Genomic DNA, 71,941 nt, shown 5'->3' on the forward strand with positions numbered 1-71,941 from the left:
TAAAAGTCCTGAGTCAGATATTGCAGTAAATACTGAAAGATAAGAGAAGCAAAGGAGCAGCCACAGTCACTTCTTACCTCTCCAAATCCTTAGACCAAATAGGGGAGAGCCTGTCTCCTCCCATCTTCACTTTCTCTGCCCAGCCTTAAAACTTTTAGTCTGTCCGACTATCACTTCCTTAAATCTCCTCAAATCTAACATTTTCACAGGAGTCCAATAAGATCTTGCATAACCTGTCATTTGACAGTTTCTGTAAGATGACTGGAGAAATTCGGGATGGTTGTTTGAAAACCTTGGGTTGTTCCTCTCTAACCTTACAATGTAATGCTGATTGGTTCTCTTTAAATTCCTCTGTCTAGATTTGAATATCTCTATGCTCCATTTTAATAAGTTTTTCTAAGACTTGTATCTTGGCATTAATATCAACAAACTTTTTAAGGGATAAAACAAGAATGCTCAAATTGATGTTTATAATTGGCATTACATGAACCCCATCTAAGTCAATTATCCCCTCATTTAATTGTTCGATTTTTAAACCATCCATTGTACAATCACACAGAGACATAACTCCCTCCATTGTAATAATAATAGTAATGATTCCCATTTTTTAGCATGGAAAAAAGCTCTCTCTCTCTCTTTTTAACTAATTCCCCTCTTTAAAAATTTCCCATTGTCTTATCAAATCTGCTGATGATGGTGAAGATGACGAGGAAGTGTGAGGCCAACTGTTGCTGCGTAGAACAGTAGATGCCCAAGTGGTGTCAAGGCAGCTACCTAGTGCAGCAGCAGCCTGAGGAGAGAGTCCAGGGAAGGCCTACAACCCATTGGTAGAGGGATCCCGCTCTCTGAAAAAACGTACTTTTGTGGGGAAGAATCATGCACAGCAGGAGCTGCTTAAAGGCAGAGCTGGCCAGTAATGAAGAGCTAACTCCAACAATATTTGGAGCCCAAGCACCTGTGGAATTTGTTGCAGAGAGGCTGCAACAGAAAAATCCCAGACTTCGCTTAGAGGGCTTGGAAAATTTAGCCGATGGGGCAGTGACTACAGCTGCATGCAGCTCCGGCCTTTGCCAGTGGCTGTAAAGTCACAGGTGTTTGGTCGTAAGCATCACCCTAGCTCCTTAACACTTCTTTATACAAAAAGTCTGGATTGTTTTCCTGGGGGCTTCACCCCAGCTCCTGGCATAAGACCCCTCCCCAGGGAAGGTCAAGAAAGCCTGCCAAATGATAACCCTTCCCCAGGGAAGGTCAAGATCACTCCCACAGGTTATTTAAACTGCCCCCCCAGAGAATGAGCATATGGTCTCCAGGTTTCTCGTGGTCTCCCCTTTCCTCTTTTCCCCTCTCTATGCTTTCCCAGGGCCACCCAGGAGCATTTCATTAAAATATTCAGTCTAATTCAGTCTGATTGGAATTATTTGCATTGGTGGAGAGGCTCATCTTAAGAGAAATACCTAACAACAGGCAAGCAGATTTTTTGTAAGTTTGTGTCCCCCCAAAATTGGACACCAGATGAAGCATGATCCTCATTTGTCTTATCAATAAAAACCCGGAGTCAGAAACTGGGGTAAAAGCTGAAAGATCAGAGGAGCAAAGGAATAACCACAGTCACCTCTTACATCTCCAATTCCTCAGACCAAAAGGACTGAGATCCTGTCCCTGCCATGCCTTATCACTTTCTGTTTGTCTGTACAGACCTCCAGACCTCTGTGATTAGCCAGTGCCTATCTCCATCCTCTGATCTCCAGGCAAGCTTTATTTGTCATAACACAACAGTCTGTGATATAAAGGTTTGAAAATCATGTCCTACATGAGCCAGCCCATCCCATAGATAGCACAACTGAGACCCTCCATAGAATATAAGGACCATGGCCCAGATCACAGACCCTATAACACTGTTAGGAATATGAAAAACTAGCTAGGTATGGTGGTACATGCCTTTAATTCCAGCACTTGAGAGACTGAGGTAGATGGATTTCTATGAATTCAAAACCAGCCTAGTCTACATAGCAAGTGCCAATCCAACCAATGTTACAGAGTGAGAAACTATTTCAAATAATCCAAAAATAAACTTTCTGCCATGGAAGGTGCTCACGTAGCCTGTCTCTGCTCGTCCCTCATTTTTAATTCAAAGTGAAATTAGATCACATGCTCCAAACCGGACTCTCTGAACGTGGTGAACAATGAGGGCTGACTGAGAAGCCAAGAACAATGGCACTGGGTTTTGATCCTACTGAATGTACTGGCTTTGTGTGAGCCTAGTCTGTTTGGATGCTCACCTTCCTAGACCTGGATGGAGCGGGGAGGACCTTGGACTTCCCACAGGGCAGGAAACCCTGCTCTTCGGACTGGAGAGGGAAGGGCAGGGAGAGTGGGGGGAGGGAGAGGAAAATGGGAGGAGGGGAGGAGGTGGAAACTTTTAATAACAATAATAATTTAAAAAAAGGAAAAAAAACAAAGTGAAATTAGAGAACTAGTCCAGTAGATGGCAGTATGACAGTGGTTCTCAACCTTTCTAATGCTGCAACCATTTCATACAGTCCCTCATGTTGTGGTGACCTCCAATCATAAAATTATTTTGTTGCTACCTCACATCTGTAATTTTGCTACTGTATGAATCATAATGTAAATATATGGTATGCGGGATATCTGATATTCGACTGTGGGAGCTGAGAATGCAGACCATTTCCCACATTTGTCTCACGGTCGAAGTAGCTGTGAGACTGACTAACTGTTGAATCAGGCAGCTTCGGACACAGGAGATGGTTGCCTAGCTCCTTTGATAGTAATGCAAATCCGATGCCATCCTGAAAGTGGTCAGGATATGCTAATGTCGCTCTGCTCCTTCTACTGTAATTATGAAATCACCTGGGGAAGAGGAGACAAAATAAACATAAGCAAGATGTGACTTAAGTCATTCCCTGCTACCTAGGAAACTGAATGCAAATGAAGTTTTTTGTTACCTTCCCCCCTGATTTCAGGATTTGAATGATCACTGAAACTCCCTCCCCATACTGTCACGTGAATTGTGTCTTTAATATTCCCATGCTTCTACACTGGTGAGAAATATTTTATGTTGAGCCTGGACCCCAACATTCAACCCCTATGAAAGGGTCATTTGACACCCCTAGGGATCATAACCAACAGGCTGAGAACCACTGAACTATGAGGAAATAGTCTGTTCAAGGTCATGGTAAACATTAACTGGTGGCATTTCATTCAGCAAGATAGCCTTTCTCCTACAGCTTCCTGCAAGCATCATTTGTACATATTCTAACTGGATGATGCAAGCTACCAAGGCCATCTTCCCTCATTGTCCTGTATCCATCACCTACCCTGTTATGGTTTCTGGTCCCTGCCCACTCCCTGTGACCGCCCCCCAACCCCTACCCCGCCATCTTGGATCTCTCTCTCCCTCTCTGTCTCTCTCTGTCCCCTCTTGGTGTGCGTGCGTGTCTCTCTGTCTCTCTCTGTGTGTCTCTGTCTCTCTCTGTCTCTGTCGCTCTCTCTCTGTCTCTGTCTCTCTGTCTCTGTCTCTCCCTTTCTCTCTTTCTTTCTCTCTCTCTCTCCTCTAAGTAATAAAGGTTCAGTTCTGATTCATACTATGTGTCTGTCACATGTCCCTACCCACGTGCCCTCTGTGAACTCACCGCCGGCTAGTCACCGCATGGAGCAACCAGCCCACACCACTGCTGCTCAGGCTCGGGTGGCTTTCCCAGGACCCGCTGCGAGCTGTCTCCTCCCCACTGGCCGCCACCAGGAATATTATACCCCACTGTTTTTCAACCTTCCTAATACTGTGACCCTTTAATACAGTTCCTCATGTTGTGGTGGCCCCCGACAATAAAATTGTTTTCCTGGCTATTTTCATAACTCTTATTTTGCGACTGTTATGAGTCATAAAGTAAACATCTATGCTTTCCAATGGTCTTAGGTGATCACTGTGAAAGATTCAGTTGACTCTCCCAAAGTGGTCACAACCTACAGGTCGAAAACTGCTGACCTACTGTTTTGCTTCAGAGACAGCACATTCAGAGGCAGTGGGTGAGGGACCCACAACAAAACCCAACCTTGCCCTAGACACTGAGATAAGTCAGGCCATGAAGGATACTTCTGGGCAAATCCTCACCATATTGCTCTCTTTGAGTCAGCAGCAACAAGCATTCCATTGCACAATTTAAGGCAACAAAGGTGGCAAATTGAATTGAAGGGTCTAACCACAACATCGTTTTCTCCTGTACACTTTGTTGTAGAATATTTTTTTACCTTGTGTGAAGATGTGTCACTGTGGTTGGTTTAATAAAGAGCTAATGTCCAATAGCTAGGCAGGAGAGAATAGGTAGGGCTTCCAAGCAGAAACAGAAACTGAGAGGAGGAATCTAGGCTCGTGATTTCACCAACTGACTCAAAGCAAGTAAGATGTGCCCTACTAAGAAGAGATATCCAAGCCATGTATAATAACATAGATTAATTTAAACAGGTTAATTTAACTTATAAGAGCTAGTTGGTGAAAAACCTAAGCTAAGGCCAAGCTTTCATAATTAATAATAAGTCTTTGTGTCATTATTTACAGACTGGCAGTCCCATCAAAAAAGTACTACTACAAATGGCATCCAACATTCAGCATGTAGATCCACATAGGGCTTAAAAAAGCTGAAAATAAAGTTTTAATTAGGCTCAGTGTTTACAGTGTACAGAGGCACAACTTCTTTATGTGACCCTGCTACTAAGTGTTAGGAAATTTTCTAACACAACCTCTCTGCCAATGCAAAATCCCAATCAAGTCAAATCAAAACAAACCAAATTAAAAGATATCCAGGTTTAATTGAACTCCTGTGCTCTCTGGTGAACACAAGGGAAATGGGAAAGCTGCCAATGAGACCATGGGGAGGGCAGGGGAACCACATGTTTTTTTTTTGAGGGGGAGCACTTTAAATAGCCTGGGAGAGTGGTCTTGACCTTTCCTGGGGAGGGGTCAAGGTTTGGCAGGCTACTTTGACCCTCCTTGGGAAGGAGTTAAGGTTCAAGGGGCACACGGATGGGGCTTCCAAAGATGGAGGCCAGAAACAGGATTTCACTAAACACCTGAATAGGATTTATGAGCAATGGGCAATAAGTTCTCTTGGCAGAAAAATAGGTAAAAATGCCTAGCAGTTTAAGATGTGCCTCATGCATCAGAGAACACTGCAAGTGCATGACTGCGGGAGCTTGGTAGTCAGATTCGGGCCGAGAAAGCCTCTGGACAGGTTATGATGTACTTAAAATGTGCTTAGATGCCAAAGAGAAAAGAAAATGGGCAGAGACATTCATAGAAAAATAAATAATCTAAAAATAATAGTATAAAATCTTTAAAAAGAGAGTAAAGCAAAATGAAAGGAAAAGACCATGTAAACATGAAAAATATACAGGGTATCTGGATCCTGTATAATGCTTTGTTGACTTTGAATTTTTTAAATGCTAATGAACAAAAACAATAGCTGCTGAGAGACATTGGATTATGGAAACTGTTAAATTAAACCAACACATATATTTTTAAGAATATCTTAACTTTAAAATGGAAGTCAGAAAATACGTTGCATTGGGAGAAGGGTAATGCCTTTGTTTCCTCAGAAAACAAAAAGCTATAAATCTCTTCAAAATTATTGAAAAACAGTTTTGATTGGGGGAGAACTTCTAAGGTTCCTGACTACAGACATGAGATAAGAAACCAAAAAAGACTACAGGACAGGGGACATGTTTGCTGATTCCTTTACATGGGAATAGCTCTCAGGCTGGATGAGTGGTGAGGGATATTCAATTACACTGAGAACCCAAAAGCATTTGTGTTGATTAAATAAAATTAACCTTAGGTCCGGAGGTTGAGTTAATAATTACTTGACACAAAGTAATCACAGAGCATCAAAAGGCATCTTGGGGAGATAGAGAAACAAAGAAAGTAGTAGGGAGGGATTTGGAATGGCACAGGTTTTTCTTGTTTGACAAAGGAGAAGCAAGGTTTTTTCAGAGATACAAGCAGGGAAAGATGGTTAGCTTGTTGCTGTCCAGCCTCTCTGAACTAGCAGGTTTTCACTTCAGCCTTTAATCTTGAATCTTATTTGTAAATAGAATGACAGGGATTTAGTTAAACCTACCTTTAGTGTCAGCAACAGAGCTGGTGCCTGTGGGAAAAGAATTCCCACAAGGCTAGAGACTGAGCAACCAGGCCACTGCTAGAGAGCAGAGACACTGTAGAAACACAATTGCTGGCTTAGATAGCAGTAGACTAAAGTGCAGTCACTCTGCCAAAGTTAAAACAACAGATGAGACATGATAAATCTTGTTGGCTACAGAATCCTTACGACAGTTTGGTTACACAGTCCAAATGGACTTATAAAGTTGATAGATGCCCTTTACCTGCTCAAACATAGAACAGAAAATCACCTTTACCTGATTTGTATACACTGTACATTCCATACTTTTAGTAATATAGATATGTATGTTACCTTTTAAAGTTTGTATGTTTTCAGAACAAAAGAACCATATAGGAACAAAGACAAGACAAGTAACCCATATGATCCAGCCTCTCAGAATGCCTCAATTACAGTTTCCTCAAAATTCTACATACAGAACAACTTCAAAGCTGCTAGCTGAGATGGTCCAGCCTCACACACTACTCCAGCCATGACTTCAGATAAGCTCTACACTTTCCCATAACACAAAACTAAACAAAAATAATACAGCAAACCCTCTCAGGACTCAACTATTATCCCAAATTTCTCCGGTTCTCCTAAGAATTCCATTGTCTCCAAACAAGAGGAAACAGTCTAGAGAATACAATGCCTATATTCCCAAGAGTTGGAGTGAGTGTTTTATGGTTGGTCGATGGATTATGGACGTTTATCATCATTTAGGAGGTTGTTTGCAAGTTATTGTTGGTCATGGTTGGGGAGAAAGCTAAGCAAAGGAGATTAGATTAAGGTACACAGGCTCCAGAAGGATGAATGGTAGGGAACTCCAGGGTATTTGTAGCTATTTAAAATTACCAACACCCACATGAATACTGAGTCAAAAGTAGCCCTACAGGACAGGCACTAAGAAGTTCTGGGGACTAAGGGTAGAGACTGAAACAAGACTGAAATACAAATACACATAACAGGACTTGTGCACTGTCTGGGTTTATGTATCAACTTTACACAAGCTAGAGTCATCAGAGAACAAGAAACTTCAGTTGAGGAAATGCCTTCATGAGATCCAAGTGTAAGGCATTTGTCAATTAGTGATCAATACGGGAGGGCACAGCCAATTGTGGATGGCATCATCCTCAGTTTGGTAGTGGTTACTAAGAAAGCAGGCTGAGTAAGCCAGTAAACAGCACCTCTCCGTAGCCTCTGCATCAGTTCCTGCCTCCTGTTTGAGTTCCTGTCCTAACTTCCTTCAATGATGGACTATTGTTGTGATAAGCGCGGGCTACATTCCTGGCACCCGGCCACCTTCACGGCTAGCTTTATACACAAAATAATTACACAGAAACTGTATTCTTTTAAACATTGCCTGGCCCATTAGTTCTAGCCTCTTATTGGCTAATTCTCACGTATTAATTTAGCCCATTTCTAATAATCTGCGTAGCACCACTAGGTGCACTTACTGGGAAAGATTCAGCATGTCTGACCTGGCGGCTGGCTGCATCCCGTCTGGCTCTGAGAGGAGCTGCCCTGCATCTAAGCTCACTTCCTCTTCCACCCACCTATGTTCTAACCTATGAGGCCAAGCAGTTTCTTTATTAATTAACCAATGACCTTCCTCCATCATTTTTCTGTTTAAACAAAAAGAAAAGAAGGCTTTAACTTTAACATAGCAAAATTACATATAACAAAACAGTTATCAAGCAGTATTTACAGTTAAAATATTTATATCTATTTTATATTTTATCATAACAAAGGAAAACAACTATAACTATCTATATATTCTTCAACTGCATCAAAGACTCCAGAAGGATATATTACCTAAGTAAACAAGAAATAAGCAGCTTTCAAAACTCTAGAAATGACAGAGACATCTTGCTGCCTGGACAGTCACCCAAAGTTCCTCTGTACCATTGGGGCATCCATCTTCGGCCTACAGCAGACTTTTTGCATGAAGCAGGAAATTTCAAAGGCAGTTCAGTCACTATCTGCTGTGTTCTGCAGAATGTCTCGCAGACTCTTTCATGAATCAAGAACACAGAAAGATCATCTCACCTTTAGGCAAGTTCAGTAATCCTCTCTCTGTGGGTTCTCTGTGTCCAGTTTATGCAATAGTCCAGGCAAGAGCAGTTTCTTGCCCAAATGGCTATCAAACTCCATAAGGTGCCTCTTCCATGCCCATCTTCTTTCTTCTTGAAGTAGATTGGTGCTGCCAGGAGCAGACGTGTCTCATTGTCATGAAAAACCCTAAGTTATTAAAACATTAAAAATTCTGTAGTCTTTGAAAGATATGAAGAATGCCTATTTAATTGAAATATATCTCTATATTTCCAGAAAATCTAACTAACATGACTACAAGCTTGACTATTATCAATAATTATCATTAACAACCTATATTTCCTAATTATACATTACATTTTAAATAAACTACACAATCATAATACCTTAATCAAGACCAGAAATACATATACATATAACAAAATTGACCTTAAAATCCATACCAATGCAAATTATTCATATCTATATCATATCCCCCTTTAAATGTAAAAGAACATTTATAAGCAATATTTGGGAACATGGATGCAGTTTTTTCTCTCCAAACTGCTTCCTGCTGAATGGGGGCGCTGTTATTTAGGTCTTTCATGGTATAACCTGTCTGCTAGGTTCATCTCAGTCGGCAGTTGAGCAAAGTAATTTTTTGAGGGTGTTCACAGCAACCTTTCAGGAGGGCATGGTCTATCATACCATATTGTGATAGAAGTAATCCACAGGGTGTCATCGTCTGTGAAAACAAAAGAAGAAACTCTTTTCCAAAGTATCATATCCTTAGATCCAAATTCCGAAGTCAAGGTATTTTCAAAATATCTATGTTGGATTAGTTCAGCAGCATTTATAAACAAATATCTTTTAGCATCTGTTGCTCCTTCCTCAGCATTCAAACAATTCAAACAGAGCATAATAACATGCAGTATCAAAATTCTCTGTGTATTTTCCATCTTTGTGCACTTTATTTTAACTCTATTTCGTTTATTTTCACTTTGCTTTTAACTTTTTGCTTTATGAGACAGGTTCTCTGTATATCTTTGACCTGGAATAACTCTGTAGACCAGGCTGTCCTTGAACTCTCAGAGATCTGGCTGTCTCTGCCTCCCAGGCATTGGGATTAAAGGCGTGTGTTACCACACCTTGAAGTCACAGAATTCAACTCCTAGGTCAATCTACCTCTGCCTCCCAAGTGTTGGGATTAAAGGTGTGTACTACCATACCCAACTACTTTCTTTCTTCCTTTTTTTTTACTTTTAAGAACTTTAACTTTTAGCCTGCATATATTTTTTAACATATTGTAAATCATTTAAACGTTTTCTTCAACTTTGAATCTTTCTTTTACTGAATATCTCTCTTTTTGTGACCACATGAGTCTTTAATTTACCAAGCAATATCGATAGGACTAAAGCCGTGGCTTTGACAGCTGGATCCAGCCCATTCCTTAGCTTTCCAGCTTCTTGGCTGAGGTACCCCTCCGGCTGTAGCCATTTTTATTGCCACAACTCTATGGCATTTCAAGGTCCTTGCCAGCAAGCAAGCTGCAGCATTCTGCTCACAGACCACACTCGTTCAGACTGCCTGCCTGAGTCAGAGTTTGTCCTGGCAGGACAGCCCAGAAAGCCGGCATTTTAAAACAGCATAACTTTTTTCCTGCTACGGCTGAAAACAAACAAGCGTGCAGTCAGCTTTTCACCAACACCGTTTTAAGTGTTTCGTGGCAGGACCTCTTAAAAGAGCTGAGGGTTTTGCAGCTAAAGCTGAGTCAGGAAGTCTCTCTTAGATGAGAGCACTTACTTGCCTCTAGCAAGCAGAGCAGACCCAAGAAATTGCTGCTACCACATTGGGTGCCATTCTGTTGTGATGAGCGCGGGCTACGTTCCTGGCACCCGGCTTCCTGCACGGCTAGCTTTATACCCAAAATAATTACACAAAAACTGTATTCTTTTAAACACTGCCTGGCCCATTAGTTCTAGTCTTTTATTGGCTAATTCTCACGTATTAATTTAGCCCATTTCTAATAATCTGCGTAGTCCCACTAAGTGTGCTTACTGGGAAAGATTCAGCATGTCTGACCTGGCGGCTGGCTGCATCCCGTCTGGCTCTGAGAGGAGCTGCTCTGCATCTAAGCTCACTTCCTCTTCCTCCCAGCATTCTTTTCTGTTTACTCCACCCACCTATGTTCTAACCTATGAGGCCAAGCAGTTTCTTTATTAATTAACCAATGACCTTCCTCCATCAGACTATGATGCAAAAATGTAAGCCAAATAAACCTTTCATCTATAACTTGCTTTTTTTTTGTTTGTTTCATGACAGCAATAGAAACACTAATTAAAAACCCCACGAGAATTTGGTACCAGTATACTTGGGTATTGCTGTGACCGACCTGGCCATGTTTTGGAAAGGACTGTGGAAGGACTTTGGAACTTTGAGCTAGAAAAGACATTGAGTGTTGAGAGGTCAGTGGGAAATTCTTGAGGAGCTTGGAAGATATGAATGTTGAAAGCAGTGCAGAAGATAGGCCTGGCTTAGGATATTTCAGAGGGAAATTTAAAAACTCGATGAAGGCTGATTGCTGTTTTAAATTGAGATTCTGTAGTTCTGGTAAACAGGGGCTGAAGAGTCAACTGTGATTAACAAGAGACCAGCACCATTGAAGTAAAATCTTTGAGTTACTGGGACAATTGATGTTGGTAAACTGAAACTGAGAAATTATCAGTGATTTTAAAAAGACCAGTATCACTGAGGTGAAATCATCTAGGAAGTGTTTCCTGAGAGCACAAAAAAGCTATGTTCCAGGGGCTGCCAGGTCATGGTTGTACCTCATTTTGGCAGCTGGACTTGTTAATGTGTAAAAGTCACCCAGGTGGTACTTGTTTTTGAAGGCATGAAGGGATCATGCAGAGAAGTTGAGGCTTGGCACCATAAAGAGAGCCTATGCGAGGCTACTGGTGAAAGTACAGCCCAGCTGCAGCAAGGGAGCCCAGCGTTTTGGAGATTCTAGTACCATGGGATGACTATCAAGAACAGCAGTAGCAGTGTACTGGAGCCAGCTGGAGCTCAGAAGGTAGCAGTGTGTGCTACAGAGGGCAGAGCTGGAGGAGTGACCCAAGCTATTTGGAGGAATCCAGATGATTGTGAGTAGATCCCAGACAGTGGATGAATTGATTTTGCTTTGATTTGATTGTGACTGTGCCCTAATTTTTTCCTCTTGAAGTAAGAAGGTATTTGGCTTATTTTTTTATTTTACTGGATCTCACAGTTGAGAGACTTTGAATTTCAAAGGACTGAAATTTAAAAGAAATTGGCTATTTTAAAGGGACTAAAATTTTAATATTTTATTTTATAAAGACTGTAGGACTTTCAAGGTTATTTATATTTTTAATGTGAAATCTTGTGGATGAATAAGAAAGAGTTTGGCTTATGTAGTAATTTGTTTGTGTATCAAGTTGAGAAGGGGTCAGTTGTACTGACTGGTTTTGTGTCAACTTGACAGAAGCTAGAGTCATCAGAGAGGAAGGAGCCTCAGTTGAGGAATTGTCTCCATGAGATCCAGCTGTAAGGAATTTTTTCAATTGGTGATCAATGGGGAGGGCTCAGCCCACAGTGGATGGTGCTATCACTGGGCTAGTGGTCCTGGCTTCTACAAGAAAGCAGGCTGAACAAAGTAAGGAAAGCAAGCCAGTAAGCAGCACCCCTCCATGGCCTCTGGATTGGCTCCTGCCTCCAGGATCATGCTGTTTGAGTTTCTTCAATGATTAACAATGCCATGGAAGTGTAAGCCAAACACTTTTCCTCCCCCAAGTTGCTTTTTGGTCATGGTGTTTCATCATGGTGTTTCATCACAGCAATAGAAACCCTAACTATTTGTTACATAGAATTCAAACAGCACCAATTCCACCCAACAAGACAAGGGACTCCACAGAAAACTGGGCCAAAGCCATATCTCAAAGGAGGAAACTGGACTGAGCAAGAAGTACGTAAGGGAAACTGTCAATCTGGGTCAAGGTATTACAAAGTGCTTGAGCTAGATCACAAGACAGGGTCAAAGGGGAAACCTCTGCAGAGGAAGGCATGCTACGGACTTCTCACCTGAAGAAACAACGAGAAGAGGGTGGTGTTCTCCAAATTGCACAAGGAGACAAGAAGAGCAGGCACAGAGGAAGGAGGAACAATGGAAAACACAATACCCAGAGCCTGAGATCCCCAAAGCACCATGCAAGGACAGTGAAGCGGTAGGTGAGAGAAGGAGAGATTGTGGAGATGAAAGCTAACCTTTTGAGAGATGAGCACAAAAGAGGTGCATCCTTTCAAGACTCTGTCAGTGAGAGCAGCTGTGGAAGCATCTGTTAAAGAGAATGTGGAGGGTTAGAAAGCAGATCATTTCCAAGATTATTACTTTGTAATTCCAAATGAAAAGAAAGATAGAGGAGGAATTCTAAAGTTTTCTCAAGGGCACCTGTGGTGATATTTTGTTTGTGCTTTAACAAAGTTTGCATGAAGATCAAAGTGTAGAGCAAGTCACTAATTAGCCATAGAATCAAGGCAGTGGTGGAACACACCTTTAATCCCAGTACTCAGGAGTACTGAGGCGGAGGGATCTCTGCGAGTTCAAGGCCACCCTAGGCTAAAGGAGATCGAATCTGTCTAAGAGAGAAACAGAACTCATACAAAGGTGATTCCAGCACTTGGGATCACACGCCTTAAATCCCAACACTAGGGTAGGGATATAGGAGTGATATGGCTGGGCAGAGAGAGGATTATAAGGTAGGAGGAGACAGGAGCTCAGAGCATTCATTGTGAGGATTCATGGAAACAAGATCTTGCCCACTTTGGTCTGAGAATTCAGTAAAGGTAAAATGTCTCTCTAGTACCTGGCTTTTTTAAATTTTCTGATCTTTCAGCTCTCACCCAGATATCTGACTCTGGGTTTTTATTATTAAGACCAATTAGAATTTGAGCTACAAGTACCCAAATGTCACTCCACCCTATCTAGAACTTGGTAGGATGATACTTTTCCAAGTCCTGCCCACCAAAGCAACAGAGTTGGCTTTGCCTTATTAGATGACAGAGCAGTCTTCTGATGCTTGACAAAGCCAATAGGGAGTTTGTGCTCCATTTTGCACCCTAAGGGTACCCACAGAGATCAGGGACAGCTTGGTAAATCAGAGAAGGGGACCCTTGTCAGTGCCTCCACACAGTTTCTCACTTATGATTCCCACATTGAAAGAATCTGGATACTTGAGTACGTCCAAATTCTTCAACACAGCAGAAAACAGGAAGAGGAGTATTCTACATTCAGGGGGTGCTCCCTCACATTCATGAATTGGAATTGTTCTGTGGAAGGTATTGAAGTGTTTGGCAGAAGACAGCAGCCTTCCAAAGTAGGAGCCAAGGCACAGACAGTGGCATAAATGAAAAACAGGTCCAGTGACCTCTAAAGTCTTGGTGGCTTTCACAGAATCTCCGCCCACATGATGAAGGGACTCTATTCCCCTCCCCTCCCTTCATATGTCCTATTCCCTGGGATTTTTAAACAATGATAATAGGTGCACCTCACTGCAAATGAGATGGCAATCCTTTGTGGACCCAATATTTTTTAAGAAGCTACTGTTTTCCAGGAACCCTGCTTATAGAAATGAGTAAAAAATGCACAGATTCTGAGAAAGCAGTTACAGCCTCTGGTAGGTTTCAAGTACATATTGCAAAGAACATGGGGATGGAGGACAAAATACTACCAAAGCTACGAGATAAAAGTGCCTAAATATCAGGGTTAAGACAGTGAAGGCTTATGAACAAAGGCAGCTTGGACATGAGTGGGGCAGGGATGGTGGAGAAGAGCTACCATAAAGTCAAAGGGAGAGTTCCCCCAGTGCAGCTTGCTGAGTCAGAGACAAAACAGTACAGAGTGCAGTAGAATGCTGAGCCATGATACACTATAAATGTAGAACTAAGATTGAAGTATGCTCTTGAGACCTAACACAAGAAGACTTGGTGGAAGAAATGCCTTCCCTAGGGGATTCACAGGGAAGTTGTGGGTAGAGAATGGCTGGAGCAGGGATATTCAGGAGGCTGGCAGTCTCAACCAGATTCTTAGGGATAATCTCAAGCAGCAGATGAGGACTGTCCTCAGAAAGTAGCCCTCATGGCCTGGAGGATGAGATCCAGACCTTGACTCCCAAGACAATGGTGCAGGACTCTCTGCAAGAGAGCACAGGAGCAGAGCAGAGTGACCTGAAGAAAGACTGAGACTCCAATTGCAAAGTAGAACACTGGAAATGCAGGCTTCATGGGAAAGGTGGACTGTGCTTTGACCATCTAAGAAATGCATGTCATAAGAGCAAAGATTGATTTTACTCTTGTAAAATAGGTCTTAGCAAGATTAGGGTCACTGTAATAAATGGAGAGTGGAGCCTAAAGAAAGGAAGGCTTACCTAGGGAATATAGTCTTGCACTCTAGACTCAGCCTAGAGCTGCCTGGATCCCAGGCTAGAGTTCCTGGCCTTCTTGCAGCCTCCTTGCCCTTGCCACTTTTAATTTTAGAGTTCCTGGCCTTCTTGCAGCCTCCTTGCCCTTGCCACTTTTAATTTTACCTCAGGATGTGACTCACAAGTTCTGAATACACATCTCAGGTTCTGCCCTTCTCTTTCCAAAAGATCTTCCCCACTTGAAAACCACACTTGCTCCTCCTATGGCCTGACTCCCAATTCTCCCTCACCACCCACAGCCCCATGTCCAACTCAACCTCATACCCTCAGTCTAACTGTGCCCTAGTCCTTCATTCTTCCATCCTATACTAGGAATACACAGGTCCCTCCTGTTTGTTGACAAAGCAGAAGTATTCCAAGTATTCCCCTCAATTCCTGCCTCGGAACTCACAGCCCTGCCAGGCTCTGGCTCCTGCAATCCCAGTGGCAGCTTGCACAGCAGCTGGAAAACTTTTAGATGTTGTTGACCATTCTCAGGAACTGCCTTGCATAATGATAGTCACCTTCATCACAGTCATGTCTGTTGTGCTAGTTTAAATGCAATTGACCCCACAAGCGCATAAGGAATAGCAATATTGGGAGGTGTGGTTTTGTTGGAATAGGTATGGACTTGTTGGAAGAAGTATGTCACTGTAGAGGCAGACTTTAAGGTCTCATACATAAATAAGCTAAACACAGTGTGGGAGACGGTTCATTTCCTGTTGCCTGTGAATCAAAGATGTAGAATTCTCAGCTCCTTCTCCAGCACCATGTCTTCCTGCACAGCATGTGTCCCACTGTTTACTTTTATAAGAGTTGATGTGGTTCATGGTGTTTCTTCAGAGCAATAGAAACCTTAACTAAGACAGAAGTTGGTACCAGAGACTGGAGTATTGCTGTGATAGGCCTGATCATGTTTTTGTTCAGAGGAATTAGGACTTTGGTACTTTGGGTTAGGAAAGCAGTGGAATGCTTTAAGTATGGCATACTGGGCCATACTAGTAAGGACATGGAAGACTATGGTGCTGAGAAAGACTTGAACTGTATGGGGGAGGCTAGCTCAAGTGGTTTTGGAAAAGAAGAATATTAGCATATGGCCTAGAGACCAGACTTGTGATATTTTGGTGAAGAATGTGACTGCTTTTTGACTTGTCTGGAGTTTGCCTAAAAGGAGGAGATTTGGATTCCTCTGTAGGTAGAGTAAATATCAAAACAGCCTAGTATAGACATTGTTATATGGTTATTAGTAGTAACTCTAATGAAAATATATAATGAAAATGAGCAAGTTGAGCAGGGTAAATTACAAAATGTAAAATTTGAGGAGAAAAGGAGTACCAGAAAGTAGAATGGAGCTAAGTCCTGTATTTAAGGAGATAAATAGGTTAGGAAATGGAATAAAGGGAGTGATGAATTCAGTCCAAGATCCCACCCACCAAAGCTTCTAACTTGTGAAAAGGAATTAAAGAAAAGCTTGGAGCTGGGTGTGTTGACAGCAGGTGCTCATTCATTTTCTGGCTGCTCAGCCCCAAAATAATCACACAGAAACTATATTAATTGCAATACCATTTGGCCATTAGCTTAAGCATATTTCTAGCTGGCTCTTACATCTTAAATTAACCCATTTCTATTATTTTATATTTTACCACAAGGCTCTTGGTTTACCGATATCAGTGCACAGGAGTCTTTCCCTTCCCGTGGCTAAAAGGCATTTCTTTTACTCTGCTTATTCTCTCCTCCTTTATCTGCTTGGAATTCTAACTGTCCTATTCTGTGCTACAATAGGCCCAAAGCATCTTCTTTATTAACAAAAGGTATTCACAGCATACAGAGGGGAATCCCACATCATGGGTGTGTGTGATGGGGCACACCTTTAATCCCAGCATTTCAGAAGCAGAGGCTATTGGATCTCTGAGTTTGAGGCCAGTCTGGTGTACAGAGCAAGTTTCAGGGCAATCAAACTTAGGCAGTGAGGGAAACAATTGAAAACAGAAAACTGGTAAAAATGGAATTGAACAAGGGGAGCATGTTCTAGTCCCAGTATGGAGCAGAACTTGGCAGCTTTGACCATGTGGTTATGGCTTTAAGAATAAAAGAAATGGATTATGGAATTTGCCTCTGTTACTAAAGAAAGACACTGAGGCCAGACATGTGTCAGTGGTGTCCCTGAATGGAGGCCTAATGGAAGCTTTGTGAAGCTGAAGCCTAGGTTTCCTTGGAGACCCCAAAATGTTGGAGATGCCAGAGTCAAGGAATACCTCCCAAGGAGAGCTGCTCCTGGGGAGTGGAAACACTTCAAGAGAAAGAGTATTTTGCAGTCAACAAAACTGAAAGGAGTTGAAGATCTGAAGAGCATTTTGACACTAGACATGGAAATACAGAGTTTGGAATTTGCCCAGCTGGTTTTCAGTCTAGCTTTGGTCCTGTATTTCCTCACTGTGCTCCTTTCCCTGTGTTTTGGAATAGTAATGGATATCCTATAGCATTATATGTTGTAAGTATATGATCTGCTTTTAGGATTTTGATTTTACAGGGGACAATAGTTAAGAAACTGGATGAATCTCAAAAAAAAATTAGACTTTTAAATAAGTTTGGGACTACTATAAATCACAGGGACTTTTGTTGTTTGCTTTTGGCTCCTTGTTATTTGACTTTGGGGGGGTCAAAGAACCCCACCAACCAGCTCTCAAATAAATCACAGAGAGACCTATTACTACTTGTAAGTGCCCCTTTTGGCTTATTCCTAGCCAACGGTTTATCTTAAATTATCCCATCTAACTTTGGCCTCTCAGCTTTTTACTTTTCTTATTACTGTAATCTTACTTTGACTCTTATTCTGTGGCTTGCCCCTGAGATCCTCCTCTCCTTTTTCTATCTTGCTCCCTCTTTTCCTCCCAAATTTCTCCTTCTATTTATTTTCTCTGACTGCTAGCCCTACCTATCCTTTTTTCTACCTCACTATTGGTCATTCAACTCTTTATTAGACCATCAGGTATTTTAGACAGGCAAAGAATCACAGCTTCACTGAGTTAAACAAATGCAACATTAAAGAATGCATCATATGCTTGCATCATCAAAACAAATGTTCCACAGCATAAAAATGTAACGTATTTTAAAATAATATTCTACAGCAGACTTTTGACATTGAACTGAATGCATTTTTGCACTACGATATTGCTACAAGCCTATGGGGACCAGGGAGTGGAATGTGATAGTTTGAAAAAAATTGTCCCCCATAGAGAATGGCACTGTTAAGACGTGTGGCTTTGATGGAATACTTATGGCCTTGTTGGAGGAAGTGTGTCACTGTGGGACTGGGGTTTGAGGTCTCCTATGCTGAAGCTATGCCTAGTGACACACTTCACTTCCTGTTGCTTGTGGATCAAGATGTAGAACTCTCAGCTGCTTCTCCAGCACCATGTCTGTCTGAATGATGATGTGCCCTGCCATGATAATGGATTAAACTTATGAAACTGTAAGCCAGCCCGAAATAAATGTTTTCCTTTATAAGAGTTGCCATGGCCATGGTGTCTCTTCATGGCAATAGAACAATGACAAAGACATCTGTTTTCAGGAAGCCTGTATCCAAGACTTAAACTTGAAGCCTTTACATCCAATGCTTAAACTTGAAGCCATAAAGGCCCAGCTCCATACTCAAAGTTGGGACATCTCTGAAAGGCCATCTCACTTCAGAACTGTTTGATGGTTTTCTGAAGCCCTTTTGGAGATTACATAGCAGACTGCTTTCTCTATTTTACTAATCCTGATCTCTTCCCATCATCCTTTTCTCCCTTCTCCCCTTCCCTTTCACTAGCATTGATTCTAGGAGCTCTCTCTAAAAAACTTTCTATGCATTAATGTATTTTAGAGTCTGCTTCCCAGGGATCCTAGATTGTAGCAACAACTGACAGAAAGTTGAGAAGAAGAGAATAAGAAAAGTAGAGGAAAGTATAGGCATATTACTACCCATTGTAATGGATAAAGTAGAAGCTAGGTATGTGGGCAGTAGTGGCATAGACTTGTAATATCAGCACTTGAGAAGTGGGAAAATGATGAACAGAAGTTCAAGGACATCATGAATGTCATAGCAAGCTTACAGCCAGACTGGACTATTTAAAATTCTGTCATAACACTATCCCACCTGCAAGAGAGAGGAAAAGAAAGAGACAAAGGAAGAAGGTCAGAGAGAAAAGAAGAAAAGATAGACAAACCAGCAGATAAAAAAACCAGACAGGTGGAGGGAGAAACTAAAACCAGGCGTGGCAATTCACATTCTAATATTAGAACTAAGGAGGACTGGGTAGAAAAACTGATATGAGCTTAGTGTTACACTGAGCTGTACTGCAAGACACTACATCAAAATAAAACAAAGAAGTAAATAATTACTATACCCAGTTGAAATAATCAAGGTTCAGAAACATTTAAAAGATGTGGGTGTGGTATACAAATGTAATTTGAGCAGTTAGAGGTAGAGATAGGAGAATCTGGAATTCAAGGCCAGGAACCACTACAGAGCAAGTATGAGGCCAAGTTGGAATATATGAAGCTTTGTATCAAAAATTAAATCAAACATAATATGAATATTAAAGATATAAAGAGATGCAATAAAATATTTAAGTAGTGCTGTATGGCTACAGAAAAACACAAAGCAAAATGATAGATGAAATAGAATTGACCATTAGATGAAAACTGATCACATTCAGTGAAAAGAAAATAGGGTTTACCCTGGCAGTGGTGGCGCACGCCTTTACTACCAACACTCAGGAGGCAGAGGCAAGCAGATCTCTGTGAAAGAAAGAAAGAAGAAAAAGTGGAATATATTCTCAGGACTGGCTGTGTGGAGATGCACAAGTAAGTCGTGGGACTCTCCTCTCCTGCTGTCTGGAAACTGTGGATCTGTGCATGGAAACTGTGGATCTGTGCATGGACACAGCCATACCTGGGTCACATGGTTTGTGGCAGCTCGGGTTGCCCTTGGCTTCAGAGGACAGTGAAAGTAAACTTCACAGGACCAGACTTTGACCCTGTCTTCCTTCCTGAAAGGTGCACATGCAGCCCATGGAACAGGAGCAGACAGACTAGGGCTGCACCACTCAGCAGTTCTGACCTTTGCCTAGCAACCACTCCCATTCACACACATGTCAAGTAGCTTCTGAGATGAACAGCTCGTGCAAAAGGCCACACACACCTTGCTTGGTTCTGGCGTGCACATCACCTTCCCAGTGGCCCTTCATTTCATTCTCCCCACGTTCAGTACAGATCTCACCACTCTCCTCCCTCCTCCTTTCTGAGCCCACTTTCCCCTCATGCCATTCATTGGTTCAGCCAGCTCAGCTCCTGGTGGGCCAGCTGTTTGGAGCAGGCAAGCCCAGGGCTGCCAGACTAAAGCAGAGATTCTAAACGTATCCACCAGAGGACGCCAACGGGCAGATGTTCAGCTATTAACACTGAAAGGCAACAGATTTCCTTACTTTGTAAAACATAAGCTCAAAACCAAATATTTAAGCTTCAAATGCCCCACCAGATCGTTTGAAGTATGTTACTGTCACTAAGTGAGCAGGCTCCCTCTGTCGCCATTGCATTCTATTTTGTCTGAATGGAGGGGCTTTTCTGGTCACCTCCCTTTACTCTCTAACGTTGACCCAGGAAGGGTTCTGAATTTCCAAACTGACCTGTCTTCCTAAAGCTTCTCAGGGAAGGGCAGACACAAAGGAGCTGTTGTGGAATGCGAACCTCTGGGCAGAGCATGGCTATCATCTCCCCTTCACCACTGCAGCTGTGTCTGTTTGCCAAGGTTGGGATTCTGAGCACTCATTCACAGGAGTGGGGGCTGGGGTCATCTGATCCTCTCCTCAGACTAGAGTCACTTACTCCCTCTTGCCACCCCTCCCAGCTGCATGTGGTCTCAGGAGGTTCTAGAGCATGTAGGGGGTGGAAAGTTAATAAAGAGAAGACCCCATCTTTGAAGCTTTGGGGAAGTTGCCATTCACGTTAGGTTGGAACTTTTTAGGATGTAGCTATGTGTGGGTCATCTATACTCCTGTGAGGAGATCTAGTAAAGTCATTGCAATCTAGAGAACTCCCAAAATATCAACCACGGGGTGTCCCAGAGTCTAATCTTCCAGGATGTCTTTGCCCAAATACATGCAGATTGACAGGCCTGGCTGTGTTCCTCCTCTTGCAAGTAAGAATTGGGGGCCCTCTAGCTAATTCTAGGGGGTTCTCACTGCTCTAGACACCTCCATGAAAGAAGGAAGCACAATGTACAGAAAACTGTAGCTTGGGAAAGTGTCTTGTCTGCTCATAAGAAGGTTTGCAGCTAGAGCTGAAGAGATGGCACAGCAGGTGAGTACCTCCTGCTCTTCCAGAGGACCTGGGTTTGGGTCTCAGGACACACAGCAGACAGCTCTCAACTACCTGCACATTCAGCTTCAGAGAAACCCCCTCTCTGTGCTGGCCTCCAAGGAGAGCAACACACCTGTGACATACATGCACAAAACATGCACACACACACACACGCACGCACACTAAGTGCAAATCAACCTTAAAAGAAGAGAAAGTTAGTACCAGTGAGCTTTCCCCTCTTCCTCAAGGGAATGAAGGCTGTGTCCTGACCCTGACACACTCAAGATGGGCCTGCTCAGGTTTCTCCCAGAAACGGGAACTGCCTTGAGCTTCAGAATGCCACTGTGGGTTTGCTGACTGACCTGTGGATGGGTAAAAGTGAGCTGCATGGGCCATAGTGGCCTTCCTGGCTGAGCCTTTGCTCAGGGCGGACTCTCAAGACCATTGCCCTCTGAGCACACCTTGGGACGGCATCACTTAGCAGGGCTCAGCATGTACTGGTTAAAGAGACTGATTTCTGCCTTCCCTTTGCAACATGCAGCAAGTCGATGAAGCCCAAATCCCTCCATTTGGCTTTAATATCTGCATGGCTGAGCTGCCAGGTTGTTGCTGAGGACATGTGAAAGTTGCTCGGTTGCATTCAAGGCTGCAGAGGTATTTTTCTGTGGTGACATTCACCCGTTTCTGCTCCCTAACAACTAGCAGTCTGTACACTATGCCATGTATCCCTCCTTCTCCACAGGCAGCTGACCCCACCTGCCTCCTGGAGGTGGATGTAGGAAAAGCCTCTATGCCACCCTGCAGCTCAGGTGGATCCACTAAATGACTGTGTAGGTTGAAAAAAAATCTCTCTACTACTGCTCTATACCCAAAGTCTCTGTTCCTGGTTTTTGTGACTGAGTGCTGGGATCCTTTGCTGGTTATAACCCTGTTTGCAGCAACCTCTTCCGTCCAGCTGGATGCCTTTCTGTTCAGTGATGCTCTTTAAAAAAGAAAGAAAAGAAAAAAATACCACTTTTCCACCTGACTTTTTTGTTCACCGTGAAAGCGCCAAGAGGTAGGAAGGGCTTAAACTCCTTTAGAAGTTGTAGTAGTGATTTAGGGTCCTTCTGCTTCTTGGTTGTGTCGGGGAGGGCTCTAGTTGTGGGAAGAAATGCTGGATGTAAGTTCAGTTTGGGGGCCTGACTCTTTGCCATGTTTATGCTCTATCTGTAAAGCATGGGTGAGGAGGAGACATGTGAGAACCTCACATGGGGCCCAAAATATTGTGTGTACTTGATGTCCATTCAGTGAAAGGGCTAAGTTTGGGGTGCTACTGTCCACTCTGTGAGTAAGATCAGAAAGTAGAGTGTGTGTGTGTGTGTGTGTGTGTGTGTGTGTATGCTCAAGTAGTCACGAATCTAGGCACAGGAGATGAACCCTTTTACAACAGCCTCCGGTGGCTCAAATTCCTATTCTCTGGCTCTTTAACTTAGGCTTCTTTGGCCATCCTAGGCTGCCTATCCTTACTCCAGGACTCTGGAGCAGGAGCCAGCAAACTTGGGAACTTCCTGCCCAGGAATTCCAACTTTCAACCTTCCTGCTCTTTAGTCAGCCTGTTTAGGAGCTCAGGAACCCGGGATCTTACATATTTGCTCCGAGCTCAAACAGCCTACACTGACGAGTGAAAATATTGCTGCAGCCGAGAGCTATGAACAGCAGCTGTCTACTAAATGTTTGTTGTGTGCCAGCATTTGTGTTGGGCCCAGGAGTTGGTTTTGCATGGTGACAGGCACCGCACCAGGACTGGCCAAGTCATACAGGCCCGGAGTGGCACCGGCAGCTTGGCTGATATACTTTATGAACCTGTCCATGCACCTCACTCCTGAATTCCAGTATTAACTCCCGTGCTCCCACGACTGGCTTCCCTTACTTTCCTGGACCCTGGGCTTCTCAACTCACAACCTCTTAGCTTCCTGCCAGATGAGAATAAATCGAATCCTCTGCTAATGCCCCAGGACCTCACTGAAAACGCATTCAACTTTGTGGTTCCATACTGCCTTACTCTCCTGGAGAGAGAGAAAGAGAGAGAGACAGAGAGAAAGAGAGAGAGAGAGAGACAGAGACAGAGAGAGACAGAGAGAGACAGAGAGAGACAGAGACAGAGAGAGACAGAGAGACAGAGACAGAGACAGAGAGGGCTGCCCCTCACCCAGTCTGCTTGACTGATCTATGGAAACACCCCCATTCCAAACACAGCTTACAACAACCCTCAAATATCCACAATGTCACGATCTCTCATCTGATCGCTGATTGCTCAGAAGGTCATTTCAATTTGGCATCTTCAGAGGGGAGCTGTGTCAGCTATGATCAGATTCCAATCCTGTTTAGAGACCATCACACTAGGTCACCTCTTACCCATCTTTATGGTGTTAAGAGGATTAGTAGATAGATAATTATATATTATATATTGGTTAAATATATATACTATATAGTTATAATCATATATATTTTATATTGGTCAAATACCAGCTATCTATAACATATATAATATATAAGACCAATCCTCCAAGATGTCATAGCAGGCTACATACATGGGAGAGGGCAATTATGAGGCATCACCAACCTTCCCAGGCCAGAAGGCAACAATGAAGTCCTGCTCAGAACCCAAATTCCAGTTGACCAGAAATCACATGAAGTTTCTCTGGAGATTCGGAGATTCGTGGAGGCCAAGTACAGCCATGAATGTGTAAAGGCACCATTCACTCAGGAGACAATTCTCTCCTCTTTCCTCTGATGTGGCGGTGCCACAGGACACCAGTTACAACCCAATTTCAATAAGATCCTGAGACAAACAATATGAGCAAGTGCGGATTTCAACAGAAAATCATGTAACATCAAAGGGCAACAGTGTCTACACTGCAGATACATATTAGCACTCTCTGTCATGTGAACCATCAGAAAAATGATTCACGGAGCAACAGAAACTCACTTTTCAAGAAAGTAAAACTGGGGGCAGGAGAGACGGTGCAGTAGTTAGCAGTACTCAGTGCTCTTCCACAGGACTCCGGTTTGATTCCCACACCCACCGGTCAGCGCAACTCAGGTTCCAGGGGCTCTGACACCCTTTTCTTGCCTCTGGGGGAACTGCAAGCATGTGCTGAATATACTTATATGCAGGCACAACATCCATACATATAAAATAAAAATATATAAATAAATCTTTTTGGAGAAAGAAAAACTAAAAGACATAGTCTCAGTAAATAATAGAATGTACAAAGAACCCAACTGAAAATTTAAACTTAAAAATATGAGAGCTGAAGTGTGAAGACATCATCAGGAGGAGTGTCAGTAGCAGCAATGAGTGAACAGAGTGAAGACCCAGAGAAAATATACCGAGAAAACAAGGAGTTTCAACAAAGTTTGGCAGTATCTCAGTAATCAAATGTATACCTAATAACCCTAGAAATTCCACACTGAAGGATTCACCCTAAAAAATGAAATTATATGCTTGATGGAGGTGGGTCTTGTATTTATCTGTTGCTTTCATTGGTTAATTAATAAAGAAAACTGCTTGGCCCTGATAGGACAGAAAATTAGGTAGGCGGAGTAAACAGAACAGAATGCTGGGAGAAAGAAGCTGAGTCAGTGAGTCACCATGATTCTCTCACTCCAGACAGAAGCAGGTTAAGATCTTTCCTGGTAAGCCAGCTCGTGGTGCTACACAGATTATGAGAAATGGGTTAGATCAATATGTAAGAGCTAGCCAATAAGAGGCTGGAACTAATGGGCCAGGCAGTGTTTAAAAGAATACAGTTTCCGTGTAATTATTTCGGGTAAAGCCATGTGGGCGGCCGGGTGCCGGGGACGCAGCCCCGCCGCCGCTCATATTACAACATATGCTTACACACACACCCAATAATAGGTGCTTCTGAGACATGTACGACTATAGAGATAAATCTAATGTCTCAGTCACAGGGTCTCCAGAAGCTGAGGGTGGCAGTACTTAGCACATTGCTAGGAGCAAGAACAGAAAAATGCAAACATTATCAAAAGACACATTTCAGAAGCCAAGCAAGCCTGTAGCAGATCAAACCCAAATAAACCTACAGCAATAACACACCAGAATTCTGAGAACAAAGGAAAACAACCTTCGAAGCAGCAAAAGAGGAATGATTGATCCTATACTGACATGCCTAAAACAATTACAGATGGGCTTCTCTTCAGAAAACATGGAGTCCAGAAGGAAGGTGGGAGAGGGAAGACCCTGAGGGAAGTGGAGAAAAAATGTCTCCCAAGTTATCCACCCAGAAGGCAAAGCACCCCCACCTCTACTCTTGCTTCCTAAGCATGACAGAACTTCTGCCACAGAAAGTGCTTTCTTAACCTGCCTCTGATCACCCCATATTTAATTCACAGTGAACTTGGAGGATTAGGCCAGCAGATGGCACTATGAGGAAATGTGCTGTTCCAGACAGTGGAAAAACACTAGTGCCATTTCATCCAGCAAGAGGGCCTTTCTCCTACAGCTTTCTGCAAACATCATTTGCACACAATCAAGGCCACCCTTCCTTATCATCTTGTATCCACTATTGCAGCTCCTTCTGTTTAGAGGCAGTGGGTGAGGGGACTCTTATTAAATTTAACCTTGCCTTGGACACAATGGCAGCTCAGGCCATGCAGTAGATGCCTTGTGACTTTGCAGCAGCAGCAGCAGCAGCAGCAGCAGCAGCAGCAGCAGCAGCAGCTACTCTGGCATGTTCTGGACACAGCAGGAGGTGAAGGAAGCAGAAGTCTCTTGCCCACACATTGTCTTAGGGCTGCAGCTTATCATCTCCGTGGCTCTGGTGTCATGCTCAGGGCGCATCTGAAGCACACAAAGTTCTGTCAGAGGCTGACCAGCCAAATGAGCCCAGCATCAAAATCTCATCAGGGAAACAAGTGTCTGTTCACCTGTACCCAATGATTGCTGTGAAACCCAAGGACGGACCTTAGTCGGGCCCACATTTCTGCAGGAATCGAAGCCCATCCGATATTCTCCCCTCTCTGCCACCACCTTGCTTCACACGTGTGTCTATTCCATCCTTGGTCCTGTCTCAGTCTCTAGAAACCATCTTGGGTTGGGCCTCCTGAAGCCCCACCTAACAAAATCCTCTGGACCTCACAAGCCAGCTGCAGTGACCTCTCTTCTGTGAGGTCTTGGGAGCTCTCTGCCCATGGATCAGGCCCTTCTTTCTTCCATTCCTAACTCCTGCTCCCTCTGCTCAAGTCACGTTATTGACAGATGAGGAGGACAACACAGCCAGCAGCCCTGTGGGCAGTGGGCAATGGAGGGGGCGGTATGTACCTGCAGGGAGCATCAGACAGGATAGTGTCTGCTCATCTCTCTCTGTGCTGTGTCTTGATGCTGGAAGACACGTGCTCTTCCAGCAGGCTGTGCACATCCATGCTAACAGCTCTCCAGATGCCCTGCCTTGGAAGGAGTTCCCGTCCAGACAGCTGACTAACGCACAAGGGGAGGTGGAAGCATCTTCTAGGAAGTGTGCTCTGGGGGAAAGGGCACCATGGGGAAAAGCTGAATGTGGTGTATGAGGAGTGCTGCTGCGTCCTTGTGCTTCTCAGCCAACACTGACTCTCCCATTTCCAAAGCATCCCGTGAATCAGTCAGTGAGTCAGCAGTCAGTCATTATGGACCCCATGGCCTGCTGTGTTTCGTGTGCTAGAAGGATGTGACATCACCATCCAGGCTCAACACAGGAAGATTTGTTCTCACCTGCCTGATTGACTGGTCAAGACTGTCATGCTGGGTCCCACCCTTTTCAATTCTCCCACTTCCTGTTTTACTGTGGGAGGTGGATCTAAATAAAAGCATAGCTCTAGCTCCCGAGTTCCGGGCTTCCTGGATGACCCAAGGTGATACACCTGCTACCAGAGGGCTCTAGGCAAGAAAGGGTCAATTAAGGACTGCTAGAGATCACCATTGAATCTACACAGGAAGCCATGAGGATTAAGTGGCATGCAGTTAGGCACAGGCATAACGTGGCAGCCCGGTAGTTGTGCACATCACATTAGAAATTGGCTGTCCTGTGGAGAGGCAGACCATTTGCTGCTGAGGACATCCAGATACCGGGGACATTTGGAAATGCCATCTCCAATGATACTGGATAAGGGTGCTGATGCCTGCGTTGCTATGGTGACCAACAGGAGGTGACTCAGTGGCTTTGGTAAGGAATCATCACTTCCGACCTACAGTGCTCCACATCTCAGGGGTAGGCATGCAGGAGAAGCTGAAATAAACCAAGCTTCTTATAAGTAGCTGAAGAACAAAAATAGCCAAGGTCTGAGGAACCAAGCAGGTCTGTAGTGTCAGGTCAAATATCTTTGAAGCTTATGTCCTGGGTATAGGACACTGGCACCTGGTAGAGGCTTCTGAGTATTGCACACCCCAGATGCTTCTGAAATTTTGAGCCTGATTAATGCCTCCTCCCTTCCTGTAAGATGTAGTAGATACAAGCCACTTAAGGGAGAAAAACACTTTGTATAATTTTTCTTCCCCTAGAGGCCCTCCCTCATATGAGGTGGCACTACCTGTCTCTTAGAGTGTGTTTGCCAATCTATGTTGAGTGTTAGAATTGCAATGCAAATGCCAGGGTTGTTTTGGGTAAATCAGGAAGGGTCAGAGAAGCTGCTGCCAACCCATACTCAAAGGGGAGGGTCAGTACACTATGAAAAGGGCTGCACATGTGGGAGACACTGGACTAGCATGCTCCTGCATCAGTATGGGCAAGATATCAACACAGGATGGAAATAAAAGGTGCTAAGCAGTGGCTTTGCAAAGTAAGGTGACATGAGTGACTGGGGGGTTACCAATTGGGAAATAAGTCTTCAATCTCTGGCATGTGTCTCAGGGAATGCTGAAGGTACCTGAGCCTGGAAACAAATCTTATCCACACCGACCAGGCTTGAAAGGCCTTCATAAGCACAGCAGAATAGAAATGACCTAGGCTGAGGGAAGTACACTTCCGTAACTAAGCCAAACAGAAGAGACTGGAGCAGCCCCTGGAGGGCTCAGAGGCCATGCTACAACACAGGTATCAGGAGAGAGGGCTCGGAAATCCTCCTTCTGCCTGAAAGACCACATGAGACACTGTTAGAGCAGCTCTCAATGTAAACAAAGCCTGTCCTGGATGTAGTCCCCTCCTCCTCCCACTCTCATTCTTCATAGCAACCAAAGCAAAAGCAAAGGTCATATGCAACACTGAAAACCACTGAGCAGCCCAGGCTCACAGCTTAGCTCTAGATATAGCAGGCAGATGAAATGTCTCCTTATGGGTGCACAGAACATAAGGCCAACACTCCAGGATGGTCACTGAGAGAGAAAGGATGTATGAAGGCTGCTACCCCAACAAACCAGCCACCACTCTGCTTTGTTTCAGCCCTGTTCCCAGTTTTTAGACCTATATCTGATGACTAGAGAGGGATTCAGGTCCTCAGAAGAGAGAATGCCGCAGCATCACAACATGGATATGCTTGAATGACCCCAAAGAGCATCCCAAGTGACTTACAGCTGTGTGCTGAGTGATGAAACACCAGGAAAACGGTATTGTATGCCTTGTCCTATGTGAGCTTTATACCTGGTTTCTCAAGGAAGTCCATCTGAAAGATGGGCTCAGTAGGATCTCCTGTACTTACACTTCTGAACAAATGATGTCATTAAATTCAAAGTGAGATGATCCATTTCCTGTAAATTTGTTTACTGGTCTTTAGTGCACCAACCTCTGAGTCATATAAACAAGCGAGCAGGACCACACAGTCACAGGCCATTGGAAGCCCTCCCTCCAGCATAACATGTGGGTCATGTGTGAATTTCACGATTTAAGTATTAGAAGAAATTGATGGTAGCTGAAGAGAGCAGAGTCTTAGAAGCAAGGGAATGAATGCCTCAAACATAAAACTCATACAACAGTTTAGCTACTTTCATGTGGCTCTGATAAAATACCATGGCCAAAAGAAGCTAAAGGAAGAAAGACTATTGTGGTACATGGTTCTAGAGGAATAGACTCTACATGGCATGGTGGCAGGAGCAAGAAGCTGCTTGATCACATTTCATTTCCACACAGAAAGCAGGGAGAATGAAGCAGAAGTGTGATGAGGCTATAAACCATCCAATTTCACCCCAAGTTACACGCTTCCTCCAGCAAGGCTTGATGTCCTAAAGGTTCCCCAACCTTCCCAAAGAGCACCACCGAGGACCAACTGTTCAAATATATGTGCCTAAGGAGGACATTTATAATTCAAAACTCAACAAGCCAGTTTTAAGTAACTCAGAAGATACAAAGTATGCTTCTCCAGCCTGTTGCAGGCACCACAGCTCTCCAGTGAAGCAAAAGCAGCCTGCCACATCTTGCAGGGTCACTGGGATGCCACTTCTTCCCATCCACATGTAGTATGTGAGAAAACAAAGCCTACCCAAGAGAGTGGAAGTAGCCTGTCCATGTCTTACTTACTGGGCTTACTGGGGTAGGGCTTCTTCTTGTCCACATGAACTGTCAAAACCAGCAGTAAATGTAGGACTCAGGGTAGTACTATATGATCTCATTTGCCTAGAGGAGGAAGAAAGAAGGTGGTGGAAGGGAATCTGGGGAACAGGCCAGCACAGGATCAGGAAGAGAGGGGACACAACAAGAATGGCTAGAGACAGAAAAAAAAATCCAATCACCACATAGGCCCCCAGAAGGCCAGAGCTTCTCCAGCACGTGTGGTGTCTAAGCGCTAAGTGTGTGAGAGAAGAAAGGCAAGTCCTTCTCCAGAATTCAGTGCCTGAGCACCTCCTTTAGGGCAAACACTCACCAGCCCTGGAAGGCTCCTTCAGGGGAAAAACTCACCAGCCCTGGAAGGCTGCAGGCTCCAGGGACCTGGAATGGGATATTCATTGACTTGCAAATATCTTTACAAGCACTTAGTTAATTCTAAGTCAAAAGTAGCCCTTAAGCAGAGACAAAGGATCCCTGGGGAGGAAGAGTTAAGGTACTGAAATAGATACTCACAGGAATAACACAGAGAAAGTGGCTCCCTATCATTCCAATCAAGCAAGAGTAGTAACTGCAGGGGGGAAATGTGCCAAAGATGTTCCCCAGATGAGGAAACTGGACTGAGTAAGGAATATTTGAAGAGATGACAGACTCAGAGAACCTAGGACTCGGGACAAAAACAAAAACAAACCCTCTCAGGTGGAGGGCACCTTCATCCTGTATTTCTGAGTCAAATAAGTAAGGGAGGTATGGTGGCAGCGTTTTTTTGAGGTGCAAAAGGGTTAAGACAAAGGAGTTATGGGCTAGGACAGTGGTTCTCAACCTGTGGGTTACATTATGATTCATAGCAGTAGCAAAATTACAGTTATGAAATAGCAATGAAAATAATGTCGTGGTTGGGGTCAACCCAACATGAGAAGGCCCATCAAAAGGTTGCACTAATATTAGAAAGGCTGAGAAGCACCGGGCGAGGAGCACGGGAGTTGTTATGGAGCATCATCTCTCTAGCAACTGGGCAAGGGGCCATATAATGTTAGTGGGTAGAGGAATTCAGGCTGATGTTCCAGGATGATCCCAGAGTGCTGGCTGAGTGCCCACCAGGATGCTATGAGAGCAGTAGTCAGGAAGACAGGCTCTAAGGATAAGGTGGTCTGAGAGGAGTGGTAGGAAAGCAGCTCATTCCAGGACTGGTAGCTGTCTTAGGGTTTCTAAAAACATTTTATTGTGGTAGCTTACATTCTCAAAGGTTCAGTCCATTATCATGATGAGACAGAGCAGCACGCTGGCAGACATGGTACTGGAGCTGAGAGTCCTTGCATTTTGACTCAGAGGCAACAGGAAGTGTTCTAAAGTACTGGGCATGGGTTTGAGGCATGTGTGAGACCTCAAAGTTCATCCCCCACAGTGATACACATCCTCCAACAAGTCCATACCAACTCCAACAAAGCCACACCTCCATTCCCTATGAGTTTGTGGGGGCCAATTATATTCAAGCTACCACAGTTATGAACTGTTATTTCAAATGAAAGTCAAGACAGATTGACATTCTGGTGTCCAGGGGAAATGCCATTAGACTCTCCCTGCACCCGATAAGGTGATTCTTCCAAGGCCTTGTGGATACCGCAGTAGAAAACTAACCTTGTACTTTCATTCCAGGGAACAGGTCAGGCTTCTGCTGTTCAGTCTGGCCCCCAAGGAAACTGTGTTATAGTGTTTACCCCACTCAACATACTCACTACAACATACTCCTTGGGGGGCTGTATGAATCAGGATAGGGAGCCCTTCTACAGTTCTTCACTAGGAAACACCTACTTTAAGAATTTGGCTCCTCAGACAAATTCCAGCTCTTTGACACAGCAGATATGGGGAAAGGGGGGGCAGTCCACATTCGGGGTGCCCTGGCTCATTATTTGAAACTGTTCCAAGCATGTGCTTGGGTGTCAGAAGGAAGCCAGCTGCCATCCAAAGAGGAAGAAGTCCACCAGGAGAGGCCAACCCGGAAGGGAATCTTGACAAGCAGTCTTTAATGCCCTGACATGCTGTGTAGATTCTCTCCCCTTTACCTTGGAGAATGCAGGAACTCTTTCTCTCTCTGAGAGAACAGTTACAGTCTTGGGTGGCTTCCATGAGTCTAACACAAGAAACATGGGGATCCTTGCAAAATGCTACCAGAGCTGAGAGACAAAAGTGCCTAAATCTGGGGCATTCGAAGATAAAGTTGGGTCTTGAAGGACTGGGGCAGCTAAGACAGAATTGAGATAGGTATTGCGGAGTATGGACACTGAGAAGTCCTAAGAAGTTGACCTAGTGAAGTCTATTGGGTCAGAGACAAGGAACTGCACAGCATGGCCCTGATCCACACTAGAGAATATGGATGAAGAGAGCTAGGATTGAGATCTTGTGCTGGGACCCCAAAACAAGAAGACCTCAAAGAGTGATGGGGTTAGGAGAAGTTGTAGCGTTGTAGCATTGTAGCGTAGAAGGTTGTATGTGGAGGATGGTTGGAGAGGAGTTCTCCAGGACAATCTCATCCAGAGGCTCAGGAGAGAGTCTGATAAAGACTGTCCTCAAGAAGGAGCCCTAGGAACCTGGAAGAGGACACGTTTCCTTAAGGTGCTTCAGAGGTAAGAACCCAGAGCTTGGCTGCCAAGTCCACACTTGAAATAAGCCTTGATAAGATCAGGGCCATTGGCAGTTTTGGACAGTGTACCTGGAGAAAAGAAAGCTAACTTCAGGAATTCAGCCATGCCCTACAACACTCAGCCTAAGGCCACCTGACTCCCAGACAAAAATTCCTGGCCTTTTTACAGCACCCATGCCTTCTATGGTGCTCCCCTGGAAAGCACCCTCAGGATATGGTTAGGTCCCTAAGTTACCCCTTCCTTGTCATTTTGCCTTACTTAAGGATCTGCCTCACAATCTCTGAGTGTCTCCTTCCAGTTACACCTAGCCACTCCCAAGCCTCTTTAGCTGTACCTACCATGCTCCTCCACAGCCTCACCAGCATCTATCCAGCAACACACATATCACTGCTCCTATTCCTACCTCAGCTCTCACAACCTGCTCTGCTCCTCTTCCCGCAGCCCCACTCCAAATGCCTTACCTGGTAACCCACAGGTCTGCCCTGAACTTCTTCCTATCCCACAGTACTCAACCACTAAGAGCCTTACCTTGTTCTCCCCGAAGCCCCTCCACCTGTACTACACCACCCACTGGCCCACCCTGCTTCTCCTTCATCTCTGCCCCTGGCTATCCTCAACACCATCTGCCCTGTTTCTCCATTAGCGCCAGCCTACATCAGGTTAGAAGCCAAAGCTCTCTCCCTACTTCCTACATCACTGCTCCCAGGTACTCACCCGCAGAGGTCAGCAGTCACAGCATATCCTTCAGCAGCCGCCCGAACTCCACTAAACAGCAGTCAAAGCTCCATGTCATACTTCGCCACTAGCAGCACTGCCCTGGTTCTCTCAAGGACTTGCCCACCTAGGCCAACACTCACTACCTTACCAATTACTCTCACTTCAGCATGCACTGCTCTGCCCTCCACTCCCTGCATCATACTGTATCAATATCCAAAGCTCCAGCACCATTGGGTATGGCACCACTGAGAACCAAGCCTGTTACTGTTGAGACATACCCTAGGTCAGCACTTACAGCTGTACCCACCACTCCTACTTTAGCTTACAGTCTAGCTTTTCTCCATCCAGCAGCCCTCTGCCATAGTCACTTAGTAGTCAAAGGTCTCCCTCCTCCTCCATAAATAACTACAGCCTCTTCCTGGTACTTTGTAGACCCTACATGCCTAGGGCAACACTTGCAACACCACCCAGCACTCCTACCTCAGCATGCACAGCACTGCCCACCGCTCCAACCTCAGCATCCAGAGCCCCGCCCACCCCCGGGCATCAAACATGTGCAGTACCACCCACCACTACTAACCCACAGAATGCATGCCCCACATGCCACTCCTATATCACCACAAATGCCCCCCTTCTCTTTCATAGTTTCTAGGCCTTTATTATCTCAATGTCCAAAACCCTGTTCCTGCTTCATACGTCACTAATCCCTAAACCGCCTCCAACCTCTACCTCAGCTAACACAGCCCCACCCACCACTCCTAATTCAGCAAGCACAGCCATTCCCTCCTCCTCCCCTCCTGTAGCCCTCCATCTCACTTGCCAGGATCCAAAGCTCAGCTCCGTCAACCTATCTCACCGCTCACTGGCTGGTACTTTGAGGTCCTGCCCACCTTGCTAAATATTCACAGTCTGGCTACCACTGCCATTTCAATACGCACAGTCTTGCCTTCTCCTTAAGCAGATCTGGGCCAAATTAAGTTGGGATCCAGTACCCCGGTAACCTCACCCAAGCAGAACAGTACACACAATCCTGCCCAACTCGGATCACTGCCTGGCCCAGACTACAAGCATTGGCAAATCTGTCTGTTCCCAAGGGATTCTTTGATGTAGAAACTCCCATTCCCAACTCCTACCTGGTACTCATAGCCCCGCCCCGCCCCGCCTCGCCCCGCCCCGCCCCGCCCCGCTCCAGCCCAATGCCTAACCTCAGAATTCACAGCTCTTCCCTGGACTCATTCCAAGCCCCTCCTCAAAAGCCTCTCCCGTCACAGTTCCCACCCTGCACTAGGGCACACTGTTCCTACTTCCGAATGTCTCTGCAGACTCATCTGACTAAATATCCGGTTCCTTTTCTCACTTCTTTCCTTTCTCAGCCGCCTACTACAGACCCTGACCCAGCTTTATCTGCCAGATTGCTTTAAGAAACCGGTAAGTCCTACAACATATCCTAGCATTCAGTGTGGCTTACTGCTCAATTACGTAAGTCCGTGCCCTCCTATCCTTGATGCATGAATGGTATTTGTAGTTCTAATTGGCTGCGAATGTTTAAGCACGTTGAAGGACGTGGTGTGCGTGCTTTTGCAAGATTATGTGGACAGAATGTGGATTCGTCTCTGCGAGCGTTCCTCTGTTTAAAGCAGTTAGAGTTTAAAAAGTCCCAGAACACTGGACGGCACCAGCCAAATGTTTTCCTTCCTTTCGAGCCAATGTTAGCCACCCAAGCTTAGGAGCCTTTGGTACTGGAGGTCTCCGGGAACGCTGAAAGGCGGAAGACTGCGTAAACTCGAGTCTGCTGAATGCTAAGCAGTAACACTGAAGAGACCCACAGCAAAGGACAGGTAACCTCTGAGTCAGTCTGTGAGCTTTCCCCATCCCTACTGAAGGTACCCCAGGCTCTGGCTTCCCCGACTGTGCAACTTGTGACCCATTCAGGGCCATCCCACAAGGCTGGTCTAGCTCGAAGCTGGTTGGTCTCTGCCTGCTCCATCTTGGCAGCATCTCACTGTCTCTCCGAAGTGTGGATGCAGGTGGATGAACACCATGCTACTCCACAGGCCCCGGATCCTCCTTACTTTTAGACTGAAAACACTGATATTCAGTATACCTGAACATTTCCATGCAACCACATTCTGCGTGGCATTATTTTTCTCCTGTTAGATCGTGCGTGCTTGGATCAATAATGGGAACCACTTGCAGAATTAACTTTCTACATCAGGTGGTCCTTGTTCCAGCCAGAAAGGGACTTTGAACCAATCTTTGAGTGAGAAGCATGTGTGTGTTCTCTGTAAGGTCAGCCCTAATTCTTATCTCTAAAACTTGCTGCCAGTAGCCAATATAACTATCTTTTACTTGCTGTTTTCTCTTTATCTGCCTTCTGCTTGTGCAAGTGGAGAAGCAAAGACAAGGGAAAGCAGACAACTCCTTCATCTTCAGAGCAGACTTGTCTGCATTGCCCTGAAGAAGGGCACTCAGCTGGTTTCGCTGCAGGGCAGTGAATGAAGTGGGGAAAGAGGAAATGTCTGGGGTGGGCAGCCAGATTACAAGGGACCCTGAGGGGCCTACTGAAGTGGGTGGAGTCTGGGCTGGGTGGGACAGGAGCCCTTGGCAGGTTTCAGCCAAAGAATGAGGTGATCTGCTGACCCCAGTACCAAGGTCATTCTAAGTGCAGTGTGGATAGTAGAGGGCAGCAGGCAAGGTTCACAGACCAGAACCTCCAAAAACTAGTGCTTGGAGAGGCAGTGGATGGTGGGGGCCTGATAGGATGGTGGCTGTGAAGATAATGGAAGATGTTGAGGGAAGCATTCATAGGCAAGTACTGCTGTATACCAGGTGGTGGGAGGAGGAAAGAGAAAGCATAGGAGCTACTACTACATCTAGGCAACAAAAATAGGGCAGACTATGACCGCACTTACAAAGGGGAAGCCAGTGGATTTGGGTTCATAGAAGTTGAATTCCCAAGTCCAACAGCCTGGATCAGTCACCTAAGTAAGAAGGTGTGGGCCATGTCATAGGAGCTAGAGCAGGCCAGCAAGCATGGAAAGGGAACAACCAGGGATGCTGAGGTATTAAGTGTTGTGAAGGCAGAGTTGCCATAGGCCAGTTGTTCTCCCTATAAAACCAGGTTTGTGAGGCGTGTTGGGGGATGGAGCACGAAAGGAAGGGAGGTCAGAGACTTGTGTGTGCAGCAGTCTTGTGAGATTTTTGCTGTGAGTGCTGTGTAAAGAAGGTAGGATAACATGCTCCTTTGGAGGGATACCTTGCTCAGCCTAGATATAGGGCCTGCATCCTGCCTCAAAGCAATATGCTAGACTTTGTTGATTCCCATGGGAAGCCTTACCCTCTCTGAGGAATGGATGGGAGTGGGAGGAGGGAAGGGAGTCAGAACTGGGATTGGTATGTAAAATGAGAAAAGATACTTTTTAAAATAAATTAATTTTAAAATGTGGAAAATATTTATACATTGTCATAGCATGAATCGTATGGAAAAGATGTGTTTATTATTTTTGTCATGCCTGTTCAATCATAGAAGATATCCTTTGTTGTTTATAAAATTCTGAATTAGAACAGAACATTAAAATCTAGCAAACAATTTTTAACGAGGTAGGTTAAGCCTGAAGGCATGAGTGCCTCGCAGAAGAGACTTCCTTTGTGTGGTAAAAGAGATGTGCAGACAGTGATGCCGAGCAGGAGCATGCTGGCAGGACAGACACTCTAGATCCTAGGACCTAGAATGAATGCCATAGGCTGGTTCTGAGTGACACGGAACTGACTTGGTAAATGTTTTAGTTTCACTTTGTTGCAGTGACAAACACCATGGCCAAAAGCAATATAGGAAAATGTTATACTTTGATTTTCGTTGGCTGTGATAAAATATTGACAAAAAACTTCTGTGTGTGTGGGGGGGTAGCATTATTTGACTTGTATTTCCAAGTCACAGTGCATCATTGAGGGAAGTCAAGCCAGGAACGTAGAAGGCAGAGTACTGCTTTCTGGCTCGCTCACAGGCTCATGTTTAGCTAGCTTTCTTGTACAGCTCAGGGCCACCTGCCTGGGGATTAATAATCTAATCTAGACATTCTTCCACAGGCTAATCCGATGTAGAAAGAAAATTACTTTACAGATTGTAGATTGTCATTGGAGGAAGTCAGGGCAGGAATTTAAGGGAGAAACTTGAAGCCAGACCTGTATACTATTCAGCATAGTGACCAAGGAGCTCACTCCCAGGCAAGGAACAGAAACCAAGAAGGCATGCTGTTTGATTGCCTGTCTATAGACTCATGCTTAGCTAGCTTCATATATAGTCCAAGATCACATTCCTTGATGTGCTACTGCCCACAATAGGCTGGACCCTCCTACAATAATTAATATTTAAAACTCCCCGCACAGATGTCCACACTGGCCAATCTTATCTGGACAGTCCCTCATCTGACTCCCTTCTGAGGTGAGTCTAGGCTATGTCAAGTTGATAGTTAAAACTAAGTACGACTGTTAGTGCTGCCAGCCTTGACAAGCTGAAATATGATGGGAGAAAGGGATGCCTGGCACACTGCTTTTATCCTGGAAGGGCCATGTCGTGTAACTGAAGGAGGCCCATGAGACTACGGTTATATACTTTAAAAAGGGTCAGAAAGGCCAAAACCAGAATAGAGGGGGGGGGGGCAGGCAGTTCATGGGTAGACAGCAGAACCGGGATGGAGCCCTGTGCTCAGTGCCCCTGTTTTTGCTGCTGCCATGATATTGAAAATGGTCACCCTTGGCTCTATTCGCAGGAAATGTATTCTTGGCACTTCATGCAAATGGAAACTGGGTGGTATGCTAAGACTGAGCAGAGGTTCTGACCTCATGTCCCTGGCTCTGTCAGCACGACCCTATCCGTTTCTAAGGCACAGTGTGTCTCTCACACGAGACTGCAAGGAACTGAATAGGAGGTGTGCAAAATCAGGTCACTGCCACCCTAGGCCATTGCTTTCTCAGTCAGCATCTTTGTCCCCTTGGCTATACTAGGCTCCTAATAGTCATACTGACTCTGCTGAGTCCTTTGAAGATGCGATTCACTATCCAAAGATTCTGATCACCTAGGAACTGGAACATAGAAAGTGTATGAGGATTAGTACCCTAGTGCCTCGTGTCATCATTTGTTTCCTTAGGCTCAGGTCATGGGGTGCAACAAACTGCTTAGGAAGCATGACACCCACAGGACGCAGGAGGAGACATAGATGAGGCTACTTGAGGTCAAAGGGAATTCCAAAAGTAAATCTAGTTTCCATTTCAAGGATTGGTGTTCAGTAACTCTGATTGGAACTGGACAGTTCCAGTCCTATATGACCTATAATGACAGGACCAGGAAGCAAAGAGTGGTACCCAACGTGCTAATGAACTCCACGTAAAACCTGAGAGGGCTTGAAAAGGAGAGAGAGAGAGAATTTAAGACAGCTTTTTGCTGTTTGTGGGTTGCGTGATGTAGAGAAATTTCCCTGACTCAGCAGCCGCAACAGGAAAAAAGCTGCACTTTTAAAATCCCGGCTTTCTGGGCTGTGCCGCCATCGCGATCTCTGTCTGGCTCCTGCGGGAGACAGAGCTTTTGAATGGAGCATTTGGAGTAAAGTGCTATGGCTTGCTTGATGGCAATGTGTGGCTCAGGGGCACCAAATGGCTCTGAGAGGGGAGGCTCAGCTCCGCCATGCTGAACTGTGCTGGTCTCAGGCAGGAACTACCGTAATTACTGTAATAACAGCACAGTTAAGGTTTCAACTGGGCAGGACACAGGCCGTACCGTATTACTCCTACATGGTGCAACTTAAGTTTTTGAGAAGTGCTTAACATTTTAAGAAATGCTCCTGGATAGTAAAAAAATTACAGATTCACAATAGTACAGATTCAGATACTGATGGATGAATGTACGTATGCTTGAGAGAGAGAAAAAAATATATAGAGAATAAAGTTAATGGTTTAAAAAAAAGGGTAAAATCTTTAAAGAGACAGAGTACAAATAGTTGTAGATTAAAAGAAATAAAGAAAAATAAGCCACGTAAAAATGGAAAATTCACGGAGAGTCTGGATTCTTTGTATTATTGTGTTTTCTTTAAAATTTTTGACTGTGAAGGAGCTAAGTACAGAGAGACATTTCATTATATGGGCTGCCAAGCTAAACCAGAATGGATACAAGGGTATTATGATTTCAGAATATGGGTCTGTTGCGGGAGGTCCTTCCGCTCCTCCAGCCAATAGCCGCTGAGATACCAGCCCATTGGGGTGTGGTCTCTTTCCCTTTAAAAAAAGCAGCTACTTCCCTCCTCTCTCTCTTTACTTCCTGCTCTGTTTCTGGCGACTAGACTTCTTCCTAATTGCGTGCGCAGAGGGCTGTTGTCTGGGACGGTGATCTGTAAGTTTATTCCCCTTTAAATAAATACCACCCTATTAATCACAATTCCAAACTGGTGTGGGATTGTGTATGACTTGCGCCTTCATGGGTCTAAGGATATGATGCTTTGGAGAGGGTCTCCTTTTGTTTTCACAGAGGATGAGACTCTGTGGATTGCATCTATCCCAATATGGTATGATAGACCACGCCCTCCTGAAAGGTTGCTGTGAACACCTTCAGAAAATTACTTTGCTCAACTGCCAACTGAGATGAATCTAGCACACAGGTTATACCATAAAAGACCTAAATAACAGCGCCCCCATTCAGCAGGAAGCAGTTTGGAGAGAAATAACTGCGCCCATATTCCCAAATATTGTTTATAAATGTTCTTTTACATTTAAAGGGGGATATGATATAGATATGAATAATTTTCATTGGTGTGGATTTGAAGGTCAATTTTGTTATATGTATATGCATATTTCTAATCTTGATTAAGGTATTGTGATTGTATAGTTCATTTAAAAATGTAATGTATATAGGTTGTTAATGGATAATCATTGATAATTGTCAAGCTTTTAGTCATGTTAGTTAGATTTTCTAGATGTGCATAGATATATTTCAGCTAGATAGGCATTCTTCATATCTTTCAAAGACTGCAGAATATGGCATTTAATGTTTTAATAACTTAGGGCTTTTCATGATAATGAGACACGTCTGCTCCTGGCAGTACCAATCTACTTCAAGAGGAAGATGGGCACCGAAGAGGCTCCTTAAGGAGTTTGATAGCCATTTGGGCAAGAAACTGCTCTTGCCTGGACTGTTGCATAAACTGGACACAGAGAACCCACAGAAAGAGGACTGCTGAACTTGCCTAAAGGTGAGATGGTTTTTCGGGGTTCCTGATTCATAAAAGAGTCTGCGAGACATTCTGCAGGACACAGCAGAAAGTGACTGAACTGTCTTTGGAATTTCCTGCTTCATGGAAATGTCTCTGGATACTATGGGCCTGTAGGCCGAAGACGGATGCCCCAACGGTACAAAAGAACTTTGTGTGACTGTCCAGGCAGCGAGATGTCTCTGTCATTTCTAGAGTTTGAAGTTTCTTCTTGTTTACTTAGGTAATGTTATATCCTTCTGGAGTCTTTGATGGAGTTGAAGAATGGTTAGTTATAGTTATAGTTTTCCTTAGTTATAATAAAAGATAAAATAGATATAAATATTGTAACTGTAATTCTTGCTTGATAACTGTTTTGCTATATGTAATCTTACTATGTTAAAATGAAAGCCTTTCTTTTTTGTTTAAACAGAAAAAGGGGAAATGATGGAGGTGGGTCTTGTATTAATCTGTTGCTTTCATTGGTTAATTAATAAAGAAACTGCCTAGGCCCATTTGATAGGCCAACCCTTAGGTGGGTGGAGTAAACAGAACAGAATGCTGGGAGAAAGAAGCCGAGTCAGGGAGTCGCCATGATTTTCCCACTCCAGACTGATGCAGGTTAAGATCTTTCCCGGTAAGCCAGCTCGTGGTGCTACACAGAATATTAGAAATGGGTTAGATCAAAATGTAAGAGCTAGCCAATAAGAGGCTAGAACTAATGGGCCAGGCAGTGTTTAAAAGAATACAGTTTCCGTGTAATTATTTCGGGGCATAAGCTAGTCGTGCGGGCAGCCGGGGACGCAACCCCGCAGCTCCCACTTCAACATACAGTGACATAGAGAGAGAGAAAGAAAAAGACAAAAGCTTAGATTGTCCCTCTGTGCTAAAAAGCCAGCCTACTCAGATGTGAAGCCTAACTAGGTCAAGATGGCCTTCCCTCCTTCGTGTTTCCCTAGGGCTCAGTGACCTCTGTCAGCACTGATCACACTATTCTTATGGTACCTTCCTCTAGCTATCTCCATCCTATTCTGTGAGCTCCCCAAGACTACATGGACCATGCATCATCCTAATTGCAACCATTGGCATTGGGCCTGGCATTGAGCAGGGCACCATTAACCTCTAACAGGAAACATGTCAAGTTCAGTGGCATTTCAGGACACATGGGAAGCCTTTGGGGAAGGTGAGGCCTCATGAACATGAGCCTAGAGAGCTGAGTTGTAATGTGCTTCTGTATTTAGGCACAAAGACTCTGAGGAAAATGAAGTTTCCCTGCCTCTCCTTCCGGCAGCCCTATGCTGGTTTAATCTTAAATGGAGTCAAGACTCTTGAGACTCGTTGGCGTCCCTTGTTGAGGAACCATCAGAAATGTACCATCGCCATCCATATTGCTCACAGGGACTGGGAAGATGATGCCTGGCAGCAGGTGCTGGTAGAGAGGTTGGGAATGACCCTGGCGCAGATTCAGACCTTACTACAGGAAGGAGAAAAATATGGCCGAGGTGTGATAGCTGGTAAGTGAGGATGTACCAAATATGAAGTAGACAATTGATACAGGATTCGAAATAATTCAAAACACACTATGTTTTGCTTTTAGCTAGAGGGTATGGGCTAAAGTTTCTAAGCAGCCTCTCTTAAGAGCTGCTGGAGTAACTAGGTTGGTGTACATAGGCCTGGGTTCCACAGACTCACGTGGGTTCCACAGACTCACAGACTCTTGATTCTGGGCATCAGATCCTGTTTATGTTGTGATCTGAAAGCTTGTTTCAAGTCAGTACCTGTTTGTAGTATTGGATTATTTGAGCATGAATATATGCAAAAGGCATTGCCTATGACAGTTTAGCATAGGCATTGTAAAAGTGGTGTGCTGTCTAGAGTAAGGCTGCTTTCCTGACTTCTAATGCCTGTCACAAGGACCCTGGGTAAGACAGCAATCAACATCTAATTCAGTCTCCTGGTAACCTAATTGGTGAATCTTATTGACGGTAGGCTTCCTGGCTGGGGCTGATGCTCTTTTAGTAGATCAACGCCAGCCTTCACAGTATGCTAGAATCTGACTTTCACTTAAAACAGGAGGCACAGAGGACAAGCCACTCTCCTTTTCCTTAATGCCTGTGGCTGCCTCACCCAGGGTTCCTTAGTTCAATTGGTTTTGTCCCCAGTATTCAACAAGAACAGTTCCTATTTCCTGTCATTTGGTGATGTTATACCCCATCAAACGACACTGTAGTGACCCTGCTATCATAACCATAACCTTGCTGTATAGAAGAGAATACATCTGTATGTTTCTTTGTTCCCAGGACTTGTTGACATTGGAGAGACTTTGCAGTGTCCAGAAACCTTACCTGCTGATGAGGTTGTCAAACTGGAAACCCAAGCTGTGCTAACCAATGTGCAGCAGAAGTACCTGACTCCTATTTCAAACCCCAGATGGTTACTAGAGCCCATACCAAGAAAAGGGGGGAAAGATGTATTCCAAGTGGACATCCCAGACCACCTGATCCCTTTGGGGAAGGGTTGGAGCAGTGAATGCTCTGGAGAACAGTGTCAGGAAAACTAAATAATGGCCCTATCATTAGTTCATCAGAGCATAAACCTCTAAATGTCAGGGGGACTCTAAGCCCCTACTGCCATGCAGGCTACATCCCACTCTGTGCTGTTGCCAGACCCAGACTGCTGTGCCATCAAGAAAGGGGATAGAAGTGAGGACATCCCTCCTGCGGTGGCTCTGGCAGTGAACCCACAAAGCTTCAAGAACCTTGGCCTTAGGGAAAAGGAAAACTGCCATGAAATACTTTTTGCTGATGTTCACCTTAGTCCTACTCTTTTCTGGAATGCATAAATAAATGGGTTGATGATAAGCGTTTAGTGTCTGGACTCCCTTTGCCCTTTCCCATGTCTTTATTATAGTCAAACCCCATGCAGCATATGAACAACATGCAGGGACCATATCACAAGTCTGGAATCAACACCAATGCACAAGCCGGGCGGTGGTGGCGCACGCCTTTAATCCCAGCACTTGGGAGGCAGAGACAGGCGGATCTCTGTGAGTTCGAGGCCAGCCTGGTCTACAAGAGCTAGTTCCAGGACAGGAACCAAAAAAAAAAAAAAAAAAAAAAAAAAAACCCAATGCACTGAGAAATCTGTGATGAAGAGGAAATCTGCAGTGGCCCATCCTTGCTCTTGTTCTGTGGAGAGTTTCCCTCAGGCAGTAAAGAATGGGTGTCACTCAGCTACTTTTTACCTAGAGAATCCTAAATATTACTCAGTTAGCATGAAGTTTTAAGTATTATGTGGTAGTTTTTATCTTGAAGCAAATGCCCTACTTGCTATGTGAACTATGTATCATTGAGTTCCAAGAAATATTAGTTATCCTTTGGCAAACTGACAGCCAGAGTTGGACATCAGAAAATTCATGGTAACATTGACTGGGGTTGGGGACCTGAGAGAACACAGTCTTCTGATTTGAGATACCTAACTAGTGTGAAGTTACTCTGATATAAGCCATACCCATTTTGTCTGCTATAAAAATGCAGCTGCTTCTCCTGAGAGGGCAAGGTGAACCCTAGGGTGAGGAAGACAAGGACACAGAATCTATGCAGATGGTTAGATAGCACATAAATTCTAGGCGCACATTTTGGATTTTAATTTACCACCACAAGATCTGTATTTAGCAAGAACTAAAAATGGTTCATTTCCAGGAAAAAAAATGCTGATTTTTCTCAGTCTTTTTTGGCCCGCGAGTTCATGGACTTTTTTGGTTATTGAACAGTACATAGATTATACACGTGTTTTCTGAGTAGTCCTTCTCCTCCTTTTCCTCCTCCTCATTATCTCCCTCCCCCTCCTTTTCTCCCCCCTTCTTCCTCCTCCTCCTCTTCTTCCTCACCCTCCTCTTCCTCCCCAGTCAACTCACGTAAGGATACAGCAGAGAGGGCAGCTTTCAGGATAGAATGGCAAGTGTTGTATAGAGACATCACATACCCATATCTGAGGTACCCTGAGGAGCTACTGTGCACATGCCCAGTCCTTCCATATTAAGAGTAGCCAAAAGGGAATTTCTATTATTCTCAGATGTGCCCTCTTCTCATGGACCACTTGTCTCCTGAAGTGGACAGTTGTCTGGGGCACTTAAAGGGATGTTGCTCTTTTCACATGTACAAGATGGCAGAGTGGAAAGGGTCTGTAAGGCTGAACAGTGGAGCTGTTTTACTTTTCTGATCCTAAGGCAATTTTTATTAACTAAAATAAAGGCTAAAATCGAGCTGGTAAGATTTCCTTAGAGACTTAAAAATTATCATTTCCCTCTCTTCTCCAGCCACCATAAACTACCTATGACCCCAGCTTTTCACTTAAAAAGATATTTATGCTTTATTTTAATATTTTGTTTTAATTTTGATAGTTTTTACATGATACACAACATTTACATATCCACTTATAGTTAAAACTAGCCTACATTTGCACATAAAATTTTGAGAGAGAGAGAGAGAGAGAGAGAGAGAGAGAGAGAGAGAGAGGAGAATCAAAGTTTCAGATTCCTAGAAGTTTGGAGTAAACAGATCTGCTGCAGGTGGGTGGGGTCACTGCAAGCTGGGAGAGCTAACAGGCAGCAGTGGTAATGTGGTCACCCAAAGCAAAGATGGTGGTGAGGTCATCTGTTCTGCCCTCTTTGTCCTTAGTCAAGATGGCAGCAGTTACATGATCACCCATAGCAAAGACAGTGGTGAGGTCATCTGACATGTGTGTAACAAAGAGGGTGCCTGCATATATGTTTCAAGGCATGGAGAAACCATGTGGTTTTTAGAGCAGTCATGCAAATTTCAAAAGGGTTTCAAATAACAAGGCAGACATACAAAATGTGTAAAATATACGTTTAAACAGAATTACATCCATGTGGCCACACACCATTCACACATGAAGTAGACAGGAAACTTCCCCAGAATACACGGCCAGCCTGCAGTTTGGTGGGAAAGAGGAATCTGCCCTCTGGGCTGAATGGTACGGTAGCAGTGGTGGCTTGAACAGGAGAGAGAGAGAGAGAGAGAGAGAGAGAGAGAGAGAGAGAGAGAGAGATTCATTTTGAACAGGTAAGTGTAAAATGTTGCAGGATCCTGAGTGGCTACAGTGGGCAGAGGGCAATTTAACTATGCCACAGGTTCCTGAGCGGGGGCAGGCAGCAGGCCCCAGAGCAGCCAGTCCCAGGCAGGGACAGTGCATGAGACCATGCCGCAGGTCTCTGAAGGTGGCTGGTCCTGGGCAGGGAGCTGCATGGCAGGCGAGAGACAGAGACATGGATAGGCACACTATGCAGAGTGAGGTTGGATATTTATTTAGTGGATTATGGAAGGGAAGGAGAGAAGGGAGAAGGGGAGAGGGAGAAGAGGAGAGGGAGAAGAGGAGAGGGAGAATAGGAGGGAGAGAAAGAGAGAGAAACACACAGAGAGACACACGGAGAGAAATAGTAGGGGGAAAGGGAAGAGACTCAGGCTGCAAGCAGGAAGGAAGATCTGCCTGCTTAGTTAACAGAGGAGGGAGTGGGAGGGGATTGTCTCTTAAAGGGACAGGACAGATCATTACATTCCCATCTCTTTTTTATAATAAAAAGGCAGGAGGTTAAGCACCACAGGTTAAAGGAATTAGAGTGGCGGATTCTCAAGATTGCTTCCTGCTTATTTGTGGCTGTTGTCTTTGGGGGGCACCTGAGAAGGCTGGGTGCTTGTCACATCCTGGCATAACTGGTCTCTTTGCTCCTATCCGGTGTTTGTGGTATAGAAATGTCTGGTGTCTCTTACACCTGTTTAAGATATTGGCAGAACAGAGGACAAAGTTAAGGAAAAAAATATTAGGACCAGGGAATGGAGAGGGGTGTATCTGACCTGTTTAAGGTGGATCCTTCATTTCGGCTCCCTGTAATTTAACAAGAATTCTTTGGGCTTGTGAAAACAGAAGTTTTAGACATATATATTGTCTAAACAGCAGCATATTTATGCCAGAATGATTGTGACAGATATGTTTGTACAATGAAAAGTATTTTTGAGACTAAGGAAGGCAGCATGCGAGAGAAATTTGTTAATTGTATTTGTCTTCATACCTTTATAACTTGCAGGTCTTGTATTTGTATTTTACTGAAATTTGTTTAGTGAGGCTGTCCTTTTAAACTGTCAAAACCTCTCAGCTGTCAAACTGCATCAGAGATCTTTAGGAAGGATAAAATTTTACTTGAGTTACTAATTAAAAAGTGACAGAGAACTTACTTGGTTGGCACCTAGAGCAACTGCTCAGGGTCCTCCACATTCGTTGAAGGTTGTATTTGCATTTTGCTGTTTAGCGCTGGGCCTGCCAGGGTCTTGAAGATCCTGTGGTCTAAGAAATCTATAGGAAGACAAATCTACCTTGACTTGAGCAGCTAGGCTGTCAATTCCAGTGATTCTGTCCACTGTCTGGTAATCTTTAGTTTAGATGAAAGGCAATTTTGCCTAGTGGTCAGTGCTTGGCAGTTGAAGCGAATTGCAGATGGATATTGTTGTGTGCCCATCTGTCTTCTCTTTTTTGGAGGAAATAAAGTGCTGCTGCTAGGAGCCAACCTGTCTCTTTTTGTTATAAAATTTTTTAATAATTAAATATTTAAATGCCATATTCCCCAGATCTCTGAACAGTTGAGGGCTATTTATCAGGTGTAACTACAGTATAGAATCTGCCTGGAGAGCTGGGTCCAAGCCTGACTATACTGGCTCTCAGCTTAACAGGTAAGATTTATACTCATAAAAAGACAGAAAGAAGGAAAAAACTGCTTGCAATAAAAGGTTAATGGCAGAACTGACAGTAATAGAGAACAGCTTAATATATTTTAAATGAGGGTTGGATTAAGTGGACAGCTTAAAATATTTTAAATGAGGGTTGGATTAAATATAAAGTATTTTTGTAAGAGACTTAAAAGTACATACCAGTTTAAAACATGAGACTTATTGTTTTTTTGTAGTCTGAAATGAGATTCAAGAAACAGACAATTATAACATTTAACAGTAAACATAGGTTCATTTAAGTTACATGAATCAACACGCACACACAGAGTGAACAGGCATTGGTTGAAGTGGATGCTCTTGGTGGGCCCTACCAAAGGCATGCCACTGTGCAAAACACACATGCAACAGAGTCAACAAGAAGAATTTAGAGACAAAAACATAAGTAAGTCAGGGGAACAGGCAGGGTATACCTCAGTAAAGATGGCAGGACTTGGTCACTTGACCTGGCTCTCAGTTAAGACAGTGGTAAAGTCACCTGACCTCAGTTAAGATGGTGGTAAATGCCACACCAGTGCGGACTGGAACCAAGAATCTCGGCGGAGGGTGTCTGGATTGAATGAATGCACAGAGCAGGAGGTTGAGGTGGAACATCTTTCTTTATTGTCTGCTGGGCTGGCTTTTATACCATGGCACCAAATGAGGAGGGGGCTGCGAAGGGACTGTAACCTGACCCTGGCAGGGATCAAGGAACGGTCACCATGCAGTCAAAATTCCTTCCTTCCCCGCTCCAGGAGCAGAGGGAATTTATTATGTTTTCCTTGCAGATAAGCACCTCAAATGGGGGCAGGAATATCAACTCGGGGCTGCAGTTCCCACAGGTAAGGTCACCTGACCTCAGTCAAAATGACAGTGTTCACATGTTGTATGGAAAAGCCACTGAGTTAAGTCAGGGTCCAGTGCCCCAACATAAAAACTACTTTTCCCTAACTGGACCAGTGCCGAGGCGTGGGGGAAAAAATGAGACAGTTCACACAGCAATATTGGAAAGGAGTTTCAGGCTTCATTTATTCCTGAAGATCACCTGTGTTTTATATTCAAACACCTTTTATTCCCCTCGGTAACACAAGGTGGAAACTCATTAATATTCTCTTTCCGGGGATGCGAGAGTAGCATCACACGGGCAACTCAGTCACCAGCTTGGAATCCACACCTCTCCCCAGGTGATCTACATACTAACAAAAGAGAAGGAGCAGTAGTACATCCTGAGGCTTTTGTTAGGTAGCCACAGCTTGTCTGGCAGGATAGTGACTGCCTTGGAAACCAAGCATGGCCAGAGAACTTGGCTGTAAATATCTTGTCTGAAATATGGGCCTATAGTTAAGATGGCGGTGAAGTCACCCAACTTCAGTTAATGTAGCCGCCTCGACGGGTTACTCTGTCTAGGGTTTGTAACCCGCCTGGCTGGCCAGTTATTCCAGGGTCACGGAGAGGCACCACCTGAAAGACATAGGCTGATAAGGGGAAGGAGGCTAAGCGTATTTGTCAAAGCCTCCCTTTATTAGAGTCATGGTTACAGCTTATATAGCCCCTGGATGAGGAGCTTGGGGGGCTGGGGCACGGGGTCTTGCCACGTGGTCCACGCCCGTTACGTAAACCAAGAGGTTACGATGGGTCAGGTCATGATTCCTTGGTCGGGAAGTCACAAGGTGACACACCTAGTTGTCTAGATAGTTTGGAATGTGAGGCAGGTTCCGCTAACAGATAACTCTCTATTAACAGTTAATTTGGGTGTGGGATAGGCTTGGTCAATAAGACTATTCTCAATACAATTGAGAAGTGAAGCCCTCTGCAAAAACTCCTCACGGCGGTGCTTCCTGTAAATTTTGGGGGGACACGGCTCCTGACAAGTTAAGATGGCTGTAAGGTCACCTGATCTCAGTAAAAACGACATCAATCTCATGTTATATGGAAAAGCCACTCAGTTAAGATGACGGTGAAATCACTAACCTCAGTCAAAATGGCAGCGGTCACATGTTGTATGGAAAAGCCACAATTTTTGAGCTGCAGGGATTTTAAGTTTAATAATAAGAGAGACCTAGAGGCGTGCTCCACCCTGTTGCTGAGCTGCCATGCCACAAGCCGTGGCAGGAAGCAAAAGGCTGGATTGGAAACAGCCGCCTTGTGGATTTGACCAATCTTGTTGGCAGCAGTAGCAATGGCAGGGATAGTTTGAAGAAACTTCTTCCATTTGCCTGTGCTCTGACAGTAGTTAGAAAGCTCCTGTAAAAGTGGAGCAGAGTGAGGATAGGAACTGAAGAAGTAGGGCATTAAGACCTGGGGTTTTGGGGCATCTGTCCCAGGGGGAATGGACATGAATGGCTTGCTACCCATAGCTGAAACCTTGTAAACCTGCGAAATGAAACAGCAACACCACAAGGCCTACAGGGAAATGTCTCTTCCTCTATAGGTGGGGTGTAAATTGGTGTGAACCCGTGGGAGAGCATCTCCTGCCTCCTGGTGGAGTGATATTGCCTGACTGGATCTGGTCCAGGTGACTCTCGGAAGCCAGAGAGGCCAGAGGCCCCCTCCGAGTGGCCTTTACCAAACCAAAAACAAAAACAAACAACACGGTGGGGAGGGGGGGTTGAAAAGAAAAGAAAAAGAAGAATTTGAGGGACTCTGGGCCTCCAGTTGCAGGAGGACTGACCCCGGGTCAAGGGCTTAGCTGAGTCATAATGGATGTAACATGTGAGTCACACTGGGCCCTTTAACATTCAGGCACTTCTGCCTGAGGGCATGCATAATTCTAGAAAGTGCAGCCTTATTTGTGGCTGAATAATTACAGTGAGTGGATCAGAACACTCCAGGCAGAGGAAGGATCCTGCCTCAGACACGCTTAGCCACAGTGGGAGGCACCAGGTGTAGGAGCCAGCCATGATAAACTAAATAGAAACAGACCACCTAAAGGAAGTCCTTCACTTCCAACCATTGTCACCTGCCAGTGTAGGCCTCAGCTGTTAATAAGTTTAATGGAGGCCCGATTCTCAGTAGTTTACCCTGATGCAATATCTGGTTGCAGGAAGGACCATAAACTGAGATTACCCCAGCACCACCCAAGAACAGAATATCTAAAGGAAATGCCCAATGTTCCAACCTATGTAGATTAGGATCACCTGCCAGCACACAATCACCAGGACACCCCTAGACAAATGTCAGCCAATCAAGGGTCTGGAACCTCAGAAACCCCTCACACCCATCTTTACTACTATAAAAACCCAACTCTAACTGAGATTAGGGCTCTCCATTATTCTAATACATTGAACATGATCAGAGAACGAGTTTACAAACTTGCATAAAATAAAGGCTCTTTGCTTTTACATATGGGACTCAGGCTCCTTGCTGGTTTGGGGGGGGGACTTTGCGGATCGGGGCATAACACAGGAAGCTCCTGCAGCAGGCAAGAGAGAGGGTCAGATAATCAAAGAGAACACAAAAAAGAGCAGAGGCCCTACTTTCACTGGCAGAATGTAAACAGGTATGTGGTTTGACTTATAAGGTGTGGGAGTGACACAATTTCCATGAGTGAGGTAGAAAAGAAAAAGTTCTGGTGACTGAACTCCAGCATCCCAGAGGTTCAGTATGGACTGTGACTCAAACTGGCCTTGGGGCATCACCTACAAGGTCCAGGGGCTTTGGGAATGGGTCAGCACAAGGTGTGCCCTTACATCATCAGGTGGGATCAGGGGACTGAAGGGCTTTAAGCACAATAGGCATGTAGTTGACCACTACTGGGTCTTTTCACACATGAAACCACAGCCAAGTTGAATCTGCATTCATGGGGGCATGGCCAGAAGTGGGGGAGGGACCCACTGTTAGTGCTGATATTGTACGAAATTTCATTGCTAGGTATTGGTCTGGGCAGTTGTGTGTCCAGTATCTCCATGTGCCTCGAGCTGTCTGCCCACTGGCAGGCAGAAGGAACATGGAGAAAGCCTGGCTGATTCATACACCAATGTAAGATACAGCTTGAGAGAGAACTCGGTGGGTACCATGGTAGGTGAAGGACTGCAGCAGGTAACAATATACGCCTTGCAGAGAGAGAGAACTTGAGTGTGTAATTTATTTGAGAAAAGGGTATTATGGGGGGCAGGGGGAGAAAAGGGAGAGATATAGACACAGAGAGAGGAGAGAAAGGAGGGGGAGAGACAGAGAGCTCCCTCTTCAGAAGAATGGTGGGAAGGAAGGAAACTGGAAGTGGTCAGAGTATGTCTCTTAAAGGGACAGGGTACCTTCTGCTATGTACGCAGGCACAGTATGTGAAGTGCTGTGCCAGGGTGTGCCTGAATACTAACACCTACCTCTCTCCCATTCCTCCATTCAAAAAGGTAGAGTTCCGGTTTCTGCCCCACTTACTGTCTCTCTCTACAGGCTTCTAGACCTCTATGGTTAATTAGCAGCTAGCTCCACCCTCCAAATCCAAGCAAGCTTTATTTGTAGAAACACAAACAAAACATCACAGAACAGGAAGGTGCCAGGAAATAAAGATAGAAAAGACAGAGAAGATAAAAGCTGGGGTCGGAAGATACAGGACAAGCTATATCTTATGCCAAATAAGATTATTGAGAAGTACAGCATTGCTGGACATGATGGTGCATGCCTATAATCCCAGTACTTGGGAGGCAAAGCTAGGTGGATCTCTTAGTTCAAAGCCAGCCTGAACTACAGAGCAAATTTCAGAACAGCCAGGGCTAAAGAGTGATCATGTCTCGTGTTGTAATATGAGCGGCAGGGCTGCGTCCCACCGCCACCCGGCTAGCTTTACCCGAAATAATTACACGGAAACTGTATTCTTTTAATCACTGCCTGGCCCATTAGTTCCAGCCTCTTATTGGCTAGCTCTTACATATTGATCTAACCCATTTCTAATATTCTGTGTAGTACCACGAGCTGGCTTACCAGGAAAGATCTTAACCTGCGTCTGTCTGGAGTGGGAGAATCATGGCGACTCCTGACTCGGCTTCTTTCTCCCAGCATTCTGTTCTGTTTACTCCGCCTATCTAATTTTCTGTCCTATCAGGGCCAAGCAGTTTTCTTTATTAATTGAAAGTAATTCCTCCATCAGTCTCGAACCCCCCCAAAAGTACAGTATATTATATACTATTTACAGGGAAGAAATGGGCAAAGTCAGCAATCACCTTATTTTAACCCTCATTTTCACTAGCTAACAAGAACAGGAAGCTAAAACTAGTAAGGCAATCAAAAAATAACTTTATTCTTTGTTTCATGAAAATCCCAAGTTCATTCACATTGAGTGGGTACTCCCAATTAGAATGCCACAGTATCTTGAAACATGTTACAAGTTAGATATGAGTCATTCTCAAGTGTTTACAGAATGATAAAATTCTCCTAATCAGCATAAACAATGTGTGATTTACAAATTACATTTGTAAAATGAAAACATCTCCACCTAATGAACCTTTCAGTAAAAGTAGCAACATTTAGAAATACCAAGAATGCCCAAATCACCCAGTCAGAACAAGAAGAAGAAAAGGTTCCCGACTCCTCCGACCAGCAGTTCAATGAGGGTACAGCTCTTAGATGTGACTCTGCCCGACCTGATGTTGGTTGGAAATTGCCAGTGCACTAGAATGTGTGCTGGTCAGGGCAGGAGTGCCACTGTTGGGGGGATCATGGCCTCAGACCTCTCAATCTCATCTCTCTGCATAGGGAAAACGTAGGATATGGGATCCTGCTTAACAACTCTGGCAAAAAACTTCAAGACTTTCACCTTGGTGGTTTCAGCATGGGCTCTTGGGCCCCACAGGAACTCATGGCTGGGAGGATCACTATCTGGCACCTGCCTGTACTCCAGATACCCTTCCTGCACAAAATGCACAGTGATGAGTTTCCTGGGCTCCCCGCACATGAAATGATCCCTCCCAGCATAGAGCCCCATCCTGTTCAATATACTCCACAACACCTCCTCACTGACACAGTCATCCTCTATGAAGATGATGCACCGTATGACTATCACAAGGCCTGTCTTGGGTATGCCTGGGAAACCATGCTGCATCTCATCATAGGTGATCCCAAGAGCATGGGCAAGAGAGTAGGGGTGGACAAGAGGGTTCCCAAGGGGGTTATTTTCTATTATCTCAAGGCCAAACATCAGCCGCATGCAGTCAGCGGCCTTCGTAAAGATCACAGAATAGTGTGCCTCATGATCTCCGATGACCATGTGCAGAATTTCTGCCTTAGTTGTTATCTCCTTGCTCCTGTACTTGAGGAGTAGGAAGAGAACCAAATCCATGATCTTGCTATTGAGCCCATTCTGCAGTGGAGGCTCGGGATTAGCCACATGGCTAGCTTGATTGCCAAAGGCCTGAGCAGATGATGCCACTGCAATGAAGCCCATGGCGGTGGGAGAAGAGGAGGCTCTCTGAGCACTGTGGGGAGACCTCAGCATTCTTCCAAAAGACACACCCCCCGAGGTGGTGGCAGTGGCCTCCTCCTCCCCTGCCTCAGATATGGGGACCTGGGCTCCCACCAGACCTCTTGCCTCCCTTTGGGACTGAGCGCTGTCAGGGAGGTGGAGGCCCTGGCTGGTCTCGGTAGGATCCATGCTGAGTTTCCTTGGGAACACAGGCAGGACAGGCAGGTGCAGGTCACAGAGATGAAGACTCATAGACCTGGGGGAGGAAGGGAGAGGATGAGAGGACTCTGACAGTTTTTCCCTGGGCAACAATCAACAAGCACCTGTCACAGGATTTTGCCTGGGGAGTGCACTTATGGCCAAAGTACTCTGGTACTGCTTGTGCCTCTGAGAGGCTGGAAGCTCCCCAGGTGTGTGCTTCTTCTCGTGTGAGGTAAAGTCTCAAAACAAGGTTCTGTGTCTCTGAGAGGGAACAGAAGGCAGTGAGGAGACCTTAGACCTCCTGACACCTGTTCGTGGGGGCGGAAGTTAAGAGAGCTGAAAGAGCTAGGTCGATTCAGTGTGACTCATTCGGGCTACAACAGTCTACCAGCCTGATTCTCACCTATATCAATGGCTTGTTCCAGGAGCTTCCCTGTGACCCCTGGGTCCCACGTCTTTAAGGCAAGAGACTATGCCTATAAGAAAGAAAGAAGAATGGGAGAGGGGAAGAAAGTCTCCATTTTCCCACAGCCGTCAGGAAGGCAGGTAGATAGGCAGTACTCTCTGTCTTTGGCTGATGGGACTCTCTCAACTCTCACCAGATTTCCTCACAGACCTGAGCCTCCCTCTGATGACCCAGGCCAAGGTGCTCTTAGCAGGCCCCTCAGCTCCCTTAGACTATTCCCTGGAACCAGGGCAGAAGACTCAGCCCTGCAGCCCCTCCCAGGACTGTCTGTGAGACAGGGCTTCAGGGAAGTCCTTGGAGGGACCACTGTCTCCTTCACTTGCCTCCTGGGATCCTTTCCTGGAACTTCCCAGGGGCTGACTTAACCAAGAACTCGGTTAAGACAAGGTCTCCTGCTCTGGTGAAGTTCCACACCTGACGGGCCCTATAACCATCCTCTCAGGAGAAAAGAGCTGGTGGCACAGCCCATCAACTCCTGTGGGGGAACAGCCATGATGGCCACGTGTCCAGGGCTCATCTCTACAGGGCTCCCACCTCTACAAGGACTCTGACGTGCTGAAGTACGCAAACCCCTTGGTGCCCCTGGGCATCGAATCCGGGTCATACCCAGACAGTGAGGTCCTCTGGCTCTTTCCTTCAGTTTCAGTCCTCAGGGGAGGCCCACACTCTGCAGAATCCCGCTGCTCTCCAGACGAGTGGCTGCCACTGCTGATCTGATATCAACCCTAGGAACAAGGTCATTATTCCCGATAGAATTCTCAACCTAAGTCATGCAGTCCAAGGAAGACAGGCACAGAAGCCCCTACTCGCACCCTCCCACCCCCTGACATGAGAAGAGGGGTGCCCATGCTTTATGAAGTCTTGTTTGGGGAACGGGGCCCTCTTTGCATGTTCATTTCCGACCGTGACAGCTCACCTGGAGTCCTGATGGAAAATGGATATCACCTCTGGCGATCAGGCCTGCTCCCCTCTGGGCTGTGGTCGTCCCCGAAGCAGAAAAGGCTCACAGTCCTGAGAGAGGACACAGAAGTGAATTTGTCTGGTCTCTGGATATGCCGGGGCCCCAACTGTTCAAGTTGGACAAAGGGGGCAGGCTCTGCCTTTTCTCACACATTCTGAAGCTTTCCTTCCTCCTTGTTCCTCACAACGCCCTTCCTGACTCTCAGATCCATCTTCAGGTCCAAGCCACCTGTGAGCCTCCACCTCATCCCCTCAACCCCAAGTCAGAGGTGATACCTGTGTTCCACAGTCGACCCCATAGCTAGTCTGTGCTGACAGCAAGGGCTGCTTTTGTATGTCTTATATCAGAGGTCTGACTGTTTCCTCCTTGGTGACCCTGGATCCTTCCCACTACATCTCTGATTTATCCCAGGGCAAATCCCCCTCCTCCTCCACAGAGTGCAGTAGAAGGAAAGGCACAGCGCATACAAGAAGGAAGGAGGGGGAAAGAGGTTAATTCCTCCAGGTGCACCACAGTGGAAATACCATCTGGGTACCTTCTAGGCAGAGCACGTTTCTTCAGCCCAGTAGGGTCCCACAGACATGATGAATGCAAAGCCACTGTCAGGTGTAACCGGACCCCTTAAAAGTCACTCCTTTGAGAGGAGCAGAGGTGGTGGCACAAGCCTTTTATCTCAACACTAGCGAGGCTGAGGCAGGCAAACCTCACTGACTTTGAGGCCAGCCTGGTCGACACAGCTGGTTCCAGGACAGCCCAATCTCACACCAAGGAACCCTGTCTCAAGAAACAGAACAACAAACCAAAGAGGAGAAAATACATCGCTCCTTTGTCTACAGTGACTGGCTTAGTTCAATGATTTTAGGACAACTGGGCCCCCATTTGTTGCAGTGCTCACTACCGGGACACAGTAGAAACTCTGTATGCCCCTCTCTCTGGAGCTTCTTCCCCTGTCTACTCTCCCAACTGACCTTCACCATGGAAATGAGAGCAGCTTCTGTCTTGGAACTCTTGAACTTGCTCCTAGCCAGGTTCAGGCCAACTCCAAAGCTAAGCAAAGGGTCAACACTAGCATGTTTGATAACTTTCTCTTCTAAAGGGGCCTCTGACGACCCAGAACCTGCTCACCTCCACTCAGAAAACGCAGCATGGCCGTCACCCTTCTAGTCAGGTCACAAAATGGCTCCAGGCTCCCAATTCCAGGGAGCAGGAAGAGCCCTCTGACCGACTCCCAGGCACCACAGTTTAGGACTTGAGCCCCCAAGGCGCCAATGCAGCACGAGACGCCTGATGGTCTTCCTCCCGGGAACCTCACAAAATGACTCCAAGCCCCCAAGGCCCCAGATGTAGGAAGCCCATCCTGATGGTCTCCCTCCCGGGAACCTCACAAAATGACTCCAAGGCCCTCAGCCCCGGATGTAGGAAGCCCAGCCTGTTGGTCTCCCTCCAGGGAACCTCACAAAATGACTCCAAGCCCCCCATCCCCGGATGTAGGAAGCCCAGCCTGATGGTCTCCTTCCAGGGAACCTCACAAAATGACTCCAAGCCCCCAGGCCCCGGATGTAGGAAGCCCAGCCTGATGGTCTCCCTCCCGAGAACCTCACAAAATGACTCCAAGCCCCCCATCCCCGGATGTAGGAAGCCCAGCCTGATGGTCTCCCTCCAGGGAACCTCACAAAATGACTCCAAGCCCTCATCCCCGGATGTAGGAAGCCCAGCCTGATGGTCTCCCTCCCAGGAACCTCACAAAATGACTCCAAGCCCCCAAGGCCCGGATGTAGAAACCCCAGCCTGATGGTCTCCCTCCTAGGAACCTCACAAAATGACTCCAAGCCCCCAAGGCCCGGATGTAGGAAGCCCAGCCTGATGGTCTCCGTCCTGGGAACCTCACAAAATGACTCCAAGCCCCCAGACCCCAGATGGAAGGAGCGCACTTTGGCCCTCACCCTTCAACCTTATAGGCCCTTAGGAAAATGGCTTCAAACCGTCATTGCCTGATGCCGGAAGCACCTTGTCCATCCCTCACACCCTTCATGGCCCTCAGAAAATGCCTGTGAGCCCCCAATGCCTGGATACCTGGAGCGCGATGTGGCCGACACCCTTCTGGTCCCCAAGATGGCTCCAAGCCCTGCTAGGTCCCCGGATGTAGAAAGACGAGCCTGGCTGGGTCCTTCTGGAGACTCACAAAATGACTCGGAGCCCCACTAGGTCCCCGGATGTGGATACTGCAAAGCTTGATGGAGCTTCTTCCCACAGTCGCTCTCAACTTGGATGGAGGACTGTGAACACCTACAGATGATCTTGACTCTAGGAATGTGTGCTTCAGATGGGGCTTCTGGGACCCCACGTCCATTGAGCTGGGCTTCTGGGACCCCATGTCCATACAGCTGGGCTTCTGAGACCCCACATCCATTCAGCTGTGCTTCTGGGACCCCACGTCCATTCAGCTGGGCTTCTGGGACCCCACGTCCATTCAGCTGGGTTTCTGGGACCCCATGTCCATTCCGCTGGGCTTCTGAGACCCCACATCGATCAGCTGGGCTTCTGGGAACCCACATCCATTCAACTGGGCTTCTGAGACACCACGTCCATTCGGCTGGGGTTCTGAGACCCCACGTCCATTCGGCTGGGCTTCTGAGACCCCACGTCCATTCGGCTGGGCTTCTGGGACCCCACGTCCATTCGGCTGGGCTTCTCGGACCCCAGGTCCATTCAGCTGGGCATCTCAGACCCCACGTCCATTCAGCTGGGCTTCTCAGAACCCCACGTCCATTCACCAGGGCGTCTGAGACCCCACGTCCATTCAGCTGGGTTTCTCAGACCCCACGTCCATTCGGCTGGACTTCTGGGACCCCACGTCCATTCGGCTGGGCTTGTGAGACCCCACGTCCATTCGGCTGGGCTTCTGAGAGCCCACGTCCATTCGGCTGGGCTTCTGAGAGCCCACATCCATTCGGCTGGGCTTCTGAGAGCCCACGTCCATTCGGCTGGGCTTCTGGGACCCCATGTTCATTCAGCTGGCCTTCTCAGCCCCCACGTGGGTTCAGCTGGGCTTCTCAGACCACACGTCCATTCAGCTGGGCTTCTCAGACCCTAAGTCCATTCAGCTTGGCTTCTGAGACCACACGTTCATTCAGGTGGGTTTCAGGAACCCCACGTCCATTCAGCTGGGCTTCTGGGACCCCACGTCCATTAACCTGAGCTTCTTAGACCCCACGTCCATTCACCTGGGCTTCTGAGACCCCACGTCCATTCGCTGGGGCGTCTCAGACCCCACGTCCATTCAGCTGGGCTTCTGAGACCCCACGTCCATTCTGCTGGGCTTCAGGGACACCACATCCATTCAGCTGGGCTTCTCAAACCCCAAGTCCATTAAGCTGGGCGTCAGAGATTCCACGTCCATTCACCTGGGCTTCTGGGACCCGACATCCATTCAACTGGGTTCTGAGACCCCATGTCCATTCAGCTGGGCTTCTCAGACCCCCACGTCAATTCACCTGGGCTTCTGAGACCCCACGTACATTCAGCTGGGCTTCTCAGACCCCACGAACATTCAGCTGGGCTTCTGAGACCCCATGTTCATTCAGCTGGGCTTCTGAGAAGGCACATCCATTCAGCTGGGCTTCTGGGACCCCACGTCCATTCAGCTGGGCTTCTCAGACTCCACGTCCATTCAGCTGGGCTTCTGAGACCCTAAGTCCATTCGGCTGGCTTCTCAGAACCCACGTCCATTCAGCTGGGCTTCTGGGACCCCACGTCCATTCAGCTGGTCTTCTGAGACCCCACGTCCATTCGGCTGGGCTTCTCAGACCCTATGTCCATTTGACTGTACTTCTGAGACCCCACGTCCATTCAGCTGGGCTTCTGAGACACCACGTCCATTCTGCTGGGCTTTTCAGACCCCACGTCCATTCAGCTGGGCTTCTGAGATCCCACGTCCATTCAACTGGGGCGCCTCAGACCCCACGTCCATTCAGGTGGGCTTCTGAGACCCCACGTCCATTCAGCTAGGCTTCTGAGACCCCATGTCCATTAGCTTGGCTTCTGAGACCCCACGTCCATTTGGTGGGCTTTTAAGACCCCACGTCCATTCAGCTGGGCTTCTCAGATCCCACGTCCATTCAACTGGGCGTCAGAGATTCCACGTCCATTCATCTGGGCTTCTGGGACCGACATCCATTCAACTGGGTTCTGAGACCCCATGTCCATTCAGCTGGGCTTCTCAGACCCCCACGTCAATTCACCTGGGCTTCTGAGACCCCACGTCCATTCAGCTGGGCTTCTCAGACCCCACGACCATTCAGCTGGGCTTCTGAGACCCCATGTTCATTCAGCTGGGCTTCTGAGAAGCCACATCCATTCAGCTGGGGTTCTGGGACCCCATGTCCATTCAGCTGGGCTTCTCAAACCCCACGTCCGTTCAGCTGGGCTTCTCAGACCCCACGTCAATTCAGCTGGGCTATTCAGACCCCACGTCCATTCGGCTGGGCTTCTGAGACCCCACGTCCATTCGGCTGGGCTTCTGGGACCCCACGTCCATTCGGCTGGGCTGCTGAGACCCCACGTCCATTCAAATGGGCTTCTCAGACCACACGTCCATTCAGCTGGGGCCTCTCAGACCTCACGTCCATTCAGCTGGGCTTCTGAGATCCCACATTCATTCAGCTGGACTTCTAGGACCCTACGTCCATTCAGCTGGGATTCTCAGACCCCAAGTCAATTCAGCTGGGCTACTGAGATTCCAAGTCCATTCACCTGGGCTTCTGGGACTCCATGTCCATTCACCTGGGCTTGTGAGACCCCACGTCCATTCAGCTGGGCTTCTGAGACCCTAAGTCCATTCGGCTGGCTTCTCAGAACCCACGTCCATTCAGCTGGGCTTCTGGGACCCCACGTCCATTCAGCTGGTCTTCTGAGACCCCACGTCCATTCGGCTGGGATTCTCAGACCCTATGTCCATTCGACTGTACTTCTGAGACCCCACGTCCATTCAGCTGGGCTTCTGAGACACCACGTCCATTCTGCTGGGCTTTTCAGACCCCACGTCCATTCAGCTGGGCTTCTGGGACCCCACGTCCATTCAACTGGGGCGTCTCAGACCCCACGTCCATTCAGGTGGGCTTCAGAGACCCCACGTCCATTCAGCTAGGCTTCTGAGACCCCATTTCCATTAGCTTGGCTTCTGAGACCCCACGTCCATTTGTTGGGCTTTTAAGAGCCCACGTCCATTCAGCTGGGCTTCTCAGATCCCACGTCCATTCAGCTGGGCTTCTCAGAAGCCCACGTCCATTCAGCTGGGCTTCTCAGACCCTAAGTCCATTCAACTGGGCTTCTGAGACCCCACGTTCATTCAGCTGGGGTTCTGGGACCCCACGTCCATTCAGCTGGGGTCCTGGGACCCCACGTCCTTTCAGCTGGGCTTCTGAGACCCCACATTTATTCAGCTGGGCTTCTGGGACCCCAGGTCCATTCAGCTGGGCTTCTGAGACCCCCGTCTGTTCGACTGGGCTTCTGAGACCCCACATCCATTCGGCTGGGCTTCTGAGACCCCACGTCTATTCGGCTGGGCTTCTGGGACCACACGTCCATTCAGCTGGGCTTTTCAGACCCCACGTCCATTCACCTGGGCATCTCAGACCCCACGTCCATTCAACTGGGCTTCTCAGAACCCCACACCCATTCACCTGGGCGTCTGAAACCCCACGTCCATTCGGCTGGGCTTCTGGGACCCCACGTCCATTTAGCTGGGCTTTTGAGAACCCACGTCCATTCAGCTGTGCTTCTGAGACCCCACGTCCATTCTGCTGGGCTTCTCAGACCCCACGTCCATTCAGCTGGACTTCTGGGACCCCATGTCCATTCAGCTGGGCTTCTCAGACCAACGTCCAATCAGCTGTGCTTCTCAGACCCCACGTCCATTCAGCTGGGATTCTCAGACCCCACGTCCATTCAGCTGGGCTTCTCAGACGCTAGGTCCATTCAGCTCGACGTCTCAACCCCACGTCCATTCAGCTGGGCTTCTGAGACCCCACGTCCATAGTGCTGGGCTTCTGGGACCCCATGTCCATTCAGCTGGTTTCTCAGCCCCCACGTCCATTTGGCTGGGCTTCTCAGACCCCACGTCCATTCAGCTGGGCTTCTCAGACCCCATGTCTATTCAGCTGGGCTTCTCAGACCCTAAGTCCATTCAGCTGGGCTTCTGAGACTCCACGTTATTCAGCTGGGATTCTGGGACCCCACGTCCATTCAGCTGGGATTCTGGGACCCCAAGTCCATTCACCTGCGCTTCTCAGACCCCACATCCATTCAGCTGGGCTTCTGAGATTCCACGTCCATTCACCTGGGCTTCTGGGACCCCACGACCATTCACCTGGATTCTGAGACCCCACGTCCATTCAGCTGGGCTTCTCAGACCCCACATCTATTCAGCTGCGCTTCTGAGACCCCATGTCCATTCAGCTGGACTTCTCAGACCCCTGTGTCCATTCACTTGGGCTTCTGAGACCCCACATCCATTCAGCTGGGCTTCTCAGACCCCATATCCATTCAGCTGGGCTTCTGAGACCCCATGTTCATTCAGCTGGGCTTCTGAGAACACACGTCCATTCAGCTGGGCTTCTCAGACCCCATGTCCATTCAGCTGGGCTTCTCAGACCCCATATCCATTCAGCTTGGCTTCTGAGACCCCATGTTTATTCAGCTGGGCTTCTGAGACCCCACGTCCATTCTGCTGGGCTTCTCAGACCCCACGTCCATTCAGCTGGGCTTCTCAGACCCCGTGTCCATTCAGCTGGGCTTCTCAGACCCCATGTCCATTCTGCTGGGCTTCTGAGACCCCACGTTCATTCAGCTGGGGTTCTGGGACCCCACGTCCATTCAGATGGGCTTCTGAAACCCCACGTCTATTTAGCTGGGCTTCTCAGACCCCACGTCCATTCAGCAGGGCTTCTCAGACCCCACGTCCATTCGGCTGGGCTTCTGAGACCCCACGTCCTTTCAGCTGGGCTTCTGAGTCCCCCGTCCATTTGGCTGGGCTTCTGGGACCCCACGTCCATTCGGCTGGGCTCCTGAGACCCCACGCCCATTCATCTGGGCTTCTGAGACCCCACGTCCATTCTGCTGGGCTTCTCAGACCCCATGTCCATTCATTTGGGCTTCTGGGACACCATGTCCATTCAGCTGGGCTTCTCAGCCACCACGTCTGTTCAGTTGAGCTTCTCCGACCCACGTCAATTCAGCTGGGCTTCTCAGACCCTTGTGTCCATTCACTTGGGTTTCTGAGACCCCACGTCCATTCAGCTGGGCTTCTCAGACCCCATATCCATTCAGCTGGGCTTTTAGGACCCAATGTTCATTCAGCTGGGCTTCTGAGACCCCACATCCATTCAGCTGGGCTTCTCAGACCCCATGTCCATTCAGCTGGGCTTCTCAGACCACACGTCCATTCAGCTGGGCTTCTCAGACCCCATGTCCACTCTGCTGGGCTTCTGAGAACCCACGTCCATTCAGCTGGGCTTCTGGCACCCCACGTGCATTCAGCTGGGCTTCACAAACCCCACGTCCATTCACCTGGGCTTCTGGGACCCCATTTCCATTCAGCTGGGCTTCTCAGCCCTCACGTCTGTTCAGCTGGGCTTCAGAGACCCCATGTCCATTCTGCTGGGCTTCTGAGTCCAGGTCCATTCAGCTGGGCTTCTGGGACCCCACGTACATTCAGCTGGGCTTCTCAAACCCCACGTCCATTCACCTGGGCTTCTGGGACCCCATGTCCATTCAGCTGGGCTTCTCAGACCCCACGTCCATTCAGCTCGGCTTCTCAGACCCCATGTCCATTCTGCTGGGCTTCTGAGACCCCACATCCATTCAGCTGGGCTTCTGGGACCCCACGTCCATTCAGCTGGGCTTCTGAGACCCCACGTCCATTCAGCTGGGCTTCTGGGACCCCACGTCCACTCAGCTGGGCCATCTCAGACCCAACATTCATTCAGCTGAGCTTCTGAGACCCCACGTCCATTCAGCTGGGCTTCTGAGACCTCACGTCCATTCTGCTGGGCTTCTGAGACCCCATGTCCATTCAGGTGGGCTTCTCTGACCCCACGTCCATTCAGCTGGGCTTCTCAGCCACCACGTCTGTTCAGCTGAGATTCTCCGACCCCATGTCCATTCAGCTGGGGCGTCTCAGACCCCACGTACATTCAGCTGGGCTTCTGAAACCCCACGTCCATTCAGCTGGGCTTCTGGGACCCCACGTCCATTCACTTGGGCTTCTGGGACCCCACGTCCATTCACCTGGGCTTCTGAGACCCCACATCCATTCAGCTGGGCTTTTCGGATGCCATGTCCATTCAGCTGTGGCTTATCAGACCCGACGTCCATTCACCTGGGCATCTCAGACCCCACGTCCATTCAGCTGGGCTTCTCAGAACCCCACGTCCATTCACCAGGGCGTCTGAGACCCCACGTCCATTCAGCTGGGCTTCTCAGACCCCACGTCCATTCGGCTGGACTTCTGGGACCCCATGTCCCATCGGCTGGACTTCTGGGACCCCACGTCCATTCGGCTGGGCTTCTGGGACCCCACGTCCATTCGGCTGGGCTTCTGAGAGCCCACGTCCATTCGGCTGGGCTTCTGAGAGCCCACGTCCATTCGGCTGGGCTTCTGAGAGCCCATGTCCATTCGGCTGGGCTTCTGGGACCCCATGTCCATTCAGCTGGGCTTCTCAGCCCCCATGTGGGTTCAGCTGGGCTTCTCAGACTACACGTCCATTCAGCTGGGCTTCTCAGACCCTAAGTCCATTCAGCTGGGCTTCTGAGACCACACGTTCATTCAGCTGGGTTTCAGGAACCCCACGTCCATTCTGCTGGGCTTCTTGGACCCCATGTCCACTCAGCTGGGGCGTCTCAGACCCCACATCCATTCAGCTGGGCTTCTGAGACCCCATGTCCATTCAGCTGGGCTTCTGAGACCCCACGTCCATTCAGCTGGGCTTCTGAGACCCCACGTCCATTCTGCTCGGCTTTTCAGACCCCACGTCCATTCAGCTGGGCTTCTGGGACCCCATGTCCATTCAGCTGGGCTTCTCAGCCCCCACTTCCGTTCAGCTGGGCTTCTCAGCCCCCACGTCCATTGAGCTGGGCTTCTCAGACCCCACGTCCATTCACCTGGGCTTCTGACCCCACGTCCATTCAGCTGGGCTTCTCAGACCCCACGTCCTTTCAGCTGGGCTTCTCAGACCCCACATCTATTCAGCTGGGTTTCTGAGACCCTATGTCCATTCAGCTGGACTTCTCAGATCCCTGTGTCCATTCACTTGGCTTTCTGAGCCCCCACATCCATTCAGCTGGGCTTCTGAGACCCCATATCCATTCAGCTGGGCTTCTGAGACCCCTTGTTCATTCAGCTGGGCTTCTGAGACCCCACATCCATTCAGCTGGGCTTCTCAGACCCCACGTCCATTCAGCTGCACTTCTCAGACCCCACTTCCATTCAGCTGGGCTTATCAGACACCATGTCCATTCTGCTGGGCTTCTTAGACCTCACGTCCATTCAGCTGGTCTTCTGGCACCCCACGTCCATTCAGCTGGGCTTCTCAAACCCCACGTCTGTTCAGCTGGGCTTCTCAGACCCCACATCCATTCAGCTGGGCTTCTCAGACCCCACGATCATTCGGCTGGGCTTCTGAGACCCCACGTCCATTCGGCTGGGCTTCTGGGACCCCACGTCCATTCGGCTGGGCTTCTGCGACCCCACGCCCATTCATCTGGGCTTCTGAGACCCCACATCCATTCCGCTGGGCTTCTCAGACCCCATGTCCATATTCCCCGAGAAAACCACGTGTCTCCACATCTCTGGGACCTCAGAAGTAGGCCCGAGAGGGAAGGCTGATGGTCCAAGGGGAGGGGAAGAGGCTATTTTCCACAGGACAACCCTGTTTGTGGCTGCACACACCACACTGACTTCATTAGGCTCCTGGGGACCCACTAACCACAGCCAGCCTTCCAGGGTCCACTCATGACCTACTTGCACCCTGCCATTTAAGTGACCCTCTTTTCCTCAGTGAATGCCTTCCAGAAGGTGGAGCCTAGGCAGAGCAGTCACAGAACCAGATGGTTCCTGTTTGCTCATGTTGGCCCTGGTTGTGTTTAGCCTGTCCACAGGCAAGGGCTGCCTCAGTAGGGGCTCGCTTCTCCTTAAAGGGCCCATTTCTTGCCTCTTGAAGGGCTCACCTCCACTCTGAAAGTGTGGCATGGCCATCTCTCTTCCTGAAAGCTCTCAAAGTGGTCCCCACCCCACCCCTAACCAGAATGTACATGATGAAAGGTGGAGGGGAGACTCCAGTCTGGCTATTGCAATAAGGCGACCCCCAACCTCCAGGTGCTGCGGAAGCTCCTTCCAATCCTTCAGTTAATATCCTTTAAGATACCAGCTCATTTGGGCATGGTCTCTTTGGGTTTAAAAACCAGCAGTAGCCATGTGCTTGCTCTCTTGCTTTTGGCTCCACTTCTGGCTACTAGACTCCTTCCCTGGTTGTGCTGTTGTCTAGGATGGTGATCTGTAAGTTTTTTCCCTTTAAATAAATAACCCTTTTATTAATCATAATTCCAAACTGGTGTGGGGTTGTTTTCTGACTTACGGCATCATCTGGTGCCCAACGTTTGGATTTAGAACTCCCCACCCCCAGCAAGGCTGCCTGCTATCAGCTCGGCTTGGCACAAGCCCTCCCTCAGCCACAGCCTGTTTGTGGAGTCAGCAGTTCAACACAGAATATCACTCAGTGGCTTTTCTTGCTGCAATTCTTTATATTTTTTCTTTACAGGCCTCAAATTGTCTTCAAGTCCCTCCACACCCTATTGTTTGCCTCCTCATGTGGATTTAAGCTCCACACCTCCAAAGCTCCATGGGCCTAGACAGTCTCTGACTGCTTGGTTTGCTCTTTTCTGAGTGGTTTTTAAATCCCCCTTGCAGCACAGCGCTTAAGCAGCATGAGTCAGCACACAATAAGTTGCCGAATGCTGCAACCCCTCATGGCAAATCTTTGTCACTTGGAGGCATATGCAGTTTCCGGGTGCTGTTCTCTACCCCTGGATTCTGGCTTTCTGGTTCCATGTATGGAATTGATTTAATTACATTTACTTTGTTGAGCAACTCATATTTCCCAGTCTTTAACAAATACTAAGGCAGACACTGAAAAAGGACTCTGTTTCTGTCACCTTTGCATTGGTTCTAGGCACAACTTGGCAACAGCGCCACCTGCTGGATAATAGGTAATTTGGCAATTTCATTTCCAATGCAACTTTTACTGCTTTTTTTTTGACTAATACAATGGATTATTTCATGTGAGGTTTATATGACTATGGGGATACCTCAATTTACTGGTTACTAGATTTCAGTTTTCTTCTCCATATTCTATCATTAAGGAAGAATATGGCACTCCTAGGAACGATACAATCTTTACAGACTAATAATGAACAGCTAGTTGAATGGATTAAAATTATTGAAAATCAGAGGTTATCTGAACAAGTGGATACTATGATAGGCAAAATCGACTCCATATCCAAGGGTACTAGGAAGTTACCTGAAAGGGTTCATACTGTTGAATTTGACATTCAGAAGTTACCACAAAATTTTGATAAGGTAACAGACAGAATGTACCTCCAGGATGGCAATCTACATGATATCCAAGAAAAGTTCAAGAAGGACATGTTACCTTTGAAGGGAAACATTAATACCTTGGACTCACAAGTGCAGAATATGGACCAAAAAATTGATAGCTTAGTGAAATCAATAGAAACATATGCAGGTCAGGAGATTCAGGCTTTACAAGAGACAATGATAAAAATATTTGAAATGATTGAGGAAATTATTGGAGCTGATGAACAAGGTAAGAAGGCCCAAGGACAGGATACAACGTCACTACCAGCTGTCAGAACTGGTTTACCAAGGGTTTTAGCATCATACCCTGTAATTTATACTGACAAAGCATCAACTTCTAAAGGCTCAAAGGGAGCCAAAGTAGGTAGATGGGTGCCAATAGGAATGAATGATATAAAAGAAATTAAGCAAGCTCTCATTAATTATGGCTTACACTCTGCATTTGTTTTTTTTAAAATATTTATTTATTATGTATAGAATATTCTGTCTGTGTGTATGCCTGAAGGCCAGAAGAGGGCGCAAGACCTCTTTACAGATGGTTGTGAGCCACCATGTGGTTGCTGGGAATTGAACTCAGGACCTTTGGAAGAGCAGGCAATGCTCTTAACCACTGAGCCATCTCTCCAGCCCCCCACTCTGTATTTGTTAAGGACATGATAAGGACCTGGGCTTTTAATGTCAGAGGTACCCCTCATGATTTCTCTCAGTTAGTGTCTGCAGTATTGGATGATGTACCTTCCTTGATGTTTGGAATTTATTTCAGAGAAGAATCCAAACATATGGAACAGCAAGGAAGAGCAAAAGGTGTGGAGGTCTCCCAATATCAAATTCTTGGCATAGGAGCATATGCTGATCCACAGGTCCAAGCTCTTTACGATGAAGAAGTATTGTCCCTATGCCACAAAGCACGCTTGAATGCTTAGTATAGGATACAAAAATCAGGGAAAAGTATTGAATCATATACCAGGGTTAAGCAGAGACAGAGAGAACCCTGTACTGACTTTTTGCAAAGATTAGTTAAGGCTCTGCAAATAGGAGCAACCGACCCAGAAGCTAGTCAAATAATTCTTGAATCTCTGGCTTTTGAAAATGCAAACTTAAAATGTTAAAAGATAATTGGGCCTTTAAGGTCTAGATCAGCACCTATGGATGAATGGATTCAGCATTTGATGAATATTGAGACATTTGGCTATAATAATGAATCTTGGTTGGAAGCAATTTCCAAAGAAATGAGGAAACATCAAACTGCCAAATATATTAATTGTGGTAAATTAGGACATCTGAAAAGGGATTACAGGCAAGGAATTTCTAGGAATAATATCTCCTCTGAGAATGACAAAAATAGGAGACCTCGGCCTTCAGGTATATGTAAGAGGTGTAGTAAAGGACAGCATTGGACCAATGAATGTGGGTCAACAACAGACAGACAAGGCAACCCAATACCATCGGGAAACCGCTTGAGGGGCCTCTCACAGGTCCCCAAGCCAAAAGTGGCCCAGTCATTCCCAGTTATAGTGGAGAACATGTCTCACCAAGAAAATTAAAAAATCCAATGCCTGCTGTAAAAAGCAATACTGGTCTAAATCATGGGTTAAATGTGGAGGATGAGTCAGAAAATCCAGTAGAACAGAGTAAATGTATATTTTGGCAGACTTCTATTAACGATCAAAGGCCAAAGCTAAGAGTTTGTATAAATGGTATTTTTATTGAAGGCTTATTAGACACGGGTATGGATGCAAGTATCATTACTCCAGAATCTTGGCATCTGAATTGGCCTCTTCAAGAGGTAAATGTCTGTTCAGTTCCTGGGAATTGGAACCCTATCTCGTGTAAAACAAAGCATAAGATGGGTTGAATACATAGGGCTTGAAGATCAAATAGGAAGACTAAGGCCATATATAGCTAATATTGCAATAAATTTATGGGGCCATGACCTGCTACAGCAATGGAATACCCAGATTAACACTCCTGCAGTCCCAAGAACTCATAATTCTGGGAAGGATATAATGAGGTATTATGGCAAAAGGTCACCAGCCATTCATGATGTACAAGAACATACAGCTACTAGCAAACCTTTAGAGGTACCAACAGCCCTACTTTTAAAATGGTTAACTGAGAAGCCAATCTGGATCAAGCAGTGGCCTCTTGCTGAAGATAAATTATAGGCTTTGGAACAGCTGGTACAAGAGTAAGTAGATTCTAACCATATTGAAGAATCAACTAGCCTTTGGAATTTTCCTGTGTTTGTTGTGAAAAAGAAATCTGGTAAATGGAGAATGGTGATAGATCTAAGAGCTGTCAACAAGGTAATTCAACCTATGGGTCCTCTACAATCTGGAATTCCTTTCCCTTCTCTATTACCAAAAGAAAGGCCTCTTATAGTTATTGATTTGAAAGATTGTTTCTTCAATATACCTTTACAAGAAAAGGATAGGGAAAAGTTTGCCTTCACAGTGCCTACTTATAATAATTCTCAGCCTACTAGGAGATATCAATGGACTATCCTCCCACAGGGGATGCCTAAATGGGGATTACAAATAGCTCCTGAAAAGATTCAAAGAGGAGATTCTGTTAAGTACCTAGGTTACAAAATAGGTTTACAGAAAATTAGAACACAAAAGGCACAAATTAGGAGAGACTTGTTACAAACTCTTAATGACTTTCAAAGATTGTTAGGAGACATTTCCAGTCTATGACCAGCTGTTGGGATAACACCTGATCTAATAGTTCATTTAAACAAAACCTTAGATGGTGATAAAGATTTGAATAGTCCCAGAGAATTAACAGCTGAAGCTGAAAAGGAACTGACAATAGTAGAGGAAAAGTTACACGAGGCACATGTGGATAGGGTGAATCCAAATCCTAGTTGTATCTTTGTCATATTGCCTTCTAGAATTTCTCCTATGGGAATTTTAATGCAGAGGGAAGATATTATTTTATAATGGATATTTATACCATATTAACCAAGTAAAAAATTAAAAACTTATATGGAAAATGTCTCTGAATTAATTATAAAAGGTAAACTGAGACTTTGTCAACTAGCAAGTATAAACCCAGCAGAAATTATAGTGCCTTTCACTACTGATGAAATAAAAAAGGTATGAGAAGATAATGAACCATGGCAAAGAGCTTGTGCTAATTTTTTTGGAGAAATTTATAGCAACTATCCCAAAAGTGATAGACTTAACCTCATAGAGAGAACTTCTTGGATTCTTCCTTGAGTTGTACATGATGCTCCAATAACTGGAGCCTGTACATTTTATACTGATGCAAATAAATCAGGGAAAGCAGATTACTAATCAGAGAACTGAGTAAGGTGAAACAAAGCCCTTGTAATTCTGTCCAGAAAGCAGAATTATATGTCATTCTTATGGTACTAAGGGATTTTAAAGAACCTCTTAATATAGTTACAGATTCACAATATGTAGAAAGAGTCAATTTGCATATTGAAACCACTGAATTTATACCAGATGATACAGAATTGACTTCATTGTTTATCCAGGTGCAAGACATAATCAGGAATAGGCTTTGTCCTATGTACACAACACACATCTGATCCAATACAGGTCTGCCTGGTCCTCTAGCACATGGCAATGCAGAAATTGATCAATTATTGATTGGAAGCATGTTGCAGGCCTCAGAATTTCATAAAAACCATCACGTCAATAGCAAAGGTTTAAAGAAAGAGTTTTCTATTACATGGCAACAAGCTAAGGAGATTATAAAGAGATGTCTTACTTGTTCTTTCTATAATCAAACACTGTTGCCTGGAGGAAGTAACCCAAAGGGTACTAAAAGAAATGAAATCTGGCAGATGGATGTGTTCCACTTTTTGGAATTTGGTAAATTAAAATATGTATACTACACCATAGACACATATTCAGGTTTTCAATGGGCAACTGCCTTAAGCTCAGAAAAGGCTGATTTAGTAATTACACATTTATTGGAAGTTATGGTCATCATGGGTATACCTGCACAAATACAGACAATGGTCCAGCATATGTATCTAAGAAAATGAAATGCTTCTTTGCTTATTATAATATAAAGCACATTACAGGTATATCAAATAATCCTAAAGTTCAGGTGGTTATAGAAAGGACGAATTGTACTATAAAGGATATGCTGAACAAACAGAAAGTGATGGAAAATACCCCCAGAAATAGATTGCATAATGCTTTATTAACCTTGAATTTTCTTAATGCCAATGAGAAAGGAACAACAGCAGTGGGAGAGGCATTGGATAATGGAAAAAACTTAAGAATTGAATCAACCAGTATATTTCAAGGATGTGTTGACCTCACAATGGAAACCAGGAGATGTACTACATTGGGGAAGGGGTTTTGCTCTTGTTTCCACAGGAGAAGAAAAATTATGGATACCATCAAAATTAATAAAGATTCACTTTGGAAAGGAGAAACCTCTTGAAAAAGAGAAATGATATCACATCCACAATGGTGACTATCATACAGGTGGTAAGCAAAGCTCATAAGGGTTAGTGTAGGGTTATGTTCTCATCTTTGCAGGAAAATATACATCATCAAAAATTCAAGAGACCCTTGATGTTTGAATGCTGACAAAAGAAAAAATAACTACCCACTAAGAAGCGTCTAGAAAACAGAATATGGTTTATGAATCCAGCTATGGGTTACACTTACATTTACACACACACACGCATGCACACACATGCACACCCACACATATATATGTATATTGATATATTCATATATTAATATATTTGGAGTTAGACAATGGCTCTGTACTTCTCTAAATCCAAGCGTGTTGTTAAAAGGAACATTCAGAGTTTCTGTCTCATATCAGGAGCCATCTGGTATGGGACAGAAGAAAGACTTTAGGAAAAATTTTTACTTTTTCCACGCCTTTTTGTCTATATAATATTCTTCATTGAATGTATGTATATATGTATGATGTTTAAGTTTTTCATGATGAACAATAGATTTTTCTATAGATCCTTTTCCTGCAGTAATCTTTGAAGTTTCCAGGAAGAAGATGGGGCCCCACAGCAACAATTTTACCTAGTTGAGATGACATCATGATGCAGATAGCGCTATTATAAGACCACTTCTTTATTTGGCTACAAGCTGCTGAAATGGTGCACTTTCTCATGACATTCTGGTTAGGACTCCAAATAAGAACTTTGAAACAACAAAAAAAGAAATCTATCTATCAACTGATCAGAAATTATTTCCAACTATACTAGACAGTAATTTTGAAACTTAACCATCACTTTAATTTTGTAGGATCCCATTAAGAGAACAACAACCCCATGACAGCAGGAAGTAATTCTAGAAGATGATGCCCCCATTCCCAAAAAGTTTGTCCATAGGGTTGGGAACACTGTTTAGGGGTTAT

The 71,941-nt window shown here is 46.0% G+C and overlaps 2 protein-coding genes across 3 annotated transcripts; one reads left to right on the plus strand and one right to left on the minus strand.

Moving 5' to 3' along the window:
* The first annotated feature begins 34,140 nt into the window (after positions 1-34,140).
* Positions 34,141-42,965, plus strand: Eola2 (endothelium and lymphocyte associated ASCH domain 2). 2 transcript variants are annotated; one of them, XM_057760583.1, is made up of 4 exons: positions 34,141-34,310; positions 34,586-34,720; positions 41,359-41,631; positions 42,418-42,965. In XM_057760583.1, the coding sequence occupies exons 3-4, from the start codon at positions 41,379-41,381 to the stop codon at positions 42,675-42,677; spliced, it is 513 nt and encodes a 170-aa protein (XP_057616566.1). In that variant the 5' UTR covers positions 34,141-34,310; positions 34,586-34,720; positions 41,359-41,378; the 3' UTR covers positions 42,678-42,965. The 2 variants fall into 2 exon arrangements, with proteins under 2 accessions (XP_057616566.1, XP_057616565.1); XM_057760582.1 differs by lacking the exon at positions 34,586-34,720.
* Positions 42,966-52,184: 9,219 nt separating this feature from the next.
* LOC130868258 (melanoma-associated antigen 10-like) lies at positions 52,185-53,965 on the minus strand. The gene is made up of 2 exons (XM_057760520.1): positions 53,898-53,965; positions 52,185-53,549 (listed from the first exon to the last, which is right to left on the minus strand). Exon 2 carries the CDS (start codon positions 53,543-53,545, stop codon positions 52,520-52,522), a length of 1,026 nt encoding a protein of 341 aa, XP_057616503.1. The 5' UTR covers positions 53,546-53,549; positions 53,898-53,965; the 3' UTR covers positions 52,185-52,519.
* Positions 53,966-71,941: the final 17,976 nt, after the last annotated feature.

This window comes from Chionomys nivalis, chromosome X, assembly GCF_950005125.1.
Source record: "Chionomys nivalis chromosome X, mChiNiv1.1, whole genome shotgun sequence".
Taxonomy (NCBI): Eukaryota; Metazoa; Chordata; class Mammalia; order Rodentia; family Cricetidae; genus Chionomys; species Chionomys nivalis.

Excerpts from the sequence above, each read along its gene's own strand:
- Eola2 (XM_057760583.1), top strand. The coding sequence starts at position 41,379 with ATGAAGTTTCCCTGCCTCTCCTTCCGGCAGCCCTATGCTGGTTTAATC. Across the intron at positions 41,632-42,417 it reads TGGCCGAGGTGTGATAGCTG|GACTTGTTGACATTGGAGAG; the intron begins GTAAGTGAGGAT and ends CTTTGTTCCCAG.
- LOC130868258 (XM_057760520.1), bottom strand. The coding sequence starts at position 53,545 with ATGAGTCTTCATCTCTGTGACCTGCACCTGCCTGTCCTGCCTGTGTTC.